Source organism: Thamnophis sirtalis, unplaced genomic scaffold, assembly GCF_051295495.1.
Source record: "Thamnophis sirtalis isolate CommonGarterSnake01/CBP01778 unplaced genomic scaffold, rThaSir2_p1.2 scaffold_15, whole genome shotgun sequence".
In the NCBI taxonomy this organism is placed as follows: domain Eukaryota; kingdom Metazoa; phylum Chordata; class Lepidosauria; order Squamata; family Natricidae; genus Thamnophis; species Thamnophis sirtalis.
The window spans coordinates 14,005,829-14,077,372 of record NW_028261395.1 but is presented as its reverse complement, the minus strand read 5'-3'; the positions used below and the strand labels follow the sequence as shown (position 1 = coordinate 14,077,372).

Below are 71,544 nucleotides of genomic sequence, written 5' to 3'. Positions count from 1 at the left end.
CCAATTGAGGACTCAACAACCAGGGATATTTTTTGATCACTTAAATAGTTGGTAGAATGTCTCCTCCAAGGAATGAATTGCTTGTATTTCAGGCCTTTTATGATTAATCTCAACATGAACATAATGGGGTAAAATATTGACATTTTTGCTATGGAGAAAAGCAGCTCTTGAATTCCATGGGGAAGACAGAGTTGGAGTTAACAATGAATCCAGGCGACACAAAGGTCAAGGAAGCAATCACCATATTAAAATCCCAATTTGATATGTTGATCTCTGACCAGGTAGCCACCAGTTTGTTATACGCAAAACATAATACTTTTTGTAATGCAAATAAACCTGGCAGGGGGTTAGCTTATCAGATTAGGAAAAAAAAAGAAAATTCGAAATATATCTAAATTGATCTACAAAGGGAAGGAGATGTTTCTACAGGATGAGATTCAAAAGGCATTTCGGGAATTTTTTACAGAGTTGTATAAGGGGGAAAAAATTAAGGGTTTAGATATAGACACATACTTAGATAAAGAAAAAATACCCTTAGTTAAAGAAGAACACAGGCAAAAATTGAATCAACCAATAACCTCGGGGGAAATCTTACAGGTAATTAAACAGTTGAAGTCAGGGAAGGCATCAGGCACAGATGGCTTGACAGCGGCTTACTATAAAAATTTACAGTTGGAAATGGTAGAACCTCTTAGAGAATTATTTAATAAGATTCAAATGGAAGGTAAGGTACCTCCTTCATGGAAGACAGCCTTCATATCCTTGATACCCAAAGAAGATCAAGATACTACCCAACCAAAAAATTATAAACCTATTTCACTACTTAATGTAGACTACAAAATTTTTACTAAAATACTAGCAAATAGGTTAATGTTGGTTATCCAACAATTGATACACGCTGATCAAACAGGTTTTATACAAGGGAGACAGATGAAAAGTAATGTTAGATTAATTATTAATGCATTAGAATACATGGGAAAGAACAATCAAATCCCTGCTGCATTTATATTTCTGGATGCTGAGAAAGCCCTTGATCGAGTTAATTGGCAATTTCTACTGAAGATACTGCAAAAAATGCAGATAGGAGATAGTTTCTTACAATCAATCAAAGCAATATATCAACAGCAAACAGCTCAAATTATAGTCAATGGAAGTTTAACAGACTCTTTTCAAATTGGAAAGGGTACAAGACAGGGCTGTCCTTTGTCCCCACTATTGTCTATTATAACTTTGGAAGTATTATTGAATAAAATACGGGGCTTGGAGGGCTTAAAAGGATAAGGATATAATACAGAGTGCGGGCTTTTGCGGATGATTTGGTCATAATAATGGAACAACCGCAGGAATCCAGTATGGTTTTAATGAATACGATTAATCAATATGGTCAAGTGTCTGGTTTTAAAATAAACTTAGGGAAAACAAAAATATTAGCCATAAATATGAATACTAAACAAAAGGAGGAATTAGGAGGAATGTTAGGATGTGAGGTAGTCAAAAAGGTTAAATATCTTGGAGTTAATATCTCAATCTCAAATGGGAAATTATACAAGTATAATTATGAACCACTCTGGCATAGTATACAGATAGAGATAAAAAAAATGGGAGAAGTTACACTTATCTTTGCTGGGAAGAATCGCGGCAGTGAAAATGAATATCTTACCAAAATTTTTATTTCTTTTCCAAATGTTACCTATACTTAAAAAAGATGTGAATCTTTTACAATGGCAGAAGGGTATCAATAAATTTGTATGGGCAGGAAAGAAGCCGAGAGTAAAGCTGAAAATAATGGAAGATATACGCGAGAGGGGAGACTTGAAACTACCCAATTTAAAATTATATTATGATGCAGTGGTATTGTCTGTAATTAGTGATTGGATCAATTTAACTAATGATAGGATACTGAACCTTGAGGGATATGATCTGGTATATGGTTGGCATGCTTACCTGTTATTTAACAAAAAACTGGACAAAAACTTTAAAAGTCATATTTTAAGAAATGCTTTACTGCGGGTCTGGAAAAAATATCAACATAAATTAAATGATAAGATACCTATGTGGGCAATTCCCAGACATGCAATTGAAAATATAAATATAGCACAAAAACAGGATAGAATTACTTATAGACAGCTTCTTATTTTGGAAGGAGGGGCACCACAATTAAAATCCTTAGAGGTACTGAAAGAGGAGAAGGTAGTTCAAACATGGTTCCAGTATGGGCAATTACAGGCCAGGTGGAGAATAGATCAAAAAATTGGTTTTGTCCAAGTTGAGGACAACTTATTTAAACAAATAAGAGAACAAAGTTTAATGCATATAAAAGGGATATATAATGTATTAATACAGATAGATTCGGAAACAGAGTTAGTTAAAGATTGTATGGTAAAGTGGGCTCAAAATATTGAAGAACCAATAATGTTGGATACATGGGAAAAAATCTGGGTAAGAAATGTGAAATTTACACAAGCTCAAAACCTGAGAGAAAATTTTTACAAGATTTATTTATTTATTTATTTATTTATTTTTTATTTGTTTATTTATTTATTTATTTATTTGTCTTGTATGCCGCCCACTCCCAGAGGACTCCGGGCGGCTCACAAAAGACAAGGGAAAGGGGGGAACGAGACAAAGACAACATATTAAAAACAAAACCAACATTCACAATTTCTGTGGAGGTAGATGCTTCTCAGCTGGTAGATGTTATAGATGGCATTTAGATCCTAAAAAGCTGGCTTCTATGTATCCGAATTTACAACCCAAATGTTGGAGATGTGGTTCTCTCGATGCTACATATTTCCATATATGGTGGACTTGCCAAAAGGTTAAGGCATTTTGGATAAAAATATGGTGGATTATGCAAAATATCTTCAAAAGAAGGATAAAGTTTACTCCTCAGTTATTTTTGCTAGGTATAAGTACTGACTTTACAGCGGTAGAGACTAACTTGATTCTGCACTTAATAACAGCAGCAAGACTGTTGGTGGCGCAATACTGGAAGAAGGAAGACGTGCCTACAACTCAAGAATGGACATTGAAAGTTACAAATTTAGCCGAGATGGCTAAAATATTGGCATATCTTAAAGATCACTCAAATGAGAGATATAAACGAGACTGGAAAAAATGGATTGACTATATACAAAATAAATACGGGACTAAGAAATTCCAGTTAGCCTATGCTTAAGATCAGGAATGATTTAAATTGTTTAAAGTTAGCTTAGCAAGAAGAAGCTAAGATCATTGTAGAGATGTTATTAATTTTTTTATTTCTTTTTTCTCAATAGATTTTAGACTATGTTTGTTAAAAATCTATACCATGTACGGGTTCTGGGAAGTCGGGGGGGGGAAGGAGGTGGGGGGTTGGGGGAGGGTGGGGGGAGGGAGGGATATATATTAGGTTAGACACGATGTGTTAGATCTCAATGTAATGTGACTCCACATGTATACTGTTTTTCTTTAATTTCTCTTTAAAAATAGGATAAGCCAAGTACATAAACATACAGTGGAAATACACCAAGGGGAGGAGGACTAGGAAAGAAGAAAGATGGGTAGAGAGGGATGGGAGTGAGGGTGGGGGGGAAGGCGAGAAGGAAGGGAGGGAGTGGATCTGGAGAGAGGAGTGGTAGAGGGGGAGGGGAAGTAGGATAGAGGAGGATGAAGGAGGGAAGATAGAAAGTTGGAGGGGGTGGAAGAAAGAGGTGTATGGGGAATGGAAGAGGTATATTGGGCTTTCATTTTCTGGGGCATTGTTGACAAGAGGAATTGATGCAATTATTGTTTAATACTGTATGATGTATACATGTGAGTGTATGAAAATGAAAATAAAATATATATGATATAAGGGAGGGAGGGAGAAAAGAAAGGGAAAATAAGGTGGTGTTACAACAGGAGGAAGGGGTGGTAAACAAAGCAATCCAAACAGTACATTATTGTTAGTGCCCCAGTCCGTCCCCGGAGAAAACGGCTCCAGGGCGGCATCTGGGCACAACAATATCACGTGGGGTCACCCACGAAGCTAATCCTAGAAAGAACTTGAGGGCACGATCTCTCTGGGTGAATGACAACTTTATTATGTAGCGAAGCTGAATATATAAACTTTCATACGCAAATTAGGTTTTCAAACATTGCAAATGTCATTGGTTACAAATTATGCATCTGGACCAATAATAGAATTGATAACTGCGCGTTTCCTAAGTTTCATGTGTGTGCCCTAGTTTAGCTGTTTTCCAAGCAAGTACAAAACAAGCAAATTCTACAGGTATCAAGAACAATTTGTGGTCGGCTACATCCGTCCTGTGTAAACCATTTCCTATAGAAGGAGGCATGCGAACAAATATTGCTGAAAGAATAATTATTACAGTGCTTACTCTTATCAGACTATGGTGATTCTTAGAAATAAATGCCACTAAATTAAATGGATGACCAAGTAAATGTTATTAGTAACTCTTAAATATTTGGGCCACTTCTCAGAGAAATAGCATAGCAACATCTCCTCCTTTTCTTTTTATTATTTTTTTTGTCAAAGAGACTCTTCCTCTTCATCTACCAGGGCTAATCACAGCATTCTACACAGAAACCCATAAAAACTCACATCATGGCAAAGGGGGAATAAACAGTTACAGCACAGCATAGGGGAGAGAAGGGCATGTGTGGGAGTTGCTGGCTCATATAATTCATGTTACATGAGGCTGCATAATGAGTCCTGGCCGTTTAGGCCGGAAGGATGTTTCTGGTGCGATGTTTTTGCATCCCTGTGTATGTGTGTTTCAGACAGCAGAAACTGCCCTGCACACACACACCCAGAATGAATTCCAACACTGTTTTTGTTAAAAGGCAGCGTCTCCCTCTTCATCGCTGGGCATGCAGAAGGGATCTTTCCCCATGAAGGGGTTGACTGTTCATGTAACTCATTGTGGTTGACAATGTGAATATTCTTCTGTGGAGCCAAGCTAGAGAGTATATTCTTACACATAGTGAATAAAGAGGGTGCACATTGAATACAGCAACACAACAGTATCAGCAAAGCAACAAGGGTTATAACAGTCTTGGAAACATTTCCCAACCAGCTAAAATTTAGTAACTAAGAGGTCATCCAATCCTACCAGAAGTCCAAGGCTTTGTATGTTTGTCCAACTGTTTGAACGGTATCCACACTGGTTTCAATTTGTCCGGACTGGTTCAAATAATGACAACAGGTAGCATTCAACCAAACACATAGTAGGGGGATCTGCGGTGAAAGACAGGGCAGCCGGTCAGGGGAGTGGAGGGTGCTCTGCTCTGTTCTCCAGGTCAGAGACAGAGACAGCCTCAAGCTGTGGTTCCTGTTGGTTGGTCATGGTCAGGCTGCTTCTGTGTTTGTGTAGGTGGTTGTATAGGTGGTTTTGGCAAATATGGTCTTACGTGCCATCCTGGGATCCAAAGAACTTTGTATTGCAGTGTAGTTCCTTTCCCAGGTCAGCAGGTCAGCAGGTCCTCACCACGTCAAGTCAGGCAAGCAGCAATAGTAGACAGGTGGACGGGAGGTGTCTGCAGTAGGTGGAGCTGCAAAATGACGAGTCGCTGCCAAGGATGATGGGCTGCCGGTGTGTTGCACTGCTGGGAGGCCAGGGGGCATTTTCCCCTATTGCCAATATATCTGTCCAGGGCATGTTTTAATGTCTGGTTGGCGCGCTCAGCCAACGCCTGACCCTGGCTGTTATAAGGAATGCCAAATTTCTCTTTTGGGTGTCCCAGCGATGCAAAGGTCCGAATACAATGATTAATAACATGTTTGGTGGCTTCACCCCTTTGGGGGGATGCCATAATGTAGCCTGAACATGTATAACATGCATTTGTCAAATTTGGCAACACTCTGTCCCTCAGGGATTAACTCCCATAGGGAGAGGGTTTTGCCTGCTGGCTACAGGTGGGGCATAGTTGAATAATTGCTGATGCCTCATTTGCAGTAATGCCAAATGGTTTTATGAGCGCTTTTTATTCTGGTGAAAGTAAGAGTGGCTATCCCAAGGTGTGATAGCAGAACAAACATTGACATGGGGTGGGGGGGGCTGATGCCTCAGCATCAGCAACATCATTGCCCTCCTGGAGAGGCCCAGGGAAGGGCTGATGACGTCAGATATGGGAGACATGGAAAAAATAACAGCGAGAGGAGACAAGACCTTGTAAAGTGAGAAACAGAGACAAAAGTTGTGAATCAACAGAAGAAGAGAGATAAGACTCACACAAAGAAGTTATAATCTGAGTCACATAAAGACTAGCAAGAATTAAGTTAAACGGTTGTTTGTCAAATAACTGAAAGGCCAAGAAGGAAGTGGCCAATTCATCTCTTTGAGCAGATTTTTGTGGCTCTGTGAGCTGGATGTTAAGATACATTTGGCGATGGTAATCCAATCACAGGGGAGAAGGTGATAAGTCTGACTAAGGTTCTCAAGGACAGATTGAAAATAAGAGGATGTAATGCCACTTTGAGACACAGCATATCTGAGATTTTTCAGCACTCTAAAAGGGAGGGCTTCATAGACAGGAGCAGCGCCCGTTATGTCAACGGGAAAAGCAGAAAGAAGTTCCAGATCATCTGGAGTAAGAGAAGGATCGGCTCGGGCAGAAGCCAAACCACGAGCCACAGCACTGCCAGCCATAGTAGGGAGAGAGAGAGAGGAAGCAAAATAAACGCTGGCAGGACCAGAAGAAGGAGGGGGAGGTGATGTGAGTGAAATGTCAGAAACAGAAGGAGAGGGAGGGGGGGAAACAGAGGGAGAGGAGACAGACGGAACAAAACTTGAAGGGCGATCTAAATAAGGAGGTGGGGGAGTAAGATCAGGGGGTTCTATGGGAAAAACAGGAGAAGGGTCAGAATGATGGAGTCTAAGAGCAGCAAGTATAACCTTCCAAGTCAGGAGCATCGAAGTAGGAGCACGAGGTTCCTGATGGAGATAGGTGCCTATTTTCACCCATGGTCCAGGTTTAAGGGAACCATGGTGAGGATAGGAGGGGCAGTTTTGCCAAATGTGTATTAACAGTTGGCGTAATTCAGATTTGGTAGGAAAGACAAATTTCTTTTTTAATTGACTTTTAGAAGCTCTGAGAATCTGGCCAAGTTCTTTAACATGACCCACCTGGTCCTTGGACAGATCCGCCCCCATACTTACGAAAGATCAGTCGTTTCCACGAACGACGACGAGCGCGCGGGTAAGCGATGGGGTCTCAGGCACACAGCGGCGAGGCTGCGTCGGTTCGGCGGAAAAAATCACGTCGGGAGTCACCACTTGTTAGTGCCCCAGTCCGTCCCCGGAGAAAACGGCTCCAGGGCGGCATCTGGGCACAACAATATCACGTGGGGTCACCCACGAAGCTAATCCTAGAAAGAACTTGAGGGCACGATCTCTCTGGGTGAATGACAACTTTATTATGTAGCGAAGCTGAATATATAAACTTTCATACGCAAATTAGGTTTTCAAACATTGCAAATGTCATTGGTTACAAATTATGCATCTGGACCAATAATAGAATTGATAACTGCGCGTTTCCTAAGTTTCATGTGTGTGCCCTAGTTTAGCTGTTTTCCAAGCAAGTACAAAACAAGCAAATTCTACAGGTATCAAGAACAATTTGTGGTCGGCTACATCCGTCCTGTGTAAACCATTTCCTATAGAAGGAGGCATGCGAACAAATATTGCTGAAAGAATAATTATTACAGTGCTTACTCTTATCAGACTATGGTGATTCTTAGAAATAAATGCCACTAAATTAAATGGATGACCAAGTAAATGTTATTAGTAACTCTTAAATATTTGGGCCACTTCTCAGAGAAATAGCATAGCAACACATTATAACCTATTAAATGAAATAATAAATGTATACGAATGATAAATTCAAAGAAGAATAACAATTATGTGAATGTATACTTAAAATGGTATGTAAGAGAATAAAAAAAATTCTGGAGAAGACATGATTGCTTCTATTACTCACCTACCAACACTCACCACTCACATTGCCAAATGGAGAAAAACACACACAAACCTGTGGGACTTTGTAGGTGCCTACTAATGTTGATGCCTGGATGGAGATGTCCCTGGGAGCTACATCAAGAAAAGCCAAAGGGTTTTCCTTCCTTCCACAGCCGTAGTTGGGGACATTGGCTTCTCCAGTGGAGAGAATATCCATCAAGGCATCGGAAGTGCAGAAAGTGCTCCAATAGTTGGCATGGATGTTGTAGCCCAGAGTGAGATTGTTCAGGAGCTGGGAATTCTTGTTGACCATTTGAATAACATTAATTAATCGTAAGCCATATAAAAAATGAGAATAAGTCCTATTGTAAAAAAAAAGTGTTATTATAAAAAACAGTAACAATTTTTTAAATATACAGTATACTCCTCCACATGCCTACTGACCCTTAAGCCAACATTGATCCAAAACCATTGATCAGTTACACAGATGTGGAAATTGACTGAGGTACAGCAACTACAACTACAAAATTCATTATTCAAGTGACAAATTAAGGATTGAACTGAGAGAGGAAAATCATCTGCAGCCCTTTCAGCTTTTTTTCAGACCCCTTTTGGATTTGAGTGTCTTTCATAAAATCAGACAAAAGAGAGAAGCCATGGAAATAAAAATCATTCAGGAAATTAGACATATCCCCCAATATAGAAATAAATGAAAAATAAAAGACAGAAAAGAAGGAGAGTGTTAGAATGGAGGGAATGCAACTCCATCACCCTGAATGACTTACGAATCATGGAAAACAAACTGAACAGAAGGAGCCACGTTGAAAAGCAACTTTATATGCCATTTTTCAGTTCCACCGATGACTATATTAATGAGATGGTCTCCAGAGCTGTAAAGGCTCTGTGGTCCTTTTCCATCTTGGTGTTCCAAGCTCCGTGGGCATTTCATTCTCAGCTTCCCAGAGACTGGATGGGACACCAGCAGCATTAGAAGCAGGAGGTCCATAATTCATGGAGTGAATAAATCAATCTCCTTCCCGTTTTTAAAGAAGAATTCAAAGGACTCTCACAAGGTAGAACATGATCTAGTTGCTTTCCTGATTCAAACACAGAGAAACACTCACTTCACCTGGAAAGGAGAGAGATGTACATTCAAGAGCACAGACATTGCCTATCCCAAACCTCCATATTTCTCTGCCCAAAGTCTCCCTTGGAGGATTCAGCAAAAGAGCAGAGCTGAAACTTTTATTATAATTCTCCCTCTCAGGAGGGATCCCTGGATAATTCAACGAGTTCTTGGACTCAAAGATTGTTGGGATATTCTCTGGAGAGAAATGAAAGGGAAATAATCCCCATGTGATTCATAATAACAGGGGCAGAGATGCAATTAAATCCATCATCTAGAATTAAGAGGTTTGGGAGCTCCATCCTTGAAGCTGACCCAGGAGGGAATACAGGGCACCTGTGGCTGAAGAAAAAAAGAATTGGGACATTTGTTGGCATTGTGGTTAAAGACAAAACCCCAGAAGTCAGTTAATGCCAGAGTATGTCACAGATCTGAAGTAGCTGCCTGTTGAGTTGGAACCAAAAATTACTTTATTTTGAAAGTCAATACTCCAGGGCATCACACAAAAGGGCTGATGGAATAGTGCAGTCAGTTTTTAAGAACAAAAACACCTTTAGTGAAAAACTAGTTACCAGAACTTTGCAGAGTTAAAAAAAATCACACATACACACAAGAAAAAAAACCATGTGAAAATAGACAGTGACATCAAGGAAGCCTCTCACTCCATGTGGGGAGGGAAGGAAGGGGAGGGAGGGGAGGGGAGCTCAGGACCCTGGTGTTGCAGATGAAAAAGCTGATCTGCAAAATCCAACTTCCATCTTCAGAGACCTGGGAATGCAGAAGCCCATATCCCATGTTCCCCTACCACCCATTCCCATGCAGAGGCAAGGCAAGGGAGCTCTTGCAGGGATGCCAGACAGGACTCTGCCTGGCTGAGTGAGGAGCCCCTCTTGGGAGAAGGAAGCTGGGGAGCCTCGTGTTGGGGAAGGGAAGCAGCAGTGGTGAAATCTAAACATTTTCCCTACTGGTTCCGTGGGCGTGGCTTGGTGGGTGTGGCTTGGTGGTCATGTGACTGGGCGATTGTGGCTTGGTGGTCATGATCATGTGACCGGGTGGTCATGGACAAGTCAATGTCTTTGCCCTTACCATCGACAAAAATAAAATATACCAATTATTTTGTGTATTTAATACTTAAATAAGAATAAACAAAGTACACAAAACAATATGGGATACACAAATACGTGTCCACTAGGCACTCATATTGCTTTCCCCCTATCCAGAGGGATACCATGGGTTCCTCTTCGGGGCCGTTCCTTAAGGGAATGGCCAACCCACAAAAGGTAACTGAAAAGTCTGTGCTTTTGTCCCCTGGTCATAAGGGAGATTGATCCCTGTTCCTCCCTGAGTCCCACTGGTGTCCATAGTTCTGCCTCCATTCGCCCCGGTTACCTGGGCGAGCTCTTGGCAGAGGCACTCTAGGTTGGGCTCGGCGTGGGTGGTTTGCTGGGTTTTGTCTACAATCTTGTTTTATGTGTCCTTCCACCCCGCACTGCAAACAGTGGGCGCACCGTTCTTGGGGTCTTCCCTCCCAATCACATTGCCGGCATTTACGCCAGTGTGATGGGACAGTGGCAGTGGGCATGCGCTGGGTCTGGGGTTTAAAGCGGCAAAAATTTGCAGTTCCTCCTGTCTCTCCTCTCTCCTCTTTCTCTCCCTTTCCCTCTCTTTCCTTTCTTCCCTCCGTTCTTTTTCCTCCTCCTTCAGCCTATCCCTTTGGTCATACACGAAATCCTGCGCAACTCTGAGATTTCTCTGGCTGTGGCTCCTGGCTGCGTGTTTATTAATTTTTCTGTACATGCCTTCTGGGTTATTTCTGCTACCTTACTACAACTCTAAACCCCCTCTTAAGATGGAAATACCAGTGAGCCTCCTGATTAGGGAAAATCTGAGCTTCATGGGGGAAGGAGAGAAAGGTGCATTCAAGAACACAGACACAGTAATTGATGAAAATTTTATATTTTATGTTTTGTTTGTCTTTGTATGTTTAAAAATAAAAAACTTTCAAAAAAAGAACACAGATGCTGTCTGTCCTAAAATGTGCGTCACATAGAGCTTATCTGTAAAGGTAGAAGATCCTTTGTATATGGCTTCAATGTGCTGTCTACATCAAAAGCAATCACAGAAGAGCAGAAATAGCCTCAAAGGTCTGGAATGTCATAATTAAAGGGACAAGATGTTCCTAATTAGAGTGAGAAGCAACTTTTCCTCTTGGGATCCTGAATTTCGTGGTTCCATGTTCGAGAGGAGAGGATGGAGAAAAACATCTTAGTGAAAAACCACAGAGACTCCCCTGGGGATTCTGCTCTGTAGTGGCTGTGGTTTTTCCTGTCTGGACATGCCCAGAAAGTGATGCTGCAGAAAGAGATTTCAGTAACAAGGGAATTGACTTCTACTGTCCTTCAACCAGGTCTCTTGTCTCCAGGGACTGCAAGGGAAGGTCACACAGAGTTATGGAGTTTGGTGCCACTTCCTTTACTCTGGTGCTGCCTGAATGACAAGGAAACATTCAGTCCCCTTGAATTCTGCTTAATGTTAAGAGTGGGGCCTGTTTGGGATTTCCTTTTATATCAAAACTCCACAAATGAATCCTAAATTGGAGCTGATTCTAAATTTGCTCCTGCCTGAAGTGAAATTTCATTTCCCATCTTTTCTATCAATTTTTTGATTACAGCCGACTAAAAGGCAGGAAAGTGACAGTCTATAGACTATATTGTTGGGTAAATAGGGAAGAAAACTACCATATTTTTCAGAGTATAAGACACACCGGAGTATAAGATGCACCAAGATTTTGAAGAGCAAATAAAAAAAAAGTTTTTGCACTCTACAGACCTCTCAAAAACAGCCCATTTTTGTCAAAAAAAAAAAAGGAGCATGAATAGCCTTTAGGAGGCTTATAGAGTGCTTCTGGGGGCTGGAAGGGGGCAAAAATGAGCAAAAATGCCTCTTCTTTGTAAAATCAGGCCCATTTTTGTCAAAAAAAGAGCATGCATAGCCTTTAGGAGACTTGTACAGTGCTCCTAAGGGCTGTGGGGGGAGCAGAAATGAGCAAAAGGGACCATTTTTCACTCATTTTAGCCCTCCCCAGCCCCCAGGAGCACTCTGGAAGCCTCCTAAAGGTTATGCACGGCCATTTTTGCAAAGAGGGTGGGGTTTTAGGAGGCCAAAAATGCTGTATTCAATGTATAAGATGCACCCAGATTTTCATCTTCTTTTTGGGGGGAATAGGTGTGTCTTATACTCTGAAAAATATGGTATAAGAAAAAAACAAAGTTATTGATGCCCAAAGAAAACTCTCAACTTGTGGTAGGGCAGAAACAAGGAGAAGGCCAGCAGCTCAGGGAGGAGGAGGAAGGTTTTCCAAGCAGGAGCATCTTCTGAAGGGAAGGGCCCTTCAGACTGTATTTCATCTATGATTTCCTGAAGGACCATTCAGAGGACCTTCGGGTGTCTCTCAGGATACCCATCCCAGGAAACATGGGGGCCACAATTCAATGGGGCTTCTCAGGCCCGTATGAGATAGAAGACACTAAGAGATATTCAGGTCACTGTTGAGTTAGATTGGCTGATATCTGATGAGTCATGCAATCTGGCCCTTTTATGCCTGGGATTTAAAGAAGCTCCTTTGTGGATTTTTCTTCCAATCTCCTGAAGAAGAGATTAACTTTGCCATTCTAGGGAATGACTCCATTGGCTTCTGTCCCTCTGGTCTCTGCTTCCCCTGGACCCCCTGTCCATCTCAAGCAGAGGCAGTTGTCTGAGTGGCAGCTTTGACAAGGCCTCCTTTCATCCCCTTTATGGTTCCTGTGAAAATGTCTTACGAGACAGCTATATGACCCTTTTGCATCTTACTAGTTTTGTCAATGCTTCCCACAACCTGGGCATTCTTTAGATGTGGGAACTTTAAGTCTTCCAGATTTCTTAGCAAGCTTGGTTATTGCTCCAAATTCTGAGATTTGACCTTTACACACTAATCCTAAACTTGTGAAATGCAGTTCAAGGTAAGGGACTGTAAGTAAAAGAAAAAATGGAAAAATTCTGAAAGAAGAAAATAATAGGAGTTGAAAGCAGATTGGATGAGATTTTGAGGTTAGTGAAGGTCAGCTAGATCATGCTGTGACTTTCTTTGATTCAGAGATTTGGGGTGGGGCAGTTTCTAATCTTCAAGTGTGTTGACCACCCCCAAAATAGGTGTATCACCATCTACCCCCACTGTGGACACCACCACCATCTCAGCTGCAGACCTCACAGCTCACCTTTAAAAAGCTAAGAAATTCCAGAATCATGTAGGAGTGTCATACATGAATACAGAAGGCAACAGAAAGAGCAGCAAGGAAAAAATTGTATCCAATCTATAACTTTCTCCCTATTTACCCAATGATATAGTCCACAGGCATTCAATTTCTTGTCTCTTAGTCAGCTCTCATTGAAAAATTGGTATGGCTAGGAAAGTTGGAAAATGAAATTTCACTTCCAATACAAGCAATTTAAAAATTTGAAACACGACTCCAATTTAGGATCCATCTATGAGAATCTAATATAAGAGAAAATTCCTAATCAGCCCAATACTTAACATTAGGCTGGTTTAAGGATATTGATTGCTTCCTGGATATTAGGAGATGGGAACACTGGAGTTAAGTGACATCAGCCTAGAGTGTCATCAACCTCCATAGCTCTGGGTGACCTTCCACAACAGAGTCTGGAGAAAAGAGGTCATGCTGAAGGAGAGCAGAAGTTAATTCCCTTGTACTACTTGAGCTACTGTATTTTTCAGAGTATAAGATGCACTGGAGTATAAGATGCAGCAAGGTTTTGAAGAGGAAAATTAAATAAAAAAGTTATTGCACTCTGCAAACCTCCCCAAAATGGCCCGTTTTTTGCGAAAACAGGCCCGTTCCCCCCCCCCAAAAGGGCATGAATAGTCCTTAGGCAGCTTGTAGAGTGCTACTGGGGGGGGCAAAAAAGGGCATGGACAACCTTTAGGAAGCTTATAGAGTGCTGGGGGGGAGAAATTGGGTCATTTTGTTGCTCATTTCTGCCCTCCCCAGCCCCCAGGAGCTCTCTGAAAGCCTTCTAAAAGCTATGCATGGCCATTTTGGTGAAGGGGCAGGGTTTTGGGAGACAAAAAATGCTCTATTCAGTGTATATGATACACCCAGATTTTCAGCCTCTTTGTTGAGGGAAAAAGATGCGTCTTATACTCCAAAAAATACGGTATCTTCATCCAGCATCTGGATGAAGCACATGTTCTGACAGGAAGAATCACAACCACAACAGAACAGTTTCCCCAGGAGCATTTCTATGACTTTTCACTCACATGCTTTTCTCCAGCTAACCCTCCTCACATGGAGCTGCAAAGAAGTTCAGGATCCCCAATGGAAAAGTTGCTTCTTCCTATAATAATCACCTCTTCTGCTATGTCTCCAGGAATTGCCTTTGATGTAAACACCGGAATGAAGCAACATGGATGCGAACTTTCATCAGAAAAATATAAACTCCTTAAGTTAGATTCTGTCTGGCATATGTTTTCAGACAGACAGGAGCTGTGCTCTTGAATGTAGTTTTAATTCTTTTCCGTGGAAGGCTTTGTTTGTCTCTGTCTGAATCAGGAAAGCCAATAGCATTTCCATCTTGTGGGAGTGCTTTGAATTCTTCTAATTCATCTTGATATTTCTGTGAACAGTTGGGATTTAGCTCGGTGAATTATGAACCTTCTGCTTCTAATGATGTTGATGTCCCAGGCAACTTCTGGGAGGCTTAGAAGGAAGTGCCCGCTGGGTTTGGAGCACCAGGATGGCAAACAACCATGGAGCTATTACAGATCAGGAGACCATCTCATTAATATGATCATTAGTACTTCAGAAATATCTCACATAATGAGGCCTTTCAATAGTGCTCCTTCTCGTCAATCTCATGTGTAGGTCATTCAGGGGGATGGAGTTGTATTCCCTCCATTTGCAGTCCTAACCCTCTCTTTTTCTTCTTATTTCACTGACTTTTATATCACAGGACCTGTCCAATTTCATGAATGATTTTGATTTCCATAGCTTCAGTCTTTTGTCTTATTTTGTGAAAGAGACTTAAATTCAAAGATAGGATTGAAAAAAACTTGAAGGAAGTTGGCATTATTTTCCTCCCCCTTCACAATCCTGGGTTCATCACTTGACTACTGAAATAGCTGATGATTGGTTTTGGATCAATGTTGGCTTAAGGCTTAATAGGCTTTTGGAGATAAAGAGGAGTGGGATTTTTTAAAAAAAAACATTTGTTGTCACTTTTTATATTAATAACATGAACATTTTTTTAACAATAGGTTTTCCTTAGGTTTTCTAAAAACCCTACGCTTCATTTTTGCCATTCAGCTGATCAACAAGAACTCACAGCTCCTGCACAATCTCACACTTGGCTACAACATCCATGACAACTATTTGAGCACTTTCTGCACTTCAGATGCCTTGCTGGACATTCTCTCCACTGGAGAAGCCAATGTCCCCAACTACGGCTGTGGAAGGAAGGAGAACCTCCTGGCTCTTCTTGATGGAGCTAACAGGGACATCTCCATCCAGATGTCAACATTAGCAAGCACCTACAAAGTCGCACAGGTTTGTGTGTGTGTTTCTCCCTCTGGTAAATTGAGTGGGGAGAGGTAGTGGGTGAGCAATAGAATTGTAACTTCTCTATGGGATTCAAGAGCTGCTTTTCACCATATTAGCAAATATGTCAACTATTGTTTTACCCTGGTATGTTCATGCTCACATTCATCATAAGACTAATGTCTCAATTCCTTGCAAAGCAACAAAATGGGTTTAGGTAGAGTTAAAAGTTATATAAATTTTCATAATAATTAAATAATCTAATATTGACAACAGATTGATCTTGAAATAGCAAATCACAAAAATATATCTGTTGGGTAAACCATGGTTTGCTGGCTTTATAGATGTTAGTGCAGAATTTGAGACAACAAATGGAGAAATATGATGGAGGAAATTGATTGCCCTTAAAATGGAGCTCAGACTGTTGGCTCTGATCCAAGCTCTTTCTCCAAGCCCTTGTTTGAGAGGGACGTTTGGGCTCAATGAAAAGAAAGACGGATACCTACCAAGGGAGAAGGGAAAGATGCATATTTGAACCCTTGTTATTCAGTCTAGATATTAATGAATTAGCAAGAGTAATGAAAGATCCTGAAGTACTAAGTACTAAATCTAAGGTGCTAAATAAATTTGGGTAAACCTGCTTTATTCGGATACTTTATTATTACTGTATTCATGACTTGGATTGTGTAAGCTGTTAATTAAAAAATTAAGAAAGCTCCAACTGACATAATTGTTCAATGATTATTGATAAATCAATGTCAAAAGTTATGATCTTTGGAAAGTGACAATTTCGCCATAGATGCCGAGCTGAGTGCGAGCCTTACTGTACTATTAAAGCTTTGAAATCTGGCAGACTCCCAAAATTCTCTGTGTTAACAGCTGCAAAATTTCAATTAAAGACATCTTTGATTGTACGAGTACCAAATTATATTAGGAGCTGTGGTCTCCCTGTCTCTTGTAAAACTGGAGAACAATTCTATTCATGGAATTTCAACTATTTAATAAAAATCAATATTTTGGACTCTACATTAGATAAATGATGGATTGGGATTCATATATTAAAATCACAGATTTCCCAGACAATCAGAATTCAAAAGTTAAATATAATAAAGCTCCTTATTTGATCAAAACAGTTCAGTGTGTGGATCTGATTGTGATAAATTGTAGGGGTGATGCAGAAATAATTTATATTCTTTAATCTTATTCCTCCTTAATTTATTCTTGCATTCTGTTTTATATACTGACATTAATATTCTGTGTTCTACATTATGCATTATTAAGGCTAATAGTTCTAATGTGAACCAGGTTCGAGTCATTAAAAACAAATATTTAGTTAAGTTTAAGTTTAAGTTTTATTTTATTTATATGCCGCCCTATTCCCTAAAAGGGACTCAGGGCGGCGAACAACTTAAACGGGAAGGGGAAACATACAAGTACAAAATACACATATTAAAATGACCAACAACCACACCTGTCGAGAGGGGAGGGGAGCTCATCAACCCCAGGCCTGCCGACACAGCCAGGTTTTTTTTTTTGTTTTTTTAGTCTCGAGGAAGAAGGCGGGGCTTAGCAGTGAGAAGACGGACTTTCAGGCACTTCCTGAATGACCATCTACACCGGAGTCTTTTTTGGAGGATTCTTTTGAATCTAAGCTGTCCCGAAGAGACAGTGACGTGGGGCGGAACTCCATGGTCCCAGAGGTATCCGCAAAACCTCTGGGAACCTAAGGAAAGCCTTCCCAATCCAGTGGCTTCCGGATCGGCTAAACAATGCCGACTGCAACTGCGAAGACCCAGAGAGAGCAGATATGAGCAGGCCGTTTGATGTGAGTCTTAAATCCTTTTTTTTTGTTGGAAAGAGAGCACCCTAAATTTGGAAACTTAGTTTAAAATAAGGCTGAGAAGTGAGAAAAGCGGCGGAGATAAATGTTTGCCATTTGGAAGTTTATTTTTCTGTTCCTTTTTTCTAATTCCTAAGCCGGGCTGGACTTTCTTGTAATTTGAATCGGCTTTTCGCATTCCTTTTTCTTGTTGTCGACACCTTTAACTTTGAATTTATTGGGGCACTAAATCTTAAACTTAAAGTGCTTTGAAGATTGGTTTTTTTTTTTTTTTTTTTTGGCTTGCTTTTCTTCGTTGCCTTTTACCCCTTTTGAGGTTTGTCTTTTTTTTTCTCACAATTAGTAATTAACAAACGGAATGGACTAAAACAAGCTGTAAATTACAAACTACAAGCCAACACTGCCATCTTGTGGACTTGAACTTTGTTATTAAAATCCCCCCTGTAATGTATTTGATTCACGTGTTTATGCAGCTGGCAAACTGAGATAAAACAGCAAAGCTGACCGTGACCTTGAAGAGACTCTTATCTTAGGGGGGGATAAAAAGAGTCCGGGAAAATCATTTGTTTTAGCCTGTTGGCATCCTTTCATCCCCCAACATCATTCTCATATTACCGGCTGTGGAGATATTGACACCAAGTTTTTCTTTTTTGATCATTACCATCGACCTTTTGATTTTTTACTTTTTTTTTTTTCTTCTTTGTTTTGATTTCTTTTTTTTTCAACCTCTAGATCACCTTTTGACTATCTATATTTTTTCTGCTTCTTTCTTTTCTCACTTGTAACTGAAGCACCCCTTCTCCTCAAATATTTATTTTATTTCTTTAAAAAAAAACACAAATATTTCATCATTTGTCAATCAATAAGACATTGAAGTACATTTTTTTGTGTGCCCCTCCCTCCCTCCACCCCCCAACCCCCTCCTCCTTCCCCCCCCCCGACTTCCCAGAACCCGTACACGGTATGGATTTTTAACTAACACAGTCTAAAATCTATTGAGAAAAAAGAGATAAAGAAATTAATGACATTCTACATTGACCTTAGCTTCTTCTTACTGAACTAATTTTTAACAGTTTAAATCATTTCTGATCTTAAGCATAGGCTAACTGGAATTTCTTGGTCCCGTATTTATTTTGTATATAGTCAATCCATTTTTTCCAGTCTCGTTTATATCTCTCATTTGAATGATCTTTAATATATGCCGATATTTTAGCCATCTCGGCTAAGTTTGTCACTTTCAATGTCCATTCTTGGATTGTAGGCAAGTCTTCCTTCTTCCAATATTGCGCCACCAACAGTCTTGCTGCAGTTATTAGATGCAGAATCAAATTAGTCTCTACCACTGTAAAGTCAGTACATATACCTAGTAAAAATAACTGAGGAATAAACTTTATCCTTCTTTTAAAAATATTTTGCATGACCCACCATATTTTTATCCAGAATGCCTTAACCTTTTGGCAGGTCCACCATATATGATAATATGTAGCATCGAGAGAACCACACCTCCAACATTTAGGCTGTACATTCGGATACATAGAAGCCAACTTTTTAGGATCTAAATGCCATCTATAGAACATCTTGTAAAAAATTTCTCTCAGATTTTGAGCTTGTGTAAATTTCACATTTCTTACCCAGATTCTTTCCCATGTATCCAACATTATTGGTTCCTCAATATTTTGAGCCCATTTTATCATACAATCTTTAACTAATTCTGTTTCCGAATCCATCTGTATTAATACATTGTATATCCTCTTTATATGCATTAAGCTTTGATCTCTTATTTGTTTAAACAGATTATCCTCAACTTGGATAAAACCAATTTTTTGATCTATTTTCCACCTAGCCTGTAATTGCCCATACTGGAACCATGTTTGAACTACCTTCTCCTCTTTTAATACCTCTAAAGATTTTAATTGTAATACCCCCCTTTCCGAGGTAAGAAGCTGTCTGTAAGTAATTCTGTCCTGTTTTTGTGCTATATTCATATTTTCAATTGCGTGTCTAGGAATTGCCCACATGGGTATCTTGTCATTTAATTTATATTGGTATTTCTTCCAAACCCGCAATAAAGCATTTCTTAAAATATGACTTTTAAAATTCTTATCCAATTTTTTGTTGAATAACAGGTAAGCATGCCAGCCAAATACCAGATCGTGTCCCTCAATATTCAATATTCTATCATTGGTTAAATGAGTCCAATCACTAATTACAGATAATGCCACTGCATCATAATATAGTTTTAAATTAGGTAGTTTCAATCCTCCTCTCTCACGTACATCTTGCATTATTTTCATCTTTACCCTCGGCTTCTTTCCTGCCCACACAAATTTGTTGATACCCTTCTGCCATTCTAAAAGGTTCGCATCTTTTTAAAGTATAGGTAACATTTGGAAAAGAAATAAAAATTTTGGTAAAATGTTCATTTTCACTGCCGCTATCCTACCCAGCAAAGATAAGTGCAATTTCTCCCATTTTTTCATCTCTGTCTGTATGCTATGCCAAAGTGGTTCATAATTATGCTTATATAATTTCCCATTTGAAGTTAAGATGTTAACTCCAAGATATTTGACTCTTTTAACTACCTCACATCCTAGCATCACTCCTAATTCTTCCTTTTGTTTAATATTCATATTTATAGCTAATATTTTGGTTTTTCCTAAATTTATTTTAAAGCCAGACACTTGACCATATTGATTAATCGTATTCATTAAAACCATACTGGATTCCTGTGGTTGTTCCAATATTATGACCAAATCATCCGCAAAAGCGCGGACTCTATATTCTTGCTGCCTAATCTTGATCCCTTTTAAACCATCCAAGCCCCGTATTTTATTCAATAATACTTCCAAAGTTATAATAAACAATAATGGGGACAAAGGACAGCCCTGTCTTGTACCTTTTCCAATTTGAAAAGAGTCTGTTAAACTTCCATTGACTATGATTTGTGCTGTTTGCTGTTGGTATATTGCTTTAATTGACTGTAAAAAATTATCTCCTATCTGCATTTTTTGCAATATCTTCAGCAGAAATTGCCAGTTAACTCGATCAAAGGCCTTCTCAGCATCCAAAAATATAAACGCAGCAGGGATCTGGTTGTTCTTTCCCAAATATTCTAATGCATTAATAATTAATCTGACATTACTTTTCATCTGTCTCCCTTGTATAAAACCTGTTTGGTCCGTATGTATCAATTGTTGAATAACCAACATTAACCTATTTGCTAATATTTTAGTAAAAATTTTATAATCTACATTCAGTAATGAAATAGGTCTATAATTTTTGGGTTGAGTAGTATCTTGATCTTCTTTGGGTATCAAAGATATAAACGCTGTCTTCCAAGATGGAGGGACTTTACCTTCCGTTTGAATCATATTAAATAATTCTCTAAGAGGTTCTACCATTTCTAACTGTAAGTTTTTATAGTAAACCGCTGTCAAGCCATCTGTACCTGGTGCTTTCCCTGGCTTTAATTGCTTAATTGCCTGCAGGATTTCCCCCGAGGTTATTGGTTGATTCAATTTTTGCCTGTGCTCTTCTCTAACTGAAGGTATTTTCTCTTTGTCTAAATATTTGTCTATGTCTAAACCATTAATTTTATCCCCTTTATACAGTTCTGTAAAAAATTCCCAGAAAGCCTTTTGAATCTCTTCCTGTTGAAACACCTCCTTCCCTCTGTAAATCAGTTTAGATATATTTCGAGTTTTCCTTTTTTTCCTAATCTGATAAGCTAACCATCTGCCAGGTTTGTTTGCATTACAAAAAGTATTGTGTTTTGCATATAATAAATTAGTAGCTACCTGGTCAGAGATCAACATGTCAAATTGAGATTTTAATATGTTAATAGCTTCCTTAACCTTTGTATCGTCTGGGTTCCTTGTTAACTCCAGCTCTTTTCTCTTAATTTCCTCTTCCAGTTCTGTTCGTTTTAACCCTTGCTTATTTCTATGTGTTTTGTTTATATTCATCAAGACTCCTCTCATATACGCTTTGCTTGTATCCCATACAAATTCCATAGATGTACCCTTATTCATATTCAAAACAAAATATTCAGATAGTAATTTTTTACAATCATTAATATACTTTTCATATCTAAATAAGTTTTCATTCAATCTCCAAGACCTTCTTGCCTGCATTACCCTTCCCAACTCCATCCAAACTGGGTTATGGTCCGAAAGGACCCTAGCTGCAATCTTTGTTTTCTTGACCCTAGAAAGCAAATCATTAGTGGTTAGAATAAAATCAATCCTTGAAAGGGATTGATGCCTGTCCGAGAAGAAAGTGAAGTCATATTCCTCTGCATTTCTTTCTCGCCAAATAGCTCTCAATTCAAAATCATCCATAATGTCAAAGAAAGGTTTGAGTAACTTTGCTCGCATCTTAGTATTTAGGCGGGAAATCTTCTTATCTCTCTTAGTGTCTATCACTCCATTCCAGTCACCCAATAGTATACAGGAACTATAGTCCCACTGTACTAATTTAGCATGAAGATTTCTATAGAATCTATCTTGCTGTTGATTGGGAGCATAAATTCCCAAAAGTAATGTCTTTTTCCCTTCTAAGATTAAGTCTAAAGCAATATATCTTCCGAAGGGATCTGCTTCTATTAATTCAGCTTTCATATCTTTTCTTAAGTATACAACTATACCATTCTTCTTTTCCATAACAGAAGCTGCAAAATGTTGACCAAGTTTTGAGTTGATCAAATATTTTTGATCAGTTGACTTGATATGAGTTTCTTGCAAACAAATTACATCGTTCTTAAACTGTTTGAGATAATGAAATATTTTCTTCCTCTTCTGTGGAGAATTCAGTCCGTTGACATTCCATGTTAAAATCTTAGTTGTCATCTTTGGTTGGTTGAAGCATTTTTAGAGCTTCCTGCACGGCCTGTTTAACCTTAGGTCTAGCTCCTCCCACTGCTTCCAGATTTGTTATTGTAGTTCCTTGATCAATGGCTGATGATTGTTGATGCTGTTGCTTTTTAGCTTGTTTCTCCATACGTCTAGTAGTCATGCGGCTAGGTCTTGGTTCCATAGCACCTTGCACTTCTAGAGAAGAGAGATGCTCCATCTTGTCTGGTGGTTGTGTAGTTTGCTGTCTATCCTGTCCTTCTTGTGGTCTTTCTCTAGGTCCAGATGGTGCAGGGTATCCGGCCTTCAATATATTATAATAAAAATCTCGGGCTTTCCATACAGAGTTGAGGCAGTACCTTTGCTTAGCAAATGTAAATATGATGCCATATGGTGCATCCCATCTATACTGTATCTGACGATTTCTGAGTTCTTCGACCAAAAAAGCTCTTAACATTTGAGGTGGTATCTCTTTCAAAACAGCCAGGTCTTGACCGCCAATTTGAAGCTTAGTGTTATAAGACGTTGCAGTACCATATTTCTAAGCTCTCTTGTAGTAAAATATATAACGATGTCTCGAGGAAGCTGCTTCTGCTTTGCCAGCCAGGAGTTAACGCGGTAAGCTTTGTCAATTTGCCAGTCTAGGTTGGTCCCTGGTCTTCCCATCAGGCGGTCAAAAGCTTCCGATAGGATCTGTTTCAGGTTCTCCTGTTTCTCCTCACGCAGCCCCCTTACTCTTAATGCGAACTCCATTTGTCGGTACTGTATCATAATAATTTCTTTTTCAACATTTTCCACTTTTTGTTCCACCACCTCTGTTTTCAATGTCAAGTTAGCATTGGCATCATTAAGAACCTCTAGAGTATCTTCCATTCCAGAAATATGTTCTGATACTACAGTTACAAGTCTCAGCATTTCATCTCTAATTTTACCAACCTTAGCGTCAAATTTCTCATACAGCTCCTGTTTAAGTCCTTTTATTTCACTTTTAATTTCTTCTTTCATTTCTTTTATTTCCTCTTTTCTCTCCTGCTTTACCACCTCTCTATTATCTCTAAACTTATCTTCCATTTTAATTGTCAGTGCATTAAGAGCCTCGCTTAGATTGCTCAGGAAAAATTCTTTCGTTAACACATCCCCAGCAGGGGGCGTAGGAAGCGGAGGCTGCAGCTTTGTGCCAGGCACTGAGGATGTGCCCCTGGAAGTAGAGGGTGATGACTTCAAGTTAATATTTGGTTTTGAAGCCATTTCAAAATTTATCTGCCTGCAGTTAATAAAACTCTATTGCCTGAATATGCAGCTTTAAGTAAAGAAGCTGAGTTCCCCTTTTATTTTGAAGTTTAAGGCTTGGCTAAACTTTCAGTGAGTAAACATTGTAACAAGACCGTTCAGCAGATTCATCACCATTTAACTTCCAGATAAGCAAGATTAATGAAGGAGTAAAATTCTTGTAGAAATGAAACTAATTAAAAAGCTTCTGCTGGCCTATTGTGAAACCAAAACAAATGATAAGCAATCTCTTTTGTTTTGAATTCTTGTGAGAATTAACAAAAAGTGTTCGTTATTACCGGAGAAACCAGCCTGCTCGGCGCCATTTTAAAAGCCTCTAAGTAAATAATTTTTCGGAGGAGAAAAAGAAAAGAAGCTAAAATGTTGATAAACAATTATTGTCCACGCAAACGGATTCAGCTCGTGATAAGATTAAATCAAACAAAACTTTGAACTGAGTGGGGGAGACCTACTTTGTCCCGCACAAGGCAGTTTGAAGTTCCCCGCACGGACAGCCGTTCTGCCTTGGGCTAGCCCCCCTTTCCCTGCAAGCACAAAAGCTGCAAAAATCGAAGAGCATTTGCCAGCAAAACAATTTCTTCTTTCCTTCTTGCCTGAAGGATAAGAAAACCTGATAAGACGTCAGATGGAAGATCCTCTAAACAGGTACGTAGCCAGGAATTCGGAGGCAGCTGATTTTTTGCTACCACCACCAGCAGGCTCCTCCCAGGAAGTCTCCGACACAGCCAGGTTTTAACAGCTTTTCGGAAAGCAGGGAGAGAGGTGAGGGTCCGAATCTCCGCAGGGAGTTCGTTCCAAAGGGCCGGAGCTGCAACAGAGAAGGCCCTCCCCCGGGTTGTAGCCAGATGGCATTGGCTGGTGGATGGAACCCGGAAGAGGCCGGCCCTGTGCGATCTAATGGGTCTTTGGGAGGTAATTGGCAGCAGGCGGTCTCTCAAGTACCCAGGTCCAATACCATGAAGGACTTTATAAGTAATAACTAGCACCTTGAAGCGTATCCAGAGACCGATTGGAAGCCAGTGCAGCTCGCGGAGGATAGGTGTAATGTGGGTGTATCGAGGTACACCCACAATCGCTCGTGCGGTCGCGTTCTGGACCAGTTGAAGTCTCCGAATGCTCTTCAAGGGCTGCCCCATGTAGAGCGATTTAGGACTTGTTCTGACTCCAATTATAACACAGCCTTCTTCATTGTTTTTTTAGATTAGTGTTGAACCTGTTTCAGAGGCTCTGAGTGAAAAAAATCAATTCCCCTTTTTCCACCAAATGCGCCCCAAACAAGGAGTCCAGTACCCAGCAATTGTCCAGCTGCTCCTCCACTTCAGATGGACCCTGATTGGCCTCTTTGCTTCGGACACAGAGAGTGGAGAGAATTTCATGAGGACTTTCACTCCTATGCTTGTCAGGAATGGAATTTGTGTAGTTATATCACAACTGTTCTCAACAACTGGTTATACAGCACCCCTCAGGGATGCCCTCTCTAAGTGGAGACAAGTCAATGTCCTTGTTCACTTCCTGGAATTTGATTCTTTTTGGTTCAGAATTCTTCCTTTCCATTTAACACGTATGCGTCTGCCAGGACCCATTGAGGGGAAAGTCTGGGTCTTGACTCTATTGGGTAATTTCAAAATTAGAAGGCACAGACTTCTCAGATATGTCCATAGTATTTCAGTCTTTGTTTTGCAGCAAAAATATAGGCAAATATATTATGCATTTGAGCCCTATTTATTTTTGAAAGCCCAGATTGAAGATCATTATTTCCGCTGTTCTCTTTCAAAGAACATCTTTTCTGTCAAAGGCCGGAGAAGATGCACCCAGAAGGCCCCACTGGAGACCCAGGAGAAAAGGAACAGGATCCGGATAAGAAATTTCCCCTATTTGTATAGTTTCATAAAGACTTTGGCCCAGGCCTCAAATGCTGCCTATTCCTCCAGATCAAGTATGAGAAGGAGGGGGGTCAAAGAGAGGCTGGGGGCTTTAAAGTTAGAGCCATGGCAGGTACGGGGTCAGGACATTTTAGCTTCCATCCCTCTATTTTTATGTAAGATACCATAATTTGTCAAGTCCAAATGACTAAATGTCACATTTCTTTTTAATTTGGTTTCGCACCTTTCTCTGTTGAGAAATCATAAATATTATTTCTAGAAGCTGGGAATTTTTAAAAAGTTTTTAAAATAGCTTTCTCTAAGTTGAAATATATCATGCATCACAAAATAATCATTTATCAATTCTATCTGCCTGTATTAATGAGTATATTGAATATTACATAAGCAAGGATGATTGTTATTCATATCTCCCCAGTTCTATGAGGAACATTAAAAATTATTTCAGTATAATTTGTAAGATTGCCTTTCTACTAGCTAACCCTCACTTAACTAAATTAATAATCATGACTTTATGAAGATGTTTAATAGTTTCATGAAATCAAGTTACATTGCAAGACTATGTGGGATAAGAAACCAAATTTTCTGCTTTTAAAAATTCTGTTTTCTTTCAATTTTAGTTTCATCCCTTTCTGGCCAAGAATGAGTTTTGCAATTTTTCCAGCTTTAATTTTTACTTGGACCAAAACAGAGCTATAACAGCAGATCTGATCATCAGGAGCTGGGTGGTTCTTCCCAAGATGGATTTTATCACCCAGCAACTGGGGAGTTTTGAAAGGCAGAGACTTATTATCAACCAAGATGCTCTTTCACAGCTAAAATTGCTCAACAAGGTGAGTGTCTATGGAGATTCTCAGTCATCCAGGTCATGGTTGTGCCCAAAGTGCTTTTTCAAGAGGCAACTGGACTTTCAGGTTTTTCCTTGAAGATGTTTTGCTTCTCATCTGGGAAGCTTCTTCAGTTGCCTGTTGAAAAAGCATCTTTGGGGACAACGATGTGAGTGAAATACTGGTGTCTTTTCTCTATTTCCAAAGCCTTAGGACCCATTTCAAGTCTGCTAAGCCTAGTCACCATGGTGGATAACCTTCAGGGAGAACTGAATGTGGGGAATGGGGATTTTCTCAGACTGCTTGGGAGGCTAATGAAGAAAGCTCCTTCTGATGATGAAATATGTGTAGAGGTTAGGTTTGGTTTATTGGTTTTGTATGCCGCCCACTCCCGAAGGACTCGGCGGCTCGCCACCCCCAAAAGGGCCACTAGAGTCTCGATTCCTCTGTCCCCTTTTCACAGGAACCCATGCTCTTCCCTGCTGTATAGCCACTGGCAGGTGTCTCAATGTCCATCATTCTGGAGGTCAGTCTGCTCTAATCTCTCACCCAGGCACCTCCACTCGCCCAGCCCAGCCCTCTTCCACCAGGGACAGGTCTGTGCCTCTTTGCTCACTCATTCGCCTAGGTAAGGTCGCCCCCATCATGTCTGGTTGCTGGCTCCTTCACTGTCTGGGACAGCTTGACTCCCCTGTCTCCTGGGTTGCCAGGCCTCCTTCCTCTCTCTTTTCTCAGTTATTTTCTCCTTTTATTTCCTTCTCTCCTTTCCCTGCCTCTTCCTCCCTCCAGGGCTATTCTAAAAATTCAACTCCCCGATATTTAACTGTATTTGAGATAAATACCCCCTCTCACCTTTCAGGATTCCAGCCAACTCTCTCCTCAAGAGTGTCCCTGCCAAAAACCATACAGATCCCCCCAAAAAACCCTTTTTTCTTCCTTCCTTCCTCCCTCCCTCAGCAGGACTTCCCCTGCTGCCTATGGAGCAACATTCTACTGTCTGATTCAGAGAACCTGGAATCCACCCGGGGTGACAATTCTTTAGGGCATGTTGGTCCTCTTGTGTCCCCTCAGTGTTTATCATCTCCATAAAAGTGATGAGGGAGGCCCTTTGGAACAATCTACCCCCTGAGATCCTGACCCTCCCCACTCTCTCGGCCTTCCGTAAGTCTGTTAAGACCTGGCTGTTTCGGCAGGCCTGAGGCTGTTGATCTAGATTGATCTTCAGCCCCATTAAGATCGAGTGTATGTCGTGTCCTCCTTTTAACTCATCTTTGTTTTGTATTTTAAACTTTTTAAAATGCTTTTAAACTGTTTTTATGTAAGCCGCCTGGAGTCCTTCGGGATTGGGCGGCATACAAATCTATTAAAATTGGAAAATTGGAAAAAATTGGAGGCCATCAAGAGCCAGGGATTATGGTACTGATGGCCCCAAGTTCTCTTCTTCCTTGTCCTCAAATATCGAAGAAGGCGGCAATTCTCCTGAGCAGGGCCTGAGTTCAGGATTGGATTGAATCCAATGAAGTTTATTCCAGAGTGGCTGGCAGTCCTGTAGGTCCCAGGGGGAAATAAGACCTGGAATTAGAATCCAGCTCCTCTAACATATGCTGCTGGTCTCCTTATGCAGGATAACTCTGGGAAGTTCACAATAGTGTATTATTTGCATAATGTCTCATATTGTACAATGCCCCTACCCAGACAATTGAAGGGCTGAAACATTTCATTGCACCAAAGAAAAGCCCTTCCTGACATTGAAGGAGAATTTGAAAGGAAATGCTATTTAGATTTGGCCTTTGGTTCGTCTCTTCATCTGAAAACCCCTTCAATGCCATTGGTCATCCTGTGGGTTAGCTACCTTCAGTCTCTCTGGAATGGGGGGTGGTGCCTGCAAATTTAATTAACAATAAAGGTGGGTCTATCTTTCCATACTGGTTGATGTTACCTGACTCTAGTTCTTCAACAGAAAGGACTTTGTCTTGGATAACTGGGTGTGCTTTAGAAACTTCCCTTTCTGACACAGGTTGCATTCTCATGTTTCCCAAAGATGCCTTACTTACACTCCCCCCTCCTTTTATTTTTAGTTTTCTTTTAATACAAATATTTCATCATTCATTAAACAGTGTGTTGTCTGGGTACAAATTTTTTGTGTCGTAATAGTTAAAGCTTACCACTATATTCACTTCACTTCACTTCAATTTATTAGATTTATAGGCCACCCAATCCCGGAGGACTCCAGGCGGCTTACAGGGAACAAGAAAAGCAAAGCAAAATAAAAATTTTGTTCCAGTGTCAGCTGTGAATTCAGGAGGACTCCCAAATTGTGGGCCCTCTCTGAGGGGTGTAAGTTTTCACACACACCCCCCCCCCAGGATCAAGGATGGACTGTCTGAACTGTCACTCGGGGGCAACATCCACAGCCACTCAGTCTTGTCGGGATTGAGTACGAGTTTGTTCACCCCCATCCAGATCCTAACACCTTCCAGGCATCGGCACATCACATCTGTCGCTGCACTGAGCTGGCACGGGGCAAAGAGGTATAATTGTGTATCATCAGCATACTGATGATACTTAACCCCGTGCTGTCGAATGATCTCACCCAGCGGCTTCATGTAGATGTTAAATAGGAGGGGGAACAAGACCGAGCCACATTTAAGGGGCCTAGGGGTCGACCTTTGCCTCCAAATAACACCGACTGCGACCTGTCACAGAGGTAAGAGGAGAACCACCATAAAACGGTGCCTCTCACTCCCACCTCCTCCAACCATCGCAGAAGGATACCATGGTCGATGGTATCGAAGGCCACTGAGAGCTCAAGAAGCACTAGGATAGAGGAATGTCCTCTATCCCTGGCCTGCCAGAGATCATCGGTCAGTGTGACCAAAGCGGTTTCTGTGCTGTACCCAGGCCTGAAACCAGACTGAAAGGAGTCTAGATAGTCTGCTTCATTCAAGGTCCGTCGGAGTTGAAGCGCCACCACCTTCTCAACAACCTTTCCCAAAAAAGGAAGGTTGGAGACAGGACAATAGTTCTTAAGAATAGCTGGGTCCAGAGAAGGCTTCTTAAGGAGGGGACTTACCACCGCTTCCTTTAACGGTTGCGGGAAAGACGCCCTCCTGTAAAGATGCGTTCCTAATCCTCTGGAGCCAGCCTCGTGTTACCTCCCTGCTGGTCGAGACCAGCCAGGAGGGGCACAGGTCCAGTAAGCAGGTGGAGGCACTCATTGCTCCCATGGCCTTGTCCACTTCCTCAGGGGTGACAAACTCAAACTCATCCCAGCAAATCTGACTAAGACTCTCCCTCGGCATCTCGGCTGGTGCTGCCCAAGTAGAGTCCAGGTCTGCCCGAATCTGAGTGATTTTATCCGACAGAAACTGAACAAACTCCTCAGCTCTTCCCTGCAGGGGCTCCCCCACTTCCTCATCTTTCAGGAGGGAGCGGGTCACCCTAAACAGGGTGGCTGGGCGAGATTCCGCGAATGCAATAAGAGCGGAAAAATGTGCACATTTTGCCATCCGTATCACCACTAAATAAGACCTAATAAAGGTTCTTAGTAGTTCATTATATATATCTATTCTTATTTAATACTAGTACTTAAAACATATCTGTTGTTATAATATTTCTCTTCTTAATTTATTTAGCTTTATAATACATTATTTTCATATTTACAGGTGAAACTCGAAAAATTAGAATATCGTGCAAAAGTTCAGGTATTTCAGTAATGCAACTTAAAAAGTGAAACTAATATATGAGATAGACTCATTACATGCAAAGCAAGATAGTTCAAGCCGTGATTTATCATAATTGTGATGATTATGCTCATGAAAACCCCAAATCCATAATCTCAGAAAATTAGAATATTACATGCAATCAATAAAACAAGGAGTGTACATAGAACAATATCAGACCTCTGAAAAATATAAGCATGCATATGTACTCAGTACTTGGTTTGGGCCCCTTTTGCAGTAATTACTGCCTCAATACAGCATAGCATGGAAGCTATCAGCCTGTGGCATGAAGTGCTCCAAAATCTCCTGGTAAATGCCTGTGTTTACCCTGGACTTAATGAAGCACAGTGGTCCAAAATCCTGTTGCTCAGTGGTCCGATGTCCTCTTTTCTGATGAGAGCAACTTTTGCATCTCATTTGAAAACCAAGGATCCAGAGTATGGAGGAAGAATGGAGAGGCACACACTGCAAGATACTTGAAGTCCTGAGTGAAGTTTCCACAGTCTGTGTTGATTTGGGGAGCCATGTCATCAGCTAGTGTTGGTCCACTGTGCTTCATTAAGTCCAGGGTCAACGCAGCCATATACCAGGAGATTTTGGAGCACTTCATGCTTCCTTCCGCAGATGAGCTTTATGGGGGTGCTGACTTCATTTTCCAGCAAGACTTGGCACCTGCCCACACTGCCAAAAGCACCAAAACCTGGTTCAATGACCATGAGATTACTGTGTTTGGTTGGCCAGCAAACCCGCCTGACCTGAACCCAATGGAGAATCTATGGGGCATTGCCAAGAGAAAGATGAGAGACATGAGACCGAACAATGCAGAAGAGCTGAAGGCCGCTATTGAATCATCCTGGTCTTCCATAACACCTCAGCAGTGCCACAGGCTGATAGTTTCCATGCCACGCCGCATTGAGGCAGTAATTGCTGCAAAAGGGGCCCAAACCAAGTACTGAGTACATATGCATGCTTATAGTTTGCAGAGGTCCGATATTGTTCTATGTACAATCCTTGTTTTATTGATTGCATGTAATATTCTAATTTTCTGAGATTATGGATTTTGGGTTTTCATGAGCTGTATGCCATAATCATCACAATTATGACAAATCACGGCTTGAACTATCTTGCTTTGCATGTAATGAGTCTTATCTCATATATTAGTTTCACCTTTTAAGTTGCATTACTGAAATAAATGAACTTTTGCACGATATTCTAATTTTTCAAGTTTCACCTGTATTCTCCACCCATTGATAGAATAGTTCCCATATATTATAATAATCAGATCTTCCTTTCCTTTAATTGCAAGTGTTAATCTATTCATTTCTGCACATTCTAATATTTTCCTAATCACATTCTCCTCTGTAGGGATCTCTTCACTTTTCCAATTGGGTGCAAATACGATCCTAGCTGCAATTGGTACATGAATTATCAAATATACGTTTTCTTTACCATATTTTTCTGACAGGATACCCAACAAGAACAGTTCAGGTTTTAGATCAATTGTGCTGCGTCATCTTCTCCAATATTCAGATTTTTGCCCAATATTTTTTTTGCTTCTACACATGTCCACCACATATGACAATATGACTCCAGTGTCTGGTGACATTTCAAACATTTCATTGATTTGTCTTTAAACATTTTTGCCAATCTTTCGGATGACTTAAATTAATCAAATAAATAATGAAAATAATCAAAGAACAACTGGTTTAAAGTTGATAGCCCTAATCTGAAAAGAATTTTTTATTTTTATTTTTTTATTGGACATTTATAGGCCGCCCTTTTCCCTGAGGGGACTCAGGGCGGCTTACAATCAAAAAGGAAAGGGAGTGTAGGACAGTACAAAAAGAAATGTGAACAAAAATAAATTAAACAATAAAACTCAACATTCACTCAACATTCGGGAGGGGCGAAAATAGACTTATCCCCAGGCCTGACGGGCTAGCCAGTTCTTGAGGGCTGTGCGGAAGGCCTGGACGGTGGTGAGGGTACGAATCTCCAAGGGGAGATTGTTCCATAGTGTCGGAGCCGCAACAGAGAAGGCTCTCCTCCGAGTAGTCGCCAGTCGGCAGTGACTGGCGGATGGAATACGGAGGAGGCCAACTCTATGCGATCTGATGGGACGCAGGGAGGTAATTGGCAGAAGGCGGTCTCTCAAATAGCCAGATCCACTACCATGGAGCGCTTTATAGGTGGTGAGTAGGACCTTGAAGTGCACCCGGAGATCGACAGGTAGCCAGTGCAGCTCACGGAGGATCGGTGTTATGTGGGCGAACCGTGGTGCGCCCACGATCACTCGCGCGGCCGCATTCTGGACTAGCTGAAGTCTCCGGATGCTCTTCAAGGGCAGCCCCATGTAGAGCACATTACAGTATTCCAGCCTGGAGATCACAAGGGCTCGAGTGACTGTTGTGAGGGCCTCCCGATTCAGGTAGGGCCGCAACTGGCGCACCAGGCGAACCTGGGCAAATGCCCCCCTGGTCACAGCTGAGAGATGGTGGTCAAAAGTCAGCTGTGGGTCCAGAAGGACTCCCAAGTTGCGGGCCCTTTCTGAGGGGTGTAAGTTTTGTCCCCCCAGCCTGAGTGATGGTATGTTGGTCAAATTTTTTGGGAGGAAAACACAACAGCCACTCGGTCTTGTCTGGGTTGAGTATCAGCTTGTTTGCTCTCATCCAGTCTTTAACGGCTTCGAGACCCCGGTTCATCACGTCCACCGCTTCATTGAGTTGGCACGGGGCGGACAGATACAACTGTGTATCGTCCGCATATTGGTGATATTTTATCCCGTGCCTTCGGATGATCTCGCCCAGCGGTTTCATGTAAATGTTAAATAGTAGGGGGGATAGGACCGACCCCTGCGGCACCCCATAAGTTAGGGGCCTCAGGGACGATCTCTGCCCCCCCCACCAACACCGACTGCGACCTGTCCGAGAGATAGGAGGAGAACCACTGCAAAACAGTGCCGCCCACCCCTATCTCCCACAGTCGTCGCAGAAGGATACCATGGTCGATGGTATCGAAAGCCGCTGAGAGGTCCAGGAGAACTAGGATGGAAGCATGGCCTCCATCCCTAGCTCTCCAGAGATCATCGGTCAATGCGACCAAAGCGGTTTCTGTGCTGTAACCGGGTCTGAAGCCAGACTGGAAGGGGTCAAGATAGTTAGCTTCCTCCAAGGTATGCTGAAGCTGGAGAGCCACCAGCTGTTTCCTCTGTAGCTTAAGTGAGGGGCTCTTGGGGACCATTGTCAAAGGGGAGCAGGTTTTCAATGCTTTATGTACTCCAGAATAAAACTTTGCAGATCTAAATAGTCAGAGGTTTCTTCATCACAGTTTCTTTCATACATCTGCTACAGTAAAAATTTAATAAATCTGAAATTTAATATTCCAAAATTAATTCATTCTAAACTTTAATATAAATAGATTATCATACTTTAAAGTCATAGATATATGAAGAATGAAAGAAAGCAGTGTTAATAAGGCTTTGGGGAGACTGGGTGTCACTTAATACTTAAATTGTTTTTTCAATTCCATCTTTCAAGACTTCACAAGTAGAAAATTCCTTTTTTGTAATGTGATATGCCAGACCCAAAACTCAGGAACTAAATGAAGTATATGCCAGTCATTATATTTGGTGCAACCCTTTGTAACTAGTCAGAAATGTCATAATTACTTAAGTGAAGCATAGAGACTACTTTTCTAATGTCCATATTTACCTCGGTTTCCATGGTTGCTGAGTCCTGATACATTTCTTTGGCATTCCTTATTTCTCTGCTCAGTCCCTGCCTCAGTCCCAATGTGCGGAAAATTGTCATCCTGGATTTGTCAAGAGGGCTCGAGAAGGAGAGCCAGTTTGCTGCTATAACTGTGTTCCTTGTCCGGAGGGGACCTTCTCCACCCAGGAAGGTGGGTCACACTGAGGAAATGGGAGGGTCTTGTGGAACTGGATCATCCAGAAGATTTTCATGAAAGTGCAAGTTAAACAATAGATTTCATCTAGTTTATTTTCAATCTGAAGAATTTCTTTATAAAGAGAAGAATAACCAAAAGATCTTGAAGGAAAGGTGGAGAAGCAATGGGAAGAAAAGTAGGATTGGATGTGTTTTTCCACATTCAACATTGTCAGGGAAAATAATTCTTCTGCTTGTTAGTTTGTATGTCTCCCTCCATCTTTAGTTTTCTAGGAACATCTCAGTTCTTTAAAAGTTTAGGAATTGTCTTTGCTTTAACTCATCTGAAGAAGACATGTTATGTCATCCCACAAAACTGATGCATAAAAAGTTATATCAACCAACTAATTTCTATTAAGGTCATCAAAAAACAAAACTAGACATTGGCAGTGGTTTGTTCTCCAAGCTTTCCATTTAGCTCCCAAAGTTTCATTACCAACTAGGTAACCTCATCAGCAGGATTTTGTTTAAAGTATCTTATTCCATTTCTCTTTAGTTTATGCAGGTCTTGTGTGGTGGTACAGTCAGTGGGTCGCGTTATTGGCCATTAGCGTGGCCGTTCGAATGGTCCAATTTCTCCAGGTTCAAAAGCCCATTCCAAATCAATATGCTTGTGGATTGATTGACCTATTTGCAGAATACCAGGCTTTGATGAATTCACGCATGTGTTGTGAGTGTCGGGGTGGGCGATTATTTTTCTTCCACCCCAGTCAAACTGGTCTTCTTCATTGTCAATTTGACTCAAGTTCAGAGCTTATCTAGACTTATTTACCATAAGTAGATCATCTTGATGGATCATGGAAGGAGAGCTTTTGGGCTCAACAGAGCAAAAAGAAACAAAGGAAAAGAAAACTCTTCACATGGTAACACTATATGAAGGTGAAAATATTGAAGGAATATGTCTTTTATTTCAGATGCGGAAAAATGCACCAAGTGTCCAGATGATAAATATCCAAATGAGGAGAGAGTCCAATGTATCCCCAAAGTTATAATGTACCTGTCTTATGAAGAACATCTGGGCATCATCCTGGTCTCTTTTGCCCTGCTCTTGTTCCTAACCACAGGTCTTGTTTTAGTCATCTTCATTAAATACCGAGAAACTCTCATTGTCAAAGCCAACAACCGGGACCTCTCCTACATCCTCCTGGTCTCCCTCTTGCTTTCCTTCTTGTCTTCTTCTCTCTTCATTGGCCAACCAAGGAAAGCCACCTGCCTTCTCCGACAAACATTTTTCAGCATCATCTTCTCAGTTGCCGTTTCTTCTCTCTTGGCCAAAACCATCACGGTGGTGCTGGCTTTCCTGGCCACAAAACCAGGAAACCGAGTGAAGAGATGGTTGGGAAAGAGCTTGGCCAACTCCATCATCCTTTCTTCTTCTGCAGTCCAAATTATCATCTGCTCCATCTGGCTGGGAGCTTCTCCCCCCTTCCCTGACTCTGACCTCCACTCCCAGCATGGAGAGATCATCCTGCAATGCAACGAAGGGGCCGTTCTCATGTTCTACATCACCCTCAGCTACATGGGCTTCCTGGCTGCCATCTGCTTCACGGTGGCTTTCCTGGCCAGGAATCTGCCTGGGGCCTTCAACGAAGCCAAGCTGATCACCTTCAGCATGCTGGTCTTCTGCAGTGTCTGGGTGACTTTTGTGCCCACCTACCTGAGCACCAAAGGGAAATACATGGTGGCTGTTCAGGTCTTCTCCATCCTGGCCTCCAGTGCTGGTCTGCTGGGCTGCATCTTCATCCCCAAGTGCTACATTATCCTTCTGAGGCCAGACCTGAACACAAAGGAGCATCTTAAAGCCAGAACAAATTTAAAAACATGAAATATAACACCATTATGATATTGGAAGAATTGTTAAAGTTTATTTTATTTGAAAGGAGACATTAATTCTTTCCATTTCAATAGTATGCCAGAGTCAAAGAAAATCATATATATGTTTAAAGATAGGAAATTATTGAACAAGTGGAATTCTTGTAGCTCCCTTTCCTTTCAAGTCAATAAATCTTTCTAAGAGAACTCTGTGAAAGTCATTCAGAGGAATTTGCTGTTCAGCAACAGCTACAGAATGTGACACCTCATAAAAAATAATTCAGGCACTTGTTCCTACAGCAAAAAGTGTGTTGTGTGAGAGAAAGTGAGCAGGAAAAGAGGTCAGGAGGAAGCTTTGGATACCAAACACCAGCCTCAACAAAAGATTTTAAAAACCAAACTAAAGCGGGGGAAAGTATGTAAAGAAATTCCACTGAATTTTTTTTTCTGTCATCAACCAGAGAATTAAAAAAGCAGTTTCCAGGCCCTTTAATTTTCCACTCTACAATTTATACCTAAAGCATTTTCTTTGCTCCTCTTCCAAGCTTGTCTTGTCTGTGAAGGGCTGGAGAAGACGTCCAAAGAAAGGGGACCTTGTGACTCTCCCCAGGAGGAGGTTGCAGGGATCCTATCTAAAGGCAGCCGCATCATTAACCAAGTCACAAGGGTTCAATGCTGCAGGTCCAAGGTGGAGGTGAATAAGGGGGTGAATAAGGATGGGGAGTTCTAGGTTTCTAGGAAGAGGCACCCATGTAAGGTATCAGCAACCACAGAGATAATCAATGTTTAGGTTTTCAAATGGGCTCTAATTATGAATATAATCCCTTTGCAAATTCCATTTTAAGGAAATAAGAAAAACTGTGATGAATCAGACCAAGATAAGTCTAAGATTCACAGTGATCACAAAGAAGCCTCTGGTTCTCCCACAAGCAGAAGGCAGAAACTTATGGCTTTGCCCCATATGGAAAAGGTATTTCCCCATGTTTTCACTTTCCTCCACACAATATTGGACACACTTTCCTCCACACAATATTGGAGCCATCTCACATTCTAGGAATCCCCAATTTTGGTATCCCACATTAATCTGAGAAAATGTTTCCTACTTCCACAATTCTAATAAGTACTAAGGCGGGACTGGAACTCAAGAGTCTCCTGGTGATTGGCCCAAAGTCACCCAGGGGTTTTCATACTTAGGGGACAATTAGAACTAAAGCCTCCTGTATATTGGCTGAAACTCACCCAGTGTCAGGCCTGCAGCCATCTTTTCTTTTGGATCTTTGACCTGCCACACTTTCTATTATTCTACTATTCTACTATGCATTTTACATTATGGGAAAATAGGAGGGGGGATTGTACGGAGTAGATGTTATGTAGCCATTATAAAATTCTTTCTAGAAAGCCAAGGTCATCCTTTGACTCAGGAACTCTGCACCTGACTGGAACAAGATGGATGGAAGCTGCCAGCATGGCAGTGGATGATTGGACCATGTGATGGACTTGTGGGTGTGGGGGCAAGATCTTGACTTTCAACTGAGTGGGAAAACCAGGAAGCCTTCAGATTTGGGTTTTCCCAGATATGCCAACATGGCTCTCTTAAGATGGGGGACTGTGGGTAGGTGGGGCGATGTGGGCGGGGCAGCTTCATGATCCTGTGTGGGCTGGATTAATGGCTTCAGTGGGCCATATCTGGCCCACGGGCCGTAATGTGAGGACCCTTGCTCTAGAGTGGAACCAAACTTAAGGTGATCAGACTCCCGATTATGGCGGGATAGTCACGCTTTATAACAATTTGTCCTGTTTCCCACTGCATTTTTAAAAAGTCCCAATTTTCAGGCTTCATGTTGAAAGCCCAGTGGATTTGCTTAAAAAATCCTAACCGAGGCAAGACAAAAGACACCCTGTCTAATCCCTCTCTCTGTCTCAGTACTTTCATTGAAGATATTAAAACGTTAAAGCAACAAAACAGACCCTCCCCCGCACCCCTTTTACTCACTTTTATAAGAAAAAATGACCAAGTACCATAGAGCTGCAGGAAACAGAGCTGCCTAGAGTAGTAGCAACTGTTTCTTCCTAGATTTCCCAGGTGGGAGGGGCACGGAGTTTGGAGGACTGCTCGTGTGGGAAAAAATAGTGGCTTCTATTTTTCTTTGAAAAATATTTCCCTGAGACTATTTCACCATTTTAATTTGCTCAGTTCTTTGTATTAACATCTATATCATTCTGGGTTGACTTGGAATGTCTGCCTGCTGGTAAGTGAGCTGGCTTTTTTTCTTTTATTTTTTAATGTATTTTAAAATAATATTTTATTTATTGTGCATAGGATTTTTTAAAATAGTATTATTCTGTGTGGATTTAAGAACTCCCTGTTATTAAGCTTTCCTCAATTAATCTCTGAGTAGATTCCACCAACTTCAAGATCCCAAGGGCACATCTTGGAAGCTACACCTTTGCTTAGTTTATAGATGATGCCTTTCCTTAAATATGAAAATAAATACATTGTTCAAATGTGTACATCTCAATAGAAATGACTCTCAGGGATGTACAACAATCCACTAAAATAATAATATAAAACAGTAATTACAAAAACAGGAGCAACTGTTATGAAAATTATTATTAAAAAATAAAGAATAAAAATGGACTTATTAAGTATATTAATTGCAGCAACCACAATACAATACCTCGGTCCTTCTTTTCATTAAACTAGACATACCCAATTCCAAGGAATTCAAAGATGCTTGCTCCTGGGGAGGAAAGCTATGGCAAATCTAGACAGCATCCTAAAAAGCAGAGACATCACCCTGCCAACAAAAGTGCATTTAGTCAAGGCTGTGGTTTTCCCATTTGCAATGGATGGCTGTGAAGGTTGGACCAGAAGGAAAGCTGAGTACCAAAGAATGTGAAAAATGGTCATCAGTCACTTTTTTCAATGCCATTGTAACTTTGGTCACTATACCACCTCTCTTTCCACAGTTCTAAAGTGAATAACTGCAGCTGATAAGTTAGTAACATAAGTGAATCTGGTTTCCCCATTTGACTTTGTCAAAAGATGATTATATGACCCCAGGACACTGAAACCATCATAAATATGAATCTGTTGCCAAACATAAAATTTTTGATCACGTGACCATGAGGATGCTACAACGGTCGCTAAGTGTGAAAATGGTCGCTAAGTGTGAAAAATGATAATCAGTCACTAATTGTCTAAGACAATTTAAAAAAAGATTCTATCCAAAATAAATTGAAGTGAAACCATTTTTAAAAATTCTATGCACAATACTTTGAAATATATTGTGCATAGAATTTTTAAAAATAGTTTTACTTCAATTTATTCTGTGTGGAATAGTTTGAAATGTTTTACTTCAATTTATTCTGTGTGGATTCTTTTTTTAAATTGTCTTAGACTATTTAAAAAAAGATTCTATCCAAAATACAAAATACCAGCTGCAGTTATTCACTTAAGAACTGTGGCAAGAAAGGTGGTATAGTGACCAAAGTTACAATGGCATTGAAAAAAGTGACTGATGACCATTTTCACACTTAGTGACCATTTTCACACTTAGCGACCATTGCAGCATCCTCATGGTCACGTGATCAAAATTTTGATGTTTGGCAACAGTTACAATTTATATTTGTAAATTGTAGTTATGTTGAAATAAAAAAAATTGCAATACTATTTTTGCGTTGTATGAAAATTTTTGTTGCTCCGTATAAAAATTTTAATCAAGCCTCCCCCCCCCCCTGTCAAAGGTGTCCCTCTTTACCAATCTGAAAATCTGGTCACCTTAAGCTTTCGCCCCCTTTGCACCTACACAGTGACCCCCCGCAACGCACCACCGAACCATGAAGCTGCAAGAGGGTCTGGTGGGGTGGGAGTTCTAATCCTCCCTTAGGCATGAAAACTTCCTGGGGGACTTTGGGACAATCACCAGGAGACTCCTGAGTTCCAGTCCCACCTTAGTTCTTATTGAATGGGGCTGTGGAAGTTGGAAATATTTTCTTAGATTAATTTGGGATACCAGAATTGGGGATTCCTAGAATGAGATGTCCGTGTGTCCAATATTGTGGTGTGTGATGGAAGAAAGTGAAATTGTGCAAAAATGTCTGTTACATGTTGAGCAAAGCCACAAGTCTCTGCCTTCTTCTGCTTGTGGGAGAACCAGAGGTCTCTGTGTGGTCCCTGTGAATCTTAGACTGACCTTCTTCTGGTCCATTACTTCTTACCTCCTTAAAATTGTAGGAAGTTATCACCCAGTCCTCTCCCAGAAAAATTAAATATCCTAGGAAATATTGAAAGAGCAGAATATTTCTCTGGGTGTGAAAAGAAAGAAACATGTTTTAAAAAACAAAATAGCTGCCTGCAGCTTCCTGCCCATCCCCCTTTGTCAATGAGCCATTAAAGCCTGAGCTAGTCCACTTTACATAATAAAGAGTTTTCCCCTTCAGCTCCAGAGTGATGGGATTAAGGCATGATAATATTGGCCCTTTATCCAACTCGCCACATGGCATCTGAGAACTCAACCAAACCTGGATTCAAAACGCAGCCTAGAGAGTTGCCCTTGCATGGCTCCATGGGAGTCTGACAAGCAATCAGAATACAAGCTCAAGACCAAAGGCCAGAGAGGGCATAAAAACAGGGACTCAGCTTCTCTTCCTTCCTTGCTTCCCCTTCTCTTCTCCACCAACATTGAAGCACGTGATCACCTTTTCTGTTCAGGACTCAGGCCATGTGGTCCTGTCCACCATTAAAAGCATCTTTCCAAGCAGCCTCCATGTCATTCATAAACCTAAACATTGATTACCAACTGATCAGCAATCTGTGTGATGGGGAACGGAAGAGCTTCCATGTGTGCCTCGTCCTAGACACCTCAAAGTCCCTCACCCATTAATTCAGCCCCTTCTTGGACCTGGATGGATATTATGCAGCATTGAAGGTTTGTGACCTGGTCAATGGTGCAGCTGCCTTTAGACAGGATCCCTCCAACCTCCTCCTGGGGAGAGTCTCAAGGTCCCCTTTCTCTGGACATCTTCTCCAGCCCTTCACAGACAAGACAAGCTTGGAAGAAGAGCAGAGAAAATGCTTTAGGTCGAAATTGTAGAGTGGGAAATTAAAGGGTGTGAAAACCGCTATTTTAATTCTCTGGTTGATCAAAGAAAAAAAATGCAGTGGAAATTTTACACATTTTTTTTATTTACTTTGTTTTTATTATTTTGGTGTGAAGTTCATACCAAAACAAAAACAATCCCAAACTGAAATCCCAGACAGCTGTTCTGCTGAACACTTTATGCAAAGGAGTTTTTATCAGGAAATCAAGAAAGAATTATATATTCGATTTCCCTCCCCAGCTGACAGCCAGTCAGACATGGGATTTCATATCATTCTGGCATTCTCAGGGAGAGGATCAGGCAACCAGGCTGGTTCTTGATTCCCACAGCTTCCTCCTGAAGTCAGGCTCTCTCTCTCTCCCTCCCTCCCTACCTCCCTCCCTCCCTCCCTCTCTCTCTCTCTCTCTCTCTCACACACACACACACACACATTTTTAACTGTAGGAACAAGTGCCTGAATTATTTTTAAAGGTGTCAAATTCAGTAGCTGTTGTTGAACAGCAAATTCCTCTGAATAACTTTCAGCAAGGTTTATTAAGTTGAAAGAGAAGAGAGCTAGAACAATTCAATAATTTCCTATTTTGAAACATATGAATATTTTCTTTGATTCCTGTATACTGTCTAAATGGAAAGAATATCTCCTTTCAAACAAAATAAACTTTAACAATTCTTCCAATATCATAATGGTATTATATATCATGCTTTTACATTTGTTCTGGCTGTAAGATGCTCCTTTGTGTTCAGGTCTGGCCTCAGAAGGATAATGTAGCACTTGGGGATGAAGATGCAGGCCAGCAGACCAGCACTGGAGGCCAGGATGGAGAAGACCTGAACAGCCACCATGTATTTCCCTTTGGTGCTCAGGTAGGTGGGCACAAAAGTCACCCAGACACTGCAGAAGACCAGCATGCTGAAGGTGATCAGCTTGGCTTCGTTGAAGGCCCCAGGCAGATTCCTGGCCAGGAAAGCCACCGTGAAGCAGATGGCAGCCAGGAAGCCCATGTAGCTGAGGGTGACGTAGAACATGACAACAGCCCCTTCGTTGCATTGCAGGATGATCTCTCCAGGCTGGGAGTGGAGGTCAGAGTCAGGGAAGGGGGGAGAAAATCCCAGCCAGATGGAGCAGATGATAATTTGGACAGCAGAAGAAGAAAGGATGATGGAGTTGGCCAAGCTCTTCCCCAGCCATCTCTTCACTTGGTTTCCTGGTTTTGTGGCCAGGAAAGCCAGCACCACCGTGATGGTTTTGGCCAAGAGAGAAGAAACGGCAACTGAGAAGATGATGCTGAAAACCGTTTGTCGGAGAAGGCAGGTGGCTTTCCTTGGTTGACCAATGAAGAGAGAAGGAGACAAGAAGCAAAGCAGGAGGGAGACCAGGAGGATGTAGGAGAGGTCCCGGTTGTTGGCTTTGACAATGGGAGTTTCTCCATATTTAATGAAGATAATTAAAACAAGGACTGTAGTTAGGAAGAAGAGCAGGGCAAAAGAGACCAGGATGATGCCCAGATGTTCTTCATAAGACAGGAAGGCAATAACTTTGGGGATACATTGGACTCTGGCCTCATTTGGATATTTGTCATCTGAACATTTGGTGCATTTTTCTGCATCTGAGAAACCAAAAACCATTTTTCTTTAACATTCTGCCCTTTTATCTTACAGGAAATGCCTTCTTTGGATAACAACTGATACCATTGGCATTTTCCAAGAAGTATTTCTTAATGATTTCATTAAAAAGAGCATAAGAAGGATATTTTTAAATATATATATATATATATAATTAGGTATTTGAAGTTGAGGGAAGTCCTAGGATGTTAATTATTTCCTGTGGAATGTGTAGAATCTTCATAGGGAGCTACATTACTAGAAATTAGTAATGAATCATATAATCTTTTTAGGCAAACATCCTGAGTTCTGCCACATGGCAGTTAATATACTGGACTTGGAGGATACCTACAGTATCTTGTAACACTTAAAAACAATCTTGAATTAAAGAGAAACTTCCTAATAGTAAGAACAACTAACCAGTGGAACAGCTGGCCTCCAGAGGTTTTGGGTTCTTCAACACTGAATGTTTTAAAGAAGCGACTGGACAGTCACTTGTCTCAAATGGTATAGATTCTCCTGCTTCAGCAAGGGTAGAAGATCTCCAAGGTCCCTTCCAGCTCTACTCTGATTTATTGATCTACATGACTGGCAGAATATTTGCGTAATGAGTTCCCTCCATAACTATCCACAGCACCACATTATGGACCAATGACACCTTTTCAGTGATCCTCAAGAGGAAGATTCAATGTACAGTGAATTGCAAGGTCTTTCAGAAGGTGGACCTAAAACAATTCATCAAGTTTCAAAGAACTTGGATGTTCCTAGAAAGGTGAATTTAGCAGCAGAAGTCCAAACTAAAAATCAGAAGAGATATTTCCTTAAATAGTAGTAAAGCTTGCTCAGTCTTCTACCTCCTCCTCCCAACTCTTCCCAGCCCCTCCTTCAAAGTTTTTTTTTATTTACTTCCTTTTTAATAATAAATTGTGCAGGTTAAAAATAAAAAAACCTGGTGAACTTCAATCTCTCTTTTATCTTGCACTTTCATGAAAATGTTCTAGATGGATCCAGTTCCACAAAGCCTCCCATTTTCCTCAGTGTGACTCACCTTCCTGAGTGGAGAAGGTCCCCTCCGGACAAGGAACGCAGTCATAGCAGCAAACTGGCTCTCCTTCTCGAGCCCTCTTGACAAATCCAGGATGACAATTTTCCGCACAGTTGGACTGAGGCAGAGACTGAGGAGAAAAATGAGGAATGCCAAAGAAAAGATCTTAGGATTCTCCGTCCATGGGAAATGGAGGGAGAAATGGATGGAGACAAGCAGCCTCTGGTCTTCACTGAGGAAAATATGAAATCTCTGACTACTTTTAAACAGATGCAGGAGGGAGAACAACTGGAAGATTCTTCATTTACTTCCTCCCTTTTGATTTTGGTATTTAATATTACAATAAAGTACTTTTCTGCTTTAAACTTTATTAACGGATTGAATTGAAAAAAAATTAAGTATGATGACATATATAAAAGATTTAGGAAACTTTTATTCCATTAGATTTTTTAATATAGAATAAAACTGATGAAGAAAGAAACCTCTGACCAGTAAGATCTTGAAAGGTTACCATAAAACAGGGCAAAGCCCCTCCACTTAGGTCCCATCTGTTGAAGAACTTCCATTAGATAACACCAACTGGCATGGAAGGCCAACCACCCTGGAGACTACATAGGCTTTGCCCACTTGAAATGGGACCTCAGGCTTTGGGAAACAGAGAAAAGACACCAAAATTTATCTCACCTTATTGAGCAACTTTAGCTGTGAAAGAGCATCTTCTTCGATAGAAAGTCTCTGACTTTTAATATACGCCAGAATCTCTTTCCTGGGATGTTCGTTGGGGAGAACCAAGAAGCCCAGAATGCCAATATCTGCTTTTATCTCTCCATTTTGGTCCAAGTACAGTTTTTTTTCAGAAATATTCCAAAATTCATTCTTCTCCAGAAAGGGATGAAACTAGAATGGGAACATCCAGGAATTTGAAAAACAGAAAACTTTGTTTCTTATCCCACATTGAATCTTTTTTCTACAATTGTCTAATCTCCAAATTTGGTTAAATGGGGTACAAATACTGCCAATATCTTCATAAGTGAATGAAAAAAATTGAGAAAAATTTGTCAATCACATACTGACAAAATATAAAGAAAATATAATCCACCCAGTTGGTCAATTGTAGGGAACATTCTAGAGCAGATGACAAATAAAATGAACAGAGAAAAAAAAGATGATCCATAAACTCTTTGAAAACGGTTCCACCACAAATGCACGAACAACAAAAGCGCGCCTTACTAAACCGTGGTAACTAAATGGATAAAAACTGTCTTCAAAATGTTACTCAAATAATTTTTAACAATTTTTCATCTTTTCTATGAAACCTGAAGGTGATGGATTATAATTTGCCATTGGTCATCAATACAGTAATTAATAGGATCTTAGAGTAAGCTAATTTGATGTGATTTAAAGAATGTAAAGTCTTTCAACTTAGAAGCTTTATTTGAAGCTTTATTTTAAATTTCATTTAAAAAATTTGATAAAATAACAATGGTTTTAAATCAACTTAAAGGCAATAATCAGAAGCAAGCAACAATTGTTGAATAGGATGGATTGGATGGACTGGAATTTAATTTGCTGCTGGCATCCCTGAAGGAGGAGTCTGGTTTGAAGGCCGGCTGCTTGGAGATGGCTGGAGAGGCCATGGACCCTGAAGACTCAAAGAGGACAGAAGGGATGACTGATGAAACGGATTCTTTCAAGAAGATTGAGGGAGATTTGGGGATGAACTTGTCATTTTTAACTGGAAAACAAAGAGTTTAAGATTCGTCATGTTTCCATTTACAGGAGGTCCCATGACTTTGGGGAATGGGAAGCAGTTGTTGAGAAAGATCCTAATTAAAAATCCTTATTAAGAATCAACCAAAGCTGTTTAACCCTGGGCAGATTCTGGATGGATCAGAGGTAATGAATGTGGCGGTTTGTAGTAGAGAAGAAGCCCTTATAAATATTCTGTGGGTTAAATACAACAGCAGATAACACAGAAGTTTGAAGTTTTGAAATTTAACTTTATTGTTGGATTGCCTGTTAACTACGTTTTTTATATACAGCAGATAGATGACAAGTCAAGTAGTTGCAAATTGATCTGTAATTTATAATGGTGGGCCTGTTTTGCAAGGGGGAGAAACTATTATAGTTTCCCCTGGTCATCCAATTAGCAGTGCTAAATATCAAAATGCCATGGTATCTACTCTTTGGAGCCATTAATTCCCTGAATAATTAAATTGGCCAAATCTGTTGAGATGGTTCCCCTCCTTCTCCTCTGGATTCCTCCTCCAAAGGATCTAAGATTAATGGATCCATATCGGGATCCCCTTACCTGCCATGGCTGCAGCCTTGGAGACCCCGAGATCTTTTCTCCCTCCTTCCTTCCCCTCCTCGATCTGGAGGAATATGCGACATTCAGGGCCTGGGCCAGACTTTTCATGAAAATGTAAAGGGTGTAGTCATTTGGGCCCCTTAATCTCTCCCATTTCCACTGGGTCTCCAGTGGGGCTTTCTGGGTGCATCTTCTGCGGCCTTTGACAGAAAAGACATTCTTTGAAAGAGAACAATGAAAATAATGATCTTGAAACTTTTCTTCCACAAAGAAAAAGGGTTTAAAGGCAGAATCTTTTGGCCTTTCTTTTCCCTGATAACCAAAGTTCCAAATACTATGGATGTATTTGAGAAGTCTGAGCTTGTCCATTTCATACCCTTTAAAGTTTGTGAAGATCCAGACTTTCCCCTCAATGGGTCCTGGCAGACGCATAAAAGTTAAATGGAAAGGAAGAATTCTGTCCCAAATGGAATCAAATTCCATGAAGTAAACAAAGACGTTGACTTGTCTCCACTTAGAGAGGGAATCCCTGAGGGCTGCTGTATGTCCAGTTGTTGAGAACAGTTGTGATATAACCACACAAATTCCATTCCTGACAAGCACAGGAGGAAAAGTCCTCATGAAATTCGCTCCCTTTTCTGTGTCTGAAGCAAAGAGGCCAATCAGGGTCCATCTGAAGTGGAGAAGCAGCTGGACAATTGCTGGGTAATGGAATCCTTCTTTGGGGAGAATGTGGTGGAAAAAGGGGAATTTGCTTTTATCACTCAGAGCCTCCGAAGCTGATCCATATTTGATCTGGAAAAGGAATTGAAAGGATTAGAGCCGTGATGGGGAACCTGTGGTATGCAGAGTGTCCTCTCCCGGCACACCAGCCACCCCAGCCCAGCTCCACTAACATCCATATGCAGGTGCACCTCCTGCCGGCCAGCTGGTTTTCGGGCCTTTGTGGGGGGGCAGGGCGGGGGACACGTGAGGATGCAGTGTGTGTGTGTGTGTGCTCAAATTGCAAAAGAAACTCCGGTGGGCTGGAATGAATGGTCTGGGCCCCCAGTGCTTTCTCGCTCAGTTGGAGGCTTCCTTCAGCCTTAAAACAGTTGCAAGGATTTTATTTTTTATTTTTTGCTTTGAGGTTGGTACAGGAGGCTTTCCAGGGCCAAAATGGGGTGCAGAAAGCACAGGGTTTTTTCCCCCCATTTTGGCCCTGGAAAGCCACTTGCACCAACCTGGGAGCAAAGAAAAAACCCTGCAACTGTTTGAAGGCTGAAGGAAGCCTCCAACTGAGCAAGGAAGCACTGGGGGGGGGGGAGGCCATCCACACTCACTTCCAGCCCACCAGAGTTTTCTGCCCCAGTGCAGAAATGAGAGCCTGTCCTGTGGAGCCCACTGCCTCTTGGGCTGGCTGGCTGGGGAGGGGGCAATCATGGTGCTTAGGTGGCAGCAGCCTCCATGCCCCAACTGTGCCGGGGAGGAAATGAAAGGCCCTGCTTGAATGGGGATGAAAGTACACACACACCCTGCCTCCCTGCTCAGCTGTCGCCCACAGCATTGGCAGCAGTTTGGGTGCCCTGGCTGAAGCACACTTTCTCTCATGAAATGCAGCATGGAATAAACTGAGCCTGGTTTGTTCTCAGACTTTTCAGTGGCCACAAACTACTAGCAAAAGTGCCATTTGATCACAAGGCAAGGAATGTTTCCCCTTTTGCATTGGAGCATCCCAGTCGGGACAGGAAAGATGAAGAAAAATAAGGAAAGAGGGGAAGAGAGCAAGGAAGCAAAAAGAGGGAAAGAGGGGAAGGAAGAATGAAGAGGGCAGCTAACAGAAGGGAAGGAAGGAGATTATAATGAGAGAGTGAAAGTGTGAGGTTAATCTTGCCTTAGCACTTGATTTCCAGCAGCCCTGCTGCCTTTTACCAACCTCCTGTCCCCTCCTCCTGACCTCTCGTGGTGGTCTCCCATCCTATCATTGAGGATGCTTTGGTTACAAAGCTAGGTCTCATAAGGAGAGAGAGTGGGTCTCCCTCTGACCCACATACTTTGCCCTCCTGCACACACCATTGGCAGCCAAGGAGAGTGAGCACAGCAGCAGTGAGAGCCCACCATGGCCTCCAAAATCAACCACAATGGGGCCCTCAATGAAATTGAGTTTGACACCCCTGGACTAACAGATGACCTGAGTGCTGCATGTGTTGCTCTCAAACTTGCATGGGTAAAACATCTAGGCCAGCGATGGCAAACCATTTTTGGCTCACGTGCCATAAGCGGGGGAGCACAGGGGGGGTGTCGTGCGCGGGCATGCTGCACCCACAATGCAATGTGTGACACCTCCCAGCCAACGTGCATGCGTGCATAACAGCTATGACCCCCCTTTTTTGCATGCTTTGTTCACCCTCCCCAGACATCAGAGGTTTTATAGGAGCCTGGGGAGGGTGAAAACAGCCTCCCCCACCTCCCCGGAGGCCCTCTGGAGGCTTCAGGAGCTTCTCTGAAGCTTCAGGAGGACTAAAAATGACCCTATGAGCAAATGGAAGTGACATCCGGTTTGCTCATAGGGCCAGTTTAAGCCCTTCGGAGCCTTCAGGAGCACTCAGGAGGCTTCCCTGACGGCTCCGGTGGATGAAAAACGACCCTACGAGAAAACCATAAGTCACTTCCAGTTTGCTCATAGGGTCATTTTTAGTCCTCCCAAGGCTTCAGGGAAGCCCCCTGAATGTCCCTGAAGGCTCCGGAGGGTTTAAACCTGCCCTATTAGCGAACCGGAAGTCTGTTCCCAAGCATCCAGTTTGCCCTTAGAGCCCTTTTTTTGGACTCTGGTGGCTTCAGGGACTCGGGGGGGGGGGTCTGTTTTCGCCCTCCTCAGGCTCCTATAAAGCCTCTGGAGCCTAGGGAGGGCGAAAAATGGCTTTTAAAAAGGCTGAACTGAAATGGCATGCGTGCCTGCCAGGTAACAGGGCAACACTTTGCGTGCCCTGACAAATGGCTCCGCGTGACACCTGTTGCACGTGTGCCATAGGTTTGCCATCCTGGTTCTAGGCGAATTGCCAACCTTAGCCTAGGAAAGTAACGTCTTGTGAAAAGTAAAATGTGGATTCTGCCAAGGAGCCTTCTTTGTAACTTAAAATGTAAGTTCTGCATTCCCTAACAAAGCTCTGAGTTATACGCCAGAAAATGTATTTCTTTTCCCTTCTAAAGTCCATTGTTTTCAGAGCACTGAGAAAAATCATGAAATTCACATGATATCAATATATGTTTCTATAGCAATGACGTGTGAGCTGTGTGAGCTGTAAGATGTTTGGAAAAGTTTTTCTCTCTCTGCCTGCTCTTTTAAGGCGGGAGACCAAAAGGTTGTCCAGTCTTTTGCTTTCTGCAGAAATAAAAGCTGATAATCTGTAGCCTCATTTTCAGAGTTTCACTGGACTTATCAGATTCTGAGCTGCATTCAAAAACCTTCCACAATGAAGAATGCTGTGTTATATTTGGGGTCAGATCAAGTCCACAATATTAAATTTTAATAAATCCAATCTTGTTCTCATGAAAGCATTAGAATCATTTGTTAATTAGACATTGTTTAAAATATTAAAGACAGAATATTAGCAAGATTGTATAATAAAAGCGGAAAATAATAAACAAATTAAAAAACTATAAACAATGTAAATCATATTACTGTATCTCACCCCTACAATTTATTTCAATTAGATTAACATGTGCAAATGCCAACTGAATTATTCTATTCCAATAAACGGCCTACTATAATTTTGAGGGTTGCTGCATATTTTAATGCTTCTATGGCCCAGATTCTTTGTGAAGGAATCTTTTTAGCTTCTTCTCCAGTTGTACAAGAAACATGGAGACGTCAGTTCCTAATACAGTTTGTCAGTTGTACAATACAAGATTGGTCTCTAATTTAAGTTTTCTCTGTTCTAACAGCCACAATTTTCTGTGTCTGTCAGTTTCCATAGATTAAATTTTATGCCAATAGCCATATTTTCTGATTTTAGGCAAAGCAGAAATTGTAAAAATTCCCAAATCAGCTCTGAGGGGCAGCAGCTGGAGTCCTTTTGTCCACCCCAAGATAATCCTCAGCGGCTGGGATTCAGTTGGTTCTGCTGGTGGTTTCTCTCTGAAGCCCCAAACATCAGATTGATGTAAGAACATGGGGGAAACCTTGGCCTCACATACTTCCATAATTGGGGCTGAGGAAGCTGGAGAGCTGTGAGGTTTTCTTTTAAGCACCACTTTCACTCATGTCTTCGATCTAACTGAGCTCCTTTGATGATGAGGGAGCCAAGATTCAGTCTCAGAGAAAACTACCCCAGGTAAGGAAAGGTCTTACTTGCTCTATTGGCTGACCATCTATGGCTAGGATGCCATTTCCCAAAGACCATAACTTTTGAGCTTGATTTAAGTATCAGATAATTATTATGAGAAAAGAACCCAAGTCTTCCTCACAGGGTATATAATCCAATGTGTAAGTATGATAATATCACAGTGTAAATCAGCATAGAGAGACCGCCTCCTGCCAATTACCTCCCAAAGATCTATTTGATCGCACAGATTAGGCCTTCTCCGGATTCCATCAGCCAGCCAATGTCGGCTGGCGACCCCCCGGGGGAGAGCCTTCTCTGTTGCAGCTCCGGCCCTCTGGAACGAGCTCCCCGTGGAAATCCGGACCCTTACTACCCTCCCTGCCTTTCGTAAAGCTACTAAGTCTTGGCGGTTCCGGCAGGCCTGGGGCTGTTGAAGTATCCAGCCCCACTTTAACTATGAATATTGTTGTATTTTAAACTGTTGTATTGTCTTATTTATCCCATTTCCCTTTTTATTGTAAGCCGCCCAGAGTCCTTCGGGAGTGGGTGGCATACAAAACTAATAAACTATAACTATAACTAACTATATTCCAATAGGTATTTAGCATGCTAAACATGTGTACCTATAACAGAAGTTATAACAAAATAAAACAGTTGGAAGGGAACTTTGAGGTCTTCTAGTCCAACCCTCTGCTCAAGAAGGAGACCATATTCCAGGGGTCCTCAAACTATGGCCTGCAGGCTGGATAAATCCCACTGAAGCCGTTAATCTGACCCACATGGGACCATGAGGGTGCCCCACCCAAATCACCCCGGACACCTGCCGGCTGAGCTCATGCCTTACCTTCGGAAGCCCCATGTACTGAAACTGCAAAATTAAGAAAAAAGCATTTGGCCGGTAGAGGGTTTCTGGGGGCCCAGGATGCACGGAGGCCTCAGGAGGGGAAATGGTGCCCACTGCCTCAGCTTCTTAGTTTGAGCAAAGCCATGTTGCCTGGCATGCGCAGCCTTGCCTGTTGCTCTTCTGGGTTTCTGGTGCACATGTGTGCACAATGATCAGCTGGCATTTGCGTGCATTGCAGTGCCAGAAACTGGAAGAGGTGGTATTCCGGTTTACACAAGCGCATGCACACCAGCCAACTGATCATTGCACGCGTGCATGCCAGAAACCGGAAGAGGAGCTGCCTGGCGCGCATGCACACTGGGCAACTCCTCTTCCAGATCACGTCCCTGACAAGAGCACTTGGTGCTGAAAAGGTTCTAGATCCATGCACTATTCCAAGGGTGGTTTTTCCATGACATTATAAAGCGGTACCAATACTTCACGTGATTTGGATTCTCTCCTTCTGTTGATGCAGCCTAGGATTGCAATGGCTTTTTTTGGCTGCTGCCACACATTGTTGGCTCACATTTGAGAGATTGTCCACTAAGATTCCAAGATTTAGTCATTTTTTTAGTCATTTATTGGACATTTATAGGCCGCCCTTTTCCCTGAGGGGACTCAGGGCGGCTTACAATCAAAAAGGAAAGGGAGTGTAGGACAGTACAAAAAGAAATGTGAACAAAAATAAATTAAACAATAAAACTCAACATTCACTCAACATTCGGGAGGGGCGAAAATAGACTTATCCCCAGGCCTGACGGGATAGCCAGATCTTGAGGGCTGTGCGGAAGGTCTGGACGGTGGTGAGGGTGCGAATCTCCACGGGGAGATCGTTCCAAAGCGTCGGAGCTGCAACTGAGAAGGCTCTCCTCCGCGTAGTCGCCAGTCGGCACTGACTGGCGGATGGAATTCGAAGGAGGCCTACTCTATGCGATCTGATGGGACGGAGGGAGGTAATTGGCAGAAGGCGGTCTCTCAAATAGTCAGATCCACTACCATGGAGGGCTTTATGATCCCTCTCACAGTTCCTGCTATTGAGCCAGGTTTCACCTAATCTGTACCTGTACATTTGGTATTTCTAGCCTCAGTGGAAGACTCTACTTTTCTCTACATTGAATTTCCTTTTGTTAGATAGGCCCAGGGTTCAAGTCTATCTAGATCCATCTGGATCTTCAGCCTATATTCTAGGGTGTTGGCTATTCCTGCCACTTTTGTGTCATTTGCAAATTTCATGATTTCCCCATCTATCCCTCATCCAAATCATTGATGAAGATGTTGAAGAGTACTGGGCCTAAAATGGAACCTTGAGGTCCCTCAATGCTTGTTTCCCTCCATGCAGACGTAGTTCCATTGAGGACCACAGGCTGAGTCCATCTGGGGGTGATGCTGTCTATCCCACATATTTTTAGCTTACCAAGAGGTAGATGGTGGTTTAGTTTCTCAAAGCCTTTCTAAAATCCAAGTACTGTAAACTACGTTCACTGCATTTCGCTGATTCACTAATTTAGTAATTTTTGTCAAAGAATGAAATAACATTTATATATCTGCCTTTGGATCCTTCATTCATTGAAGTAAGTTGTCAATATCTAGACTGAATAACGGGGGTTCAAATATGCATCCTTCCCTTCCACCTTGGTAAGTATCAATCTTTCTTCTCATTGGTCCATTGAGCCCAAACCTCCCTCTTAAACTGGAGAAAGAGCTTGGATCAGGACCAACAGGCTGAGCTCCATTTTGAGGGCAACCAATTTCCTACGTAATATTTCTCTGTTAATTAAGACAAATGCACTAACATCTAGAAAGCCAGCAAATTGTGTTTTACTTTGCTGATATAGATGAGATATTTAAGGACAAATTTGTTACCAATATTAAATTATTAACATGCAATATTTATTATAAAATCTATATAGCTATTCACTACCTAAAACCTTCTGGTTCTTCTGCAAGGAATGCATTTTTCTCAAGTTTAACTAAGAGGATCATGGCATACATGACTGCATCTATTGCTCACCCACCGCTACCCACCTCTCACTTTACCAGATGGAGAAAAACACACACAAACCTGTGGGACTTTGTAGGTGCCTCCTAATGTTGACATCTGGATGGAGATCTCCCTGGCAGCTCCATCAAGAAGAGCCAGAAGGTTCTCCGTCCTTCCACAGCCGTAGTTGGGGACATTGGCTTCTCCCGTGGAGAGAATGTCCAGCAAGGCATCTGAAGTGCGGAAAGTGCTCCAATAGTTGTTTTGGAGGTTGTAGCCCAGTGTGAGATTGTGCAGGAGTTGGGAATTCTTGTTAACAATTTGAATGTTGAAAATCAATAGTAAGCAATTAAAAAAAGGAAAAGATTGCCTATTGTAAGAAAAATGTTATTATAATCAACAGCAACAGCAAATACTGTTTTTAATATATAATCCTCCAGAGGCCTACTGAGCCTTAAGCCAACATTTATCCAAAACCAATGATCAGTTGATCAAATATGGGAATTGGCTGAGGTTCAGCAACTACAACTGATTCTACCACTACTTTAAATAAAATTCATGATTCAAGCAATAAATTAAGGATTGAACTGAGAGAGGAAAATAATCTGCAGCCCTTTCAGCTTTTTTTCAGACCCCTTTTTGAGCCCCTTTCACAAAATCAGACAAGAGGGAGAAGCCAAGGAAATCAAAATAATTCAGGAAATTAGACATATTCCCCAATATAGGGAATAAATGAAAAATAAAAAACAGAAAAGAAGGAGAGTGTTAGAATGGAGGGAGTGCAAGTCCATCACCCTGAATTACTTACAAATCACGGAAAACCAACTGAACAGAAGGAGTCACATTGAAAAGCAACTTTGTGTGCAATGTTTCCTCTCCAGTGGTGACTATACCAATGAGATGGTCTCCTGGGCTGTAAAAGCTCTGTGGTTGTTTTCCATCCTGGTGCTTCGAACTCACTGGGCATTTTATTCTCAGCTTCCCAGAAACTGGATGGGATAAAAGCAGCATCAGAAGCAGGAGGTCCATCATTCATGGGGTGAATCAATCAATCTCCTTTCTGTTTCTTAAGAAGATTGAGAAGAATTCAAAGGATTCTCACAAGGTGGAATATGATCCAGTGTCTTTCCTGATTCAAACACAGAGAAACACTCAGCTTCACCTAGAAAGGAGAGAGACGGACATTCAAGAGCACAGACTCTGCCTGTCCCCAAACTCCCTATGTCTCTGCCCAAAGTCTCCCCTGGAGGATTTGGCCAAAGAGCAGAGCTGAAACTTTTATCATAATTCTCCCTCTCAGGAGGGACCCCTGGATAATTCAACCAGTTCTTGGACTCAAAGGTTGTTGAGAAATTCTCTGGAGGAAAATGAAAGGGAAATAATCCCCATGTGATCCATAATAACAGGGGCAGAGATTGAATTAAATTGGTCATCTAGAATTGAGAGGTTTGGGATCTCCATGCTTGAAACTGACTCCAGAGGGAATACACGGTGCCTGTGGCTGAAGAAACAAATAAATCTGATATTTGTTACATAAAGACAAAACTCCAGGGGACAGTTAATGCCAGAGCATGTCACAGTTCTGAAATAGCTGCCAGCTGAGTTGGAACCAAAGTTTACTTTATTTTGGAAGTTAATGCTCAAGGGCATCACACAAAAGGGCTTATGCAATAGTGCAGCCAGTCTGTTGAACAAAATCAACTTTAGTGAAAAAGTAGTTGCCAAAATTTTGCAGTGTTAAAATAAATCACACACACACAGAGAGAGGGGGGGGGGAGAGAATATCTAAGTGAAAAGAGATGGAGAAATCAAGGCTGCCTCTCTCACCCCATGTGGGGAGGGGAGTGAGGGAAGGAGGGAAGCGAAGCTCAGGACCCTCGTGTTGCAAATGGAAAGGTGATCTGCAACCCCCACACCCACCCCCCAGGTTCTATCTTCTGAGTCCTGGAAACAGAGTAGAGACCATATTTCATATTCCACTGCCACCTGTTTCCATGCATGGATCACCCAGGGGAAAGCAAAGCCCAGACCCCAAGAGAAGGCCCAGGGGCAGCCCTCACGCCCCATTCCTGTGAAGAGATTGTGGGATTCATTGTCTACAGGTGAAACTCGAAAAATTAGAATGTGTTGATTTGGGGAGCCATGTCATCTGTTGGTGTTGGTCCACTGTGCTTCATTAAGTCCAGGGTCAACGCAGCCGTCTACCAGGAGATTTTTGAGCACTTCATGCTTCCTTCTGTAGACGAGCTTTATGGGGATGCTGACTTCATTTCCCAGCAGGACTTGGCACCTGCCCACACTTCCAAAAGCACCAAAACCTGGTTCAATGACCGTGGGATTACTGTGCTTGATTTGCCAGCAAACTCGACTGACCTGAACCCCATAGAGAATCTATGGGGCATTGCCAAGAGAAAGATGAGAGCCATGAGACCGAACAATGCAGAAGAGCTGAAGGCCGCTATTGAAGCATCCTGGTCTTCCATAACACCTCAGCAGTGCCACAGGCTGATAGTTTCCATGCCATGCCGCATTGAGGCAGTAATTGCCGCAAAAGGGGCCCAAACCAAGTACTGAGTACATATGCATGCTTATACTTTTCAGAGGTCTGATATTGTTCTATGTACAATCCTTGTTTTATCGATTGCATGTAATATTCTAATTTTCTGAGATTGTGGATTTGGGGTTTTCATGAGCTGTACGCCTTAATCATCACAATTATAACAAATCACGGCTTGAACTATCTTGCTTTGCATGTAATGAGTCTTATCTCATATATTAGTTTTACCTTTTAAGTTGCATTACTGAAATAAAGGAACTTTTTCACGATATTCTAATTTTTCGAGTTTCACGTGTAGTTTTGAAATAAACAATGACCAGCTGAAACTCCCAGGAGAAAACAATGCTCATTTTATTTACTGCTTTTCAAAGAGAATGGACCACCATGCAAACACACGCAGGTACGGTGGACACACCTCAAGTCATTGATACATTTGCCTTCTATCCCCAATTGCCCTTAACAATTTACCTCCCACCTTTTCCTCATTGGCTTAGTAAGTAAGATGTCGTGGGAAACAAAGTTGTTTGGTTTCTACAGAATTGTAGGGAGACAGGTTGGCCTGTGATGGAAATACATTTTATATGCTTCTAATCTCATGAGCTGGGCTGGAGCCTGAGAATTGTACTTAGGAGCCGGGATGAGAGGCCTTTGCTATGCTAGAAACCGGCCATAACCAGAATTCACTGATATGATCGTTACTCTAGAGAGAACCCCTAGGAACCAGGACCATGAAAGGAAATTTGTAAATAAGGGCAGGGGGAGATAGAATTAGGGTAGCGGGAGATGTAATCAGGGATGGAGAAAAGGTATTCATTTTAGACACTTTGGATGGGTTGTGACCTCAGGATTACTAAGCCAATGAAGAAGAGGTGGGAGGAAATTTGTAAGGGTTCTAGGGAATGCAAGGCAAATGGATTGATGATTTGAGGGGTGTCCAATGTACCTGTGTGTGCCTGGTCCACCCACTTTGCAAAGTGCAGAATAAAATTTCCATTCTTTTCTCTTGGATGTTTTGGCTGTTGATTGTGTATTTCCAAACTAGGCAATGAATCCCACAGGGTCGTCCAGCCCCCAAATCTGATACTAGATCCAGCAAGAGGCAGCCAGATTGACTAGGGAGACCCTCTCTCAGGGCTTCTCAAGCTCCCTCCCTGCCCCAATGGGCTGTGCTTGGGACCCTCTTCCCCACCATGCAGGACTCAAAGGCCAACTGGCCCCTCATAGGAGACCCCCCCCCAAAGAAGGGAGACCTGATGACACAGCATGAAGTGAAGGGCGAACAACACATTTCCCCGTTGAGCTCCAGCGATGGCATCTGGGGAGGCTCTGCAGGACGTGGTCAAAACAGACAGGATGGGGGGGGGCACAACGATACAAGTGAAGCTCAGCCCATTTTGACGTGAATGGTGGCCTCTATCTTGACTCCTCTGACCTTCCCTGCCAACCTTCCTCCCTGCACCGTATCTGAATGGGCCCGAAAGGAAATAGTTCTCCTACTAGTTCTTCATGGCTGAAACAAAAGAAAAGGAGATCCCAGCATCTTACAGTACAGAAAGTCCTCGACCTATGGCCATTGGGTCATCAACCGTTCCAAGTTACAACAGCACTCAATGGATCCTTTTCCTGGCCGGTCCTTGGAGTTCTGGCCATCCCAGCACCCCCATAATCACACAATCGCTATCTGGATCCTGCACACCCAGTTGCAATGCCCCAGGATCATCACCGTTTGCAACCTTCCCTGCCGGCTTCCCCATAAAGTCAATGGGGAAACTGGCAGAGAAGGTTGAAAGTCACTGAGGAAGTTTCCCTCGTTCATTTAACTACCCACAGCCCCATGCACCCTCCCCTCCCCTGGCTTCCACAACCCTCTCTGCCCCTCCCTCTCCCAGGTCTGAGACTTGCAGACTCAGAAGCAGAGATAACAAAAATAAATTGAAGTAGGTCATCCCCGACTTACAACTCAAATGGAGAGTAACATTCCCATTGCTGAACCAGACTTTCCAATGTTTCAATGTTCCATCTTGGAGACAGAAACTCTTTTCCCTGATGGAGTTCACAACACACCCAACCTCCTGCTTCCATCTGTTCACATGGTACAGACACAGGTAGCCCCCTCTGGTCACCATGTAGTCTGACTCATCCCTGAGTTTTCTCCACCCACATCTTCTGCACTCCAGTCTGAACCTGGCCCATGCATTGGGGAGAGAATTGGCTGTTTGTGGTGTCCTCATCGCCTAATAAGTGGAGAGAGGATGGTGGATCTCATGGGGAATCCTCTTTCACAGGGGCTGCAGGGGATAATCTGGTCTCCTTGGATGAGGACCTGGAGGTGGCCACCCTATCCAGCCTGGTGGGACAGGCAGTAATTCTCAGGGAGATTGTCATACAACATGATTGGAGTTTGGTTCCTACAGCTTCCATTTTACCTCTTGTCTTCTTCCTCTCTCAGACACATGAACTCTCAGTAGGAATAATTGCTCAAATAATTTCTTAAAATATATCACATTCACTAACTGTTGCCAATCAACAATTTTTTCTGAATGACTTTCACAGAGTTTTCTTCAGCAAGATTTGTTGAGATGAAGGGGAAGGGAGTTAAAAGAATTGAAGTTGTTCAACCATTTCTCATTTTGAAACATGTACATATGATATTCTTTGACTCCTGCATACTATCTAAGTGGAAATAATGTGTTCTTTCAAATAAAAGGAAACTTTACAATTCTTTAAACTCATGGTGGTATGTCTCATGTTTTTACATTTATTCTGGCTGTGAGATGCTCCTTTGCGTTCAGATCTGGCCTCACAAGGATAATGTAACACTTGGGGATGAAGATGCAGCCCAGCAGACCAACACTGGAGGCCAGGATGGAGAAGACCTGAACAGCCACCATGTATTTCCCTTTGGTGCTCAGGTAGGTGGGCACAAAAGTCACCCAGACACTGCAGAAGACAAGCATGCTGAAGGTGATCAGCTTGGCTTCGTTGAAGGCCCCAGGCAGATTCCTGGCCAGGAAAGCCACCGTGAAGCAGATGGCAGCCAGGAAGCCCATGTAGCTGAGGGTGACGTAGAACATGACAACAGCCCCTTCGTTGCATTGCAGGATGATCTCTCTAGGCTGGGAGTGGAGGTCAGAGTCAGGGAAGGGGGGAGAAACTCCCAGCCAGATGGAGCAGATGATAATTTGGACAGCAGAAGAAGAAAGGATGATGGAATTGGCCAAGCTCTTCCCCAACCATCTCTTCACCCGATTTCCTGGTTTTGTGGCCAGGAAAGCCAGCACCACCATGATGGTTTTGGCCAAGAGAGAAGAAACGGCAACTGAGAAGATGATGCTGAAAACCGTTTGTCGGAGAAGGCAGGTGGCTTTCCTTGGTTGACCACTGAAGAGAGAAGGAGACAAGAAGCAAAGCAGGAGGGAGACCAGGAGGATGTAGGAGAGGTCCCGGTTGTTGGCTTTGACAATGGGACTTTCTCCGTATTTAATGAAGATGATTAAAACAAGGACTGTAGTTAGGAACAAGAGCAGGGCAAAAGAGACCAGGATGATGCCCAGATGTTCTTCATAAGAGAGGAAGGTTATAATTTGGGGGATACATTGGACTCTGTCCTCATTTGGATATTTATCATCCTGACACTTGGTGCATTTTCCTGCATCTGAGAAAACAAAAAAACAATATTTCTTTAACATTCTTTACATTTCAGGAAATAGCTTTTTGGGACAACAGCAAAATACAAGAATATTTCCCAAGATGCATTTCTTAATTCCACAGAAAAAAAGAAATCATCATTTTTAAATATCTATATCGGTAAAGTCTACGGTATTAAGGTAAATCTTAAGACTTGAAAGATTTCCTGTATAATGTGCTGAACCTTCATAAAAGCGTTATTAGAGGTAAATAATGAATGAGTTAATCTTTCCAGGTAAACCTCCTGAGCCCTGACGGAGGGCACTTCTTGACACAGACAGTTTGGTCTAGTGGTTAAGGCATCAGGCTAGAAAGGGAGTTCCAGTCCTCCCTGAGCCATGAAAGCCAGCTGGGTCCCCTTGAACCGGTCACTTTCTCTCAGCCCAACCCCTCTTGCAGGGTCATTGTGGGGAAAATAGGAGGAGAAGGAAGGTGTGTTGGATATGTTTGCCACCAAGAATAATTTGTAAGCATAATAAATGCAGAATATAAATAAAGTAAGTACATAAATACATAATCAATATTGGACCAAGATGATGCCTTCCTTTTGAAATCCAGCTGGCTGGCCAAGTCCTGCAAGTAATCTAGATTGGCTACTAGGAGCACTGCTACTATACGTGTAATAAGGTGCACTGAGGATTATCCACACCACCTCACTGAGGACCAGTGACTCCTTCTCAGTGATTCTGAAGGGGAGGCCCCTGTAGAACCCATCACAACAATCCTTCCAGGAGATGCACCTGAAACAATCCCTCAAGTTTCAAAGAATTCTGACATTCCTCCCATCACTCCTCAGCCCCCACTTCATGGTCCTTTTTCTACTCATCCCTTTAGATAAGAAACTGTGTCTTAAGGTATCCTGATTTAAGAGCTGACCAGCTGTAAAAGCTGATGCAACTGTAAGGCTGATGCATTGAAAAGGAATCAGCATTAATGTAGCCAGTTGAAGACTATGAGGGGGTGCCCAACAATGTTTGCCACTTTAAGAGGTGTTTACATAACGCTGCCAGCAGAGGGCGTGTTTTCTCTCCTTGTGTCCAGTGTCCATTGCTAAGTTCTCCCTGTAGAGTTAAGAAGAAGATTGATTGCTTGTCAGGTATTTGTCTACCAGGTGTATAAATCTGTATCTGTCTTGTGTATAAACCACTGGTAAAAGCCAAAGTCTCTGCGTGTTGTGTTTTGCTCCAGGGTTGTCTCCTAATAGTAGTCACGCTGCAAATGCTCTGACACTTTGACAATAAGCAAGAAAATCTTCAATGTATCTTTTAACATTTGTACTTTCATCAAAATGCTGTGGATAAACCCAGTTCCCCAAGAGTTCCTGTTTTCCTCAGTGTGACCCACCTTCCTGAGTGGAGAAGGTCCCCGCCGGACAAGGAACGCAGTCATAGCAGCAAACTGGCTCTCCTTCTCAAGCCCTCTGGACAAATCCAGGATGACAATTTTCCACACAGTTGGACTCAGGCAGGGACTAAGCAGAGAAACAAGGAATGCCAAAGAAAAGGTGTTAGGACTCTCCGTCCATGGAAAGTGAAGGGAGAAATGGACATTCGCCAAGTAGCCTCTGGGCTTCACGGAGGTAAAGAAGTGAAAAGATGGGAACGTCAAGTGACCTTCCTAACTGGATAGAACTGCTTGAGGAGTTGCCTAGAGGCTTGGAGAAGGAGGTTTGAAAGTGTGTCAATAGCCTGCACACAGGTTTGGCCAGAACTAAAGGCCAGAGGTTAAAATGGGGGTCCCTCCCTGAGGACAAGGACATTCACTACGAACGTGGCACTATTCAGACAACCATCCATCTTTCAGAGGGCCCCCTGGGACTGCCAGGCACACAGAATGACTTGCTGCTCGGAAATATCCTTGCCATCAACGCGGCCTGGCATTGTACTAGAACTATATAAAACCATTCAAGTTTTTAATCTTTTTAAATTTTAATTAATTAATTCCCTCCTTTCTAGTTCTGCATTTCTGACAAAAGACGAGGTGAGATGAGACTGAGGTAAATGTGAAATCACCACTATTGCAAAATATGAAATCTCTAATTTGTGCTGAAAGATTACAAAAGATATAACCACTAACCCTTTTTTTAACTTAATAAAGTCTGGAGGAAGGGAAATGAGAAAAGATTGAAGCCTTAAATGACAACCGGTGGGTTCCTCCTCATGGCTGTATTAATATCCATTCCTCCATTCTTTATATAGCTGTGATTTTTAAGGATGATAAAAATTTAAATTTTAGAATAACATCTAGTCCAAGTGTTTCATTACATTTTTATTCTATTTTTTAAAATGTTATACAACTGTTATGGAGAAAGGAACCTTTGACCAGTAGAATCTGCAAAGGTTTCTTCTGGATTAATTAAATAAAAGATTGCAAACCTGTTCCCCTTTGAATATAGTCTAAAAGAGTCTCCCAGTTAAGGGAGGGAGGCAAAATTCCTTAGAAATGAGAGCTTTAAAGGAGATGTGATTTGTTTATTTGTATATTCATTTCTTCCATTCATACAGCTGTCGTGGATGAAATGAGATTAAAACTGACTGTCTAATTTCTAGAACTGGAGTGAGGCGAGAGGGAGGTCATGAGGACGTGTCCCTCAAACAAGGCTGGTCAGGAAACCTTTGCAGCAGGTAGAAGAACTACAGTTAGGTGAGTCCATAGAAAGACAGCCCCACTTTCATTGTTAGTTAAATCCGGAGCCTTCTTTTTGCCCAGAGTGTTCATGGTAGATAACAATTAAGGTGAAGGTTTAGTAGGACTTGTGCACTCAACGTCCTGAATATCAGGTAGTTGTTTTGGGGAAGAGGCAGGTATAATTGGAGCCTGCATGCACGCTCCCCCCGCCCCCCCACTGTGCATGCGCGTGCGACCTCCCCCTACTCCCCACTCATTCACATGAGTCTCCCGCTGAAACCAGAGACCCAGAACTCAGCTGGCTGGAGGGAGACACGCGGCCATGTGTGGTGGATCTGAGCTGGGTGACGGCTAACTTGCCAGCAAAATGGGCTCCGCGTGCCATAGGTTCATCATCACAGCCCTCTAGGATGAGTGTTGGGGGATTGATCCCATATGACCCTCCCTGATTCCCCATAAAGGCCCCTTTGAGGAGCTTCTGTGAGGCCACAGTCTGTGTCTGAGAGTCCGTTGTGGCTGGGAAGGCTTGAAGAGGGTTTGTGGTCCCTTCCATCCCAATTCGCAGCCATTCTGGCCCTGCTGAGAGCTCAGCTGAGCGATGGCCGGAGGTGTCCAGGAACTGAGGAGGAATTGGGCTTTGTGGAGGGAGTGGAAGAAGGGAGACTGACCCAGAGACTCTGTGCAAACTCCCTTTTTCCTATTGTCTGAAGGGAGGAATTCAGCTGATCCTAGGCAGGGAGGGAAGTGGATGATGGGGCTCAGGCAGACTCTGCTTGGGGAAGGAACTTTTCCGAAAGAAACAGAGAAACTGGCTGTGTCCCAAGGCTGGGAGGGAGTCTGAGGTCCTCACTGGGGCCTCCACAGGAAGTGAAAAAAGGGAGCAAGTGAAGATGGAAGGGATGATTTTAAAAAAACCTCTTCCTCCCTGGTGAGAAGAGAAATTCCTGGATCTGCACAAGGCCAGGACAGATTCCATGCAAACAGAAGCAGGTTTTTATTTTCCTTAGATTTCCCCCCAGCTGTTTTATTATTTTTCCAACTAACTAAAGGAGGTGAAGATGTCCAACTCGTCTTCCTCTTCCTCCCCTTTTCCCCCACAACAATCACCCTGTGAGGTTGGCTTGTCTGAAAGAGGGTCTGTCCCGAGGTCAGCAAACAGGCTTTCAGGGTTAAGGCAGGACTGGAACTCAGGAGCTAGGTAGATGAAGTTGAGCAAAGTCCGAGGGTGTTAATTATTTCTGGTGTAATGTGTAATGTAATTCATAGGAAGCTACATTATTACAGGTTAATAATGAATCATATAATCTTTTTATACAAATATTTAGAGTCCTGCCACATGGCAATTAATATACTGGACTTAGAGGATACCTACAGTATCTTGTAACATCTGGAAGCTATGTGGAATTCAGGAGAAATTTCCTAACAGTGACAACAATTAACCAGTGGAACAGCTGGCCTCCAGAAGTTGTGGGTGCTTCAACATTGGATGTTTTTAAGAAGAGACTTGACAGTCACTTGTCTGAAATGGTATCAGGTCTCCTGCTTGAGCAGGGGGTAGCAGTAGAAGACCTATATCTGTCTGTCTATTCTTATTCCGATTCTGATTCCTATTGTTTCTATTTCTTTATTCTATTCTATTCTTTATTCTGATATTCTATTCTATTCTATTCCTATTCCTATTCCTATTCCTATTCTTTCTTTTCCTATTCTTTCTATTTCTTATTTTATTGCATTCTTTCTCCTCTTCTATTCTATTCCTATTCTTTCTATTTCTTATTCTATTCTATTCTATTCTTTGTTCTGATATTCTATTCTATTCCTATTCCTATTCTTTCTTTTTCTATTCTTTCTATTTCTTATTTTATTCTATCCTTTCTCCTATTCTTTCCATTTATTCTATTTTATTCTTTATTCTGATATTCTGTTCTATTCCTATTCCTATTCTTTCTTTTTCTATTCTTTCTATATCTTATCTTATTCTATTCTTTATTCTGATATTCTATTCCTATTCTATTCTATTCTATTCTATTCTTCATTCTGATATTCTATTTCTATTTTATTCCTCCACCAGGTATGCCGCTCGGTGCGACGCCGGCTGCCTCTACCACCTGAAGGTGAAGTTGCTGTCTGCTAACAAAGACGCAGTGGCTGAATTTGAGAGCGAAACCATCGCGGTGCCCCAGACAACGAGGGCGAGTGGGCTGAGGTTTGTTCCCAGGGGAAAACATCCCTCTCCACCCAAAAAAGCAAAGCGGGAGGAGAGAAGGGCCGGCCAGGCCTTGTTTTCTGGCTCCTGTTCTCAAATTGGGCTGGGACCCTGCTCCCCCCCATCCCCTGGGCCAGGGGTGGGTTCTGCCTGGCTTTACTGCCGGTACGCTTGTGCCCGCGCTGGATGCACAGTTCAATTAAAATGGTTCTGTGCATGCGCAGAACTAAAAAACAAGATGGCGCTGACAACGGGGGAACTGGTTCGGGGGCATGGCAGGCCTGGGTCGCTGCTGGTTCCAGTGACCCAGGCCACCATACCACTACCGATTCGGTCGAACTGGCAGGAAGCCACCACTGCCCTGGGCAGAGGAAAGGGGGCTGCGGGGGGCGATGCGTCGAACTCTCTGCTCTTTCATCCGAGTTTTCTCTTTTCTCTCCCTGGCTTAAGATCACTCACACCTTCGCCGATTACGGTCCAGGCGTGCGCTTCGTCCGTTTTGAACACGGCGGTCAGGATACGGTGTTCTGGAAGGGCTGGTACGGCGCCCGCGTGACATCCAGCACGGTTGTGGTGGAACCTTAGGCCACCATGCAGCAGCCTGGCCCCTCTGCAGGAAACCCTCGCTACAAAAATGATGCCTAGGAATGGGCAAATCTCACATGGAAAGCAAAGAAAAGCAAAGGAAGTCCCATCCATTTATCCAGCAAAGAAAGACTCCTTGGCCATTGTTTAACCGTCCCTGCATATCCATTTGGCCAATGCGTAAATAAATGCAGTTTCAGAAAAAAAAGTTACAGCAGTGGCTGCGAACAAGAGAAACAGATCTCCAAAGTTGGAGGGGAAGGAGAGGGAGAGAGAAGGAGGGAGGGAGGGATAGAAAGAGGGAGGGGGAGAGAGGGAGGGATAAAAAGAGGGAGACGGAGGGAAAGAGAGGGAAAGAGGGAGCGAGGGAGGGATAGAAAGGGAGAAGAAGAGAGGGAAGGATCGAAAGAAGGAAAGGGAGAGGGAGAAAGGGAGGGATAGAAAGATGGAGAGAGAGGAAGAGAGAGGGGGAGGGACAAAGAGGGAGGGATAGAAAGGGAGACGGATAGAAAGATGGAGAGATGAAGATAGAGATCAAGGGAGGGATAGAAAGGGAGGGGGGAGAGGGAGGGATAGAAAGAAGAAAAGTGAGAAGGAGGGATAAAAAGAGGGAGGGGGAGAGGGAGGGAGGGATAAAAAGAGGGAGGGGGAGGGATAAAAAGGGAGGGGGAGAGAGGGAGGGATAGGAAAAGGGAGATGGTGGGAGAGAGAGGGAGAGAGGGAGCGAGGGAGGGATAGAACGGGAGAAGAAGAAAGGGAGGGATCAAAGAAGGAGAGGGAGAAAGGGAGAGAGGGAGGGATAGAAAGATGGAGAGAGGGAGGGAGAGGAAGAGAGTGATCAAGGGAGGGATAGAAAGGGAGGGGGAGAGAGGGAGGGATAAAGAAGGAGAAGGAGGGATAAAAAGAGAGGGAGAGAGAAGGAGGGAGATGGAGAGAGGGGGAGAAAGAGGGGGGGAGAGAGGGAAGGGGGGAGTAAAAGAGAGGGGGGAGGGGGAGAAAGGGAGAGAGAGAGAGCTCCGCTACAGTTAAATTAGGTAATACAGAGAGTTCTCAACTTACAACAATTCATTTAGTGACTGTCTGAAGTTAAAAAGGCACTGAAAACAGTGATTTATTGCCACTTTCCATTCTTTTCCATGCATTATCCCCATCACGGTTACGTCAACGAAATTTAGATGCTTAGCAACCGATAGGTAGTTGTGATGGTTCTCATGATCCCCTTTGGGGACCTTCTGACAAGCGAAGCCGATGGGGAAAGCCAGATTCACTTCACAACCGGGTTACAAACTTCACCAACTGCACTGGTTTACTTAACAACGGTGGCAAGTAAGGTTGTAAAACGGGACAAAAGTCACCAACTGTCTCGCTTAGTGACAGAAATTTGGGGTTCATGATTGAAGGCCATTGCGATGACCCCGGGTGTGGCACAAAGGCAACACAGCCAGAGAACCAGCATGAGTCCCTTTATGATCACCAACTAGGCCCCCAACGTCCCTTTCAACTCTCCAGCCTGGAGAAAAACTCTCCGACGAACCTGTAACCTCCTTTGGCTGACAAGACTCCAGTCCAAACGTTGTAAGCAGAAAACGTCCAACTATAAATCCAACAAGGCAAGATAAGGTGATTGATCTGGCAGGGCAAGCAAGATAAGGAGTTCCACAAATGAAGTAGCAGTAGCACGGCAGTAAATCAAAGCAGTTGGGAGGATGCCAGGAACTCAGATAAGAAGTTAACACCAGATGAGCTCTGGGTTTGTTCCTGACAACTGCCCCTCCCATTCGCCTATCCTTTAAACTCCATCCCCAGGTGTGCCTTGCGTAGGGAATTCCTTCCTCGTAAGCCACGCAACCCAGGTTGCTCTCTTCTCCGTTCTTCCCTGCATGCCCCAGGACAGCGATGGCAAACCTTTTTTGGCTCGCGTGCCATAAGCGAGGGGAGCAAAGGGGGGGTCGTATGTGGGCGTGCCACACCCGCGCTTCCCTGAAGGCTCTGGAGGCTAAAAACAGCCCTCTGAGCAAACCGTTTTTCATCCTCCGGAGCCTTCAGGGAAGCCTCCAGAAGGCCCCCGAAGGCTCCAGAGGGCTTAAACCGGCCCTACGAGCAAACCGAAAGTCTGTTCCTGAACTTCTGGTTTGCCCGTAGGACTATTTTTTTTGTGCTCCGGAGCCTTCAGGGAAGCTCCTGAAGCCTGTGGAGGGTGGGGGAGGCTGTTTTAGCCCTCCCCAGGCTCCTATAAAGCCTCTGGAAGGCAAAAAATGGCTTTAAAAAAGGCTGAACTCAGCTGGCCAGCTCACAGGGCAACGCCTTGCGTACCCTGACAAATGGCTCCACGTGCCACAGGTTCGCCATCCCAGCCTGATGAGGAGGAGGAGGTCCTTGGTCTTCATCAGAACCCTCTCCCTTGTTCTACCTCTCCCCTGCTCTGCCCAGCCTGACTTTGCCGTTCCCCAGTTTCCTCCACTGCCAATGGAGCCACTCTCCCGCTCTCTGTCAGCTCTTCACCTTCCATCTTAGAGTCAGACTACCAACGGGGGCATGGCATTGTCTTTCCCATTGCTTATATCCATAATGGTGGCATGCGGACCCGTTTCTGCTGGCATGCGAGTTGTTGCCCAGGTCGGTTGCACTGCACATACGCGGAAGCCTCCCGCTGGCCAGCTGATTTTCAGGTCTCTGCTGGGAGAAGTGCACAGGGGCTGGTGGGATGCGTTGCCCACCCCATGCACTGTTTTTGGTCCCAGGAGGCTTCAGGGAGGCCTGCTAGCACCGAAATGGGGGTCGCACAGGCATGTTGGCTGTGTGTGCTGGGAATGTGGGTGGAATTGGATTATTGGATTATTGGATTACCAGGCCACGCCACGCCCACCAGGCCATGCCACGCCCACCATGCCACACCACATCCACCAGGCCACACCACGGCCACCAGGCCATGCCATGCGACGCCCACCAAGCCACGGCCACAGAACCAGTAGAAATTTTTTTGAACCCCACCACTGGTCGCATTGTGGCTCTGCGTTGTAATGGGCTTCAAGAGGAGAATGAGATCTTATCTCCCCCACTATGAAGCACCCGAGTGAAAAAAAATCAATCAACTCCAACTTTGCGGGATCTTTTTCTTTCACAAGAAATTGATGGAGTGAAACACAATGGAGCTGGGCTGCGTCTCCACAGAGAGGGCTCTGTGGAGTGCCATAGGTTCACCCGAACAGCCCTGTCCCATTTCAGGCAGGTGGCTGTCCAATCTCTTCTTACAACCCACAACTTCTGGTGGCAAGCTGTTCCACTGGTTAATTGTCCTCACTGTTAGGAAGTTTCTCCTTAATTCCAGGTTGCTTCTCTCTTGGATTACCTCTTAGGGATATATCGAACCTAAATCTCTTGGTTTTATAAGGGCTAAACACACACAAGGGCTTGAGGAATGATCAGGAAAGAATATCATGCAGCATTTCTCATAATTAGCGATGCTATATACGTACAGTTGTTTTTCTTATTATAACTGGTGATGTTTTTTATCATCACCTGCCATATTCAAAATGGCCAGAAGGTGGCAGGCTATTGCGGTGCAATTTTCCATAAGGCTTTTAAAGCAAAGAATGTCATTTACCTTGATGGGCTTTTGCACCCCATTTTGTCTCTAATGAGACAGGCGGTCCAGAGCCCAACTCCATGTCCAGTTTCCCCCCTTCTGTAACCCAATTGCTTTCATTTATTTTAAACTCTTGCGATCGGTGGCCCCCATCTGCCATACTCAAAATGGCCACGAGAGGGCAGACTCTCTTCCTATGCAATTTCCCTAGACTTTTAAAAGTGGTGGGGTGAAGCTCTCCCCTCATAATCAAGAGGCTGAGATCCTAAGTAGAGGCAGATATTTCCCTCTCTGGCCACAATGAGAATATATCTGCTGAACAAAACTCCACATTGGCAACATGAAGGGCATCCGGCCAGTAAACACTCAGCTCCATTCAGTTGCCCAGACTCCACCCTGCAAGGGATCATGGTTGTCAGGCCTGCAGTTATATTCCTTTTAGGATTTTTGGCCTGCCACACTCTCTATTATTTCACTGTGCTGTTTCATTAGTGTAGTAGTTGGGAGGGGGGAATAGAAAGGCGTCGAATTGTGGAATGTGTTGTTGTCATTCTTTTCTAGAAGCCCAAGGTCAACTTTTGTCTCTGCACCTCTACATCTGACCGGAACTAGATGGGTTGAAATGCCAGCGGGGGTGAAGAAGATTGGAGCATGTGATGGATTTATGGGTGTGGGGTTAAGATCATGAACTTTCAACTGGGTGAAATCCCAGGAAGTTTTCAGAATTGGGATTTTCCACAGATGCGCCAACATGTTTGACTTATTAAATTGTAACTTTAAGGATACTATTGCCTTGGACTCTGATTTAATTCTGCATGATATTTGGAATACTGACAATGTGATTGTTAAAAGATGATGAATTTCCCAGAGACTTTTAAAGCAATGGTTTTCATTTAATTTGAAGGACCCCATTTTCACCTCTAGCCAAATGTAGATGTGGGGTTCACAGCCCAATCCCATGATCTGTCCACTGATGACTTTTATTTACCATATTTTTTGGAGTATAAGATGCACTAAAGGTTTTGAAGAGGCAAATTTAAAAAAAAAGTTTTTGAACTCTGCAGGCCTCCCAAAAAGGCCCATTTTCTCAAAAAAAGGGCATGCATAGCCTTTAGGAAACTAATAAAGTACTCCTGGTGGCTGGGAGGGGGCAAAATTGAGCAAAAACCAGTCAGCTCTCTGGATGCTCCTACAGGCTCTGCACAGCCATTTTGGTGAAGGGGGCAAGGTTTGGGGAAGCAAAACATGCTATATTCAGTGTATAAGATGCACCCAGATTTTCAGCCTCTTTTTTGAGGAAAAAAGGTGTGTCTTATACTCCGGTACATTCAACTTTTCCATCACTGGCTTCTGCCTGGAATATTCAAAATGGCCACGAGGTGGCAGGCTGTTATTGGTCCCTCAATTTCCCATGGATTTTTTTTTGAAGCAATTATTTTTATTACTTATTCTTATTTATATTACATTTTGAGATGACTGCTGTCAGTCTGTCCTACTCAAAATGGCCACGAGATGGCAACCCAAACACAAAACGTATGTCAGGAGAAGATTCAGGGTTCAATTTTGTGGTGCTAGCTGCTGTTTTTAAAATTAAGACACCTAATCATGTTTAAAGGAAAACAAGGAAGTCCATTTGCCTCTTGAAAAAGCACCTCTGGGACATTTTTCCATTGAGGTTTTTTTTCATATTTGTACCCAGTTGATTGCTCATTGGTTGCAATAGGAATTGATCGACAAAGATGAATTGATCAGCTGGCTTGTTGCCTCAACCTGGAATTCTGGGGTGAGAGTGACTGTAGTCATCCAGATGGTTTTTAATGCCTAAGGATAGAATAGACTAGAGTAGACTAGGATGGAGTGGAGTGGAGTAGAATAGCAATAGCACTTAGAGTCAGCCTATTGCCCCCAACAATCTGGGTCCTCATTTTACCCATCTCGGAAGGACGGAAGGCTGAGTCAACCTTGAGCCTGGTGAAATTCGAACTGCCAAATTGCAGTCAGCTGGCAGTCAGCAGAAGGAAACTGCAGGACTGCATTCTAATCACTGTGCCACCATCGCTGAGTAGAGTAGAGTGTAGAGTAGAGTAGAGTAGAGTAGAGTAGAACAGAACAGAACAGAACAGAACAGAACAGAACAGAACAGAACAGAACAGAACAGAACAGAACAGAACAGAACAGAATAAATAGAATGGCACCAAACTCTATAGCTCTGGGTGACCTTCCCCAGCAGTCTCTGGAGACAAGAGACCACGTTGAAGGACAGCAGAAGGTCAATATCCTTGTTATTCAAGCTTTTCCTTTTCAGTTGAAGCTTAGCTTCTCTCCTTTTGAATCATGAAAGCACCCGGATATTCCACTTTGTGAGAGTTGTTATATACCGTATTTTTCGGACTATAAAATGGACCTTTCCCCCCACGAAAAGAGGGTGAAAATTTGGGTGCGTCTTATACACTGAATGTAGCCCCACCCACCCACCAGCCCCAACCCTTTGGCCTCTGCCTCCCAGCAATTTACCTCTTTGCAGCAAATGGGGGCTTGCGGGGGCTTCAATGGGCTATAGCAATCCCTGCAGCCTGAAAAGCTGATGATCGGAAGAAATGGAAAGTGAAATTTGCTGTGTGGCAAATTGCTGGGAGGCAGATTTTTTTTTCTTGCGCTAATCAGGCTATTTGCTGCAAGGAGGCAAGTCAACAACTATAAATGCCTACAGAATGTTCAAATCATTAGACTTATTTTTTAATGACAGAACTTTTTTATTTTTCTTTAAAAAAAAACACAAATATGTCATCATTTGTCAATCATTAAGACATTGAAGTACAAATTTTTGTGTGTGTGTGCCCCTCCCTCCACCCCCACCCCCCTCCTCCTTCCCCCCCCCCGACTTCCCAGAACCCGTACACGGTATGGATTTTTAACTAACACAGTCTAAAATCTATTGAGAAAAAAGAAATAAAGAAATTAATGACATTCTAGATTGACCTTAGCTTCTTCTTACTGAACTAACTTTTAACAGTTTAAATCATTTCTGATCTTAAGCATAGGCTAACTGGAATTTCTTAGTCCCGTATTTATTTTGTATATAGTCAATCAATTTTTTCCAGTCTCGTTTATATCTCTCATTTGAATGATCTTTGAGATATGCCGATATTTTAGCCATCTCGGCTAAGTTTGTTACTTTCAATGTCCATTCTTGGATTGTAGGCAAATCTTCCTTCTTCCAATATTGCGCCACCAATAGTCTTGCT

General features: G+C 42.5%; 3 protein-coding genes across 3 annotated transcripts in view; 1 reads left to right on the top strand and 2 right to left on the bottom strand.

Moving 5' to 3' along the window:
- Positions 1-8,946, bottom strand: part of LOC148042487 (vomeronasal type-2 receptor 26-like) — a 16,919-nt gene extending 7,973 nt beyond the window's left edge. Inside the window, exons 1-2 of the mRNA XM_087702279.1 lie at positions 8,726-8,946; positions 8,014-8,302 (exon numbers count right to left, since the gene is read on the bottom strand). Coding sequence (XP_087558405.1) covers positions 8,014-8,302; positions 8,726-8,946 — 510 coding nt within the window. The remainder of the gene's footprint in view (positions 1-8,013; positions 8,303-8,725) is intronic.
- A 5,822-nt stretch (positions 8,947-14,768) lies between these two features.
- Positions 14,769-35,834, top strand: LOC148042486 (vomeronasal type-2 receptor 26-like). The gene is made up of 6 exons (XM_087701866.1): positions 14,769-14,980; positions 15,377-15,665; positions 24,837-25,631; positions 26,137-26,349; positions 33,839-33,965; positions 34,924-35,834. The coding sequence occupies exons 1-6, from the start codon at positions 14,769-14,771 to the stop codon at positions 35,832-35,834; spliced, it is 2,547 nt and encodes an 848-aa protein (XP_087557992.1).
- Positions 35,835-43,264: 7,430 nt separating this feature from the next.
- LOC148042485 (vomeronasal type-2 receptor 26-like) lies at positions 43,265-54,079 on the bottom strand. The gene is made up of 6 exons (XM_087702408.1): positions 53,859-54,079; positions 53,132-53,420; positions 45,883-46,677; positions 44,256-44,468; positions 43,575-43,701; positions 43,265-43,290 (listed from the first exon to the last, which is right to left on the bottom strand). Exons 1-6 carry the CDS (start codon positions 54,077-54,079, stop codon positions 43,265-43,267), a joined length of 1,671 nt encoding a protein of 556 aa, XP_087558534.1.
- Positions 54,080-71,544: the final 17,465 nt, after the last annotated feature.

What these genes read in the sequence shown, in the direction of transcription:
- LOC148042485 (XM_087702408.1), bottom strand. Translation starts at nt 54,079, where the DNA reads ATGGACCTCCTGCTTCTGATGCTGCTTTTATCCCATCCAGTTTCTGGG. An exon ending in GCACCTACAAAGTCCCACAG is followed by an intron (nt 46,678 to 53,131) that starts GTTTGTGTGTGT and finishes TTCCTTTTCCAG; the next exon opens with ATCAAATATGGATCAGCTTC. An exon ending in AGCTAAAGTTGCTCAATAAG is followed by an intron (nt 43,702 to 44,255) that starts GTGAGATAAATT and finishes TTTTCTCCTCAG; the next exon opens with TCTCTGCCTCAGTCCAACTG.
- LOC148042486 (XM_087701866.1), top strand. Translation starts at nt 14,769, where the DNA reads ATGAACCTTCTGCTTCTAATGATGTTGATGTCCCAGGCAACTTCTGGG. An exon ending in GCACCTACAAAGTCGCACAG is followed by an intron (nt 15,666 to 24,836) that starts GTTTGTGTGTGT and finishes TTGTTTTTTTAG; the next exon opens with ATTAGTGTTGAACCTGTTTC. An exon ending in GACCTTCTCCACCCAGGAAG is followed by an intron (nt 33,966 to 34,923) that starts GTGGGTCACACT and finishes CTTTTATTTCAG; the next exon opens with ATGCGGAAAAATGCACCAAG.